Source organism: Falco rusticolus, chromosome 5, assembly GCF_015220075.1.
Source record: "Falco rusticolus isolate bFalRus1 chromosome 5, bFalRus1.pri, whole genome shotgun sequence".
NCBI lineage: Eukaryota > Metazoa > Chordata > Aves > Falconiformes > Falconidae > Falco > Falco rusticolus.
The window spans coordinates 23,465,341-23,526,209 of NC_051191.1; the positions used below are offsets into that span (position 1 = coordinate 23,465,341).

At 47.7% G+C, this 60,869-nt stretch overlaps 1 protein-coding gene across 2 annotated transcripts; it reads left to right on the top strand.

The window, feature by feature from the left end:
* The first annotated feature begins 3,878 nt into the window (after window positions 1-3,878).
* Window positions 3,879-50,425, top strand: CCDC3 (coiled-coil domain containing 3). Of its 2 annotated transcripts, XM_037390273.1 has the most exons (4): window positions 3,879-4,669; window positions 5,641-5,815; window positions 47,875-48,078; window positions 49,379-50,425. In XM_037390273.1, exons 1-4 carry the CDS (start codon window positions 4,257-4,259, stop codon window positions 49,400-49,402), a joined length of 816 nt encoding a protein of 271 aa, XP_037246170.1. In that variant the 5' UTR covers window positions 3,879-4,256; the 3' UTR covers window positions 49,403-50,425. The 2 variants fall into 2 exon arrangements, with proteins under 2 accessions (XP_037246170.1, XP_037246169.1); XM_037390272.1 differs by having other exon boundaries at window positions 47,875-50,425.
* The last annotated feature ends 10,444 nt before the right edge of the window (window positions 50,426-60,869 follow it).

Here is a 60,869-nt window from a genome sequence, read left to right on the forward strand (position 1 = left end):
ACCACAAGCCTGTCTCAAAGTCTACAAGGCTATCTAAGCAGAGGAAGTTAATGAGTAACTGTGGCACATGCATGAGTAGCTGAAAGCACAGCCTGAACGGCAATTGGCTGTATTGGTGCTCCTCTGCTTAGCTAGTTTGGGCTGCAGCACTTGTCAGACCCACGCTGGGTTCACAGCACAAAGGTATTCCTGCTGCACTGAAGAACATCTCAGATCAGCCGGCGGATCCCTGCAGAGAAACAGCAAACACAGATCTGAAGGATGCAGTCTCCAGGGAGGGCTTCTAAATCCTTATTTCATGTCATTAATTCCTTGTTATCCAGAGCTGGAAAAGAAAGGACTCCTTGAACAGATTCACATGCTGCTGCTACTTTTCAATACCTCAGAAATGAAGGAGAAGAAAATTGATGGTGCTTCTGTGGAGAGAAATTCAAGAGCCAAATCATGTTAATCACTGTGATCTGAATATAGATGGTTCTAATTCTTTACTAAAATACTGATCTGAAAGTTGATAATGAACTCAGATTTCAGACAGCCCAAGGGACCAGCTTGTCGGGATGAGTAGGAAAGGTTACACACTGATGGATTAGGCAAGAAAGCCTAAAGGAAAGGTTACACACTGATGATTAGGGCAACGAAGCTGGGGAAGGGGCTGGAGCCCAAGTCTTTTGAGGAGCAGCTGAGGGAGCTGGGGGATTCAACCTGGAGGTGGGAGGGCTCAGGGGATTCAACCTGGAGGTGGGAGGGCTCAGGGGCACCTGATGGCTCCCTACAGCTGCCTGGCAGGGGCTGTAGGCAGGGGGGGTCGGTCTCTGCTCCCAGGGAACAAGCACCAGGACACGGGGAATTGGCCTCACGTTGTGCCGGGGGAGGTTTAGGTTGGATATTAAGAAAAATTTTTTCATGGAAAGGGTGGTGAAGCATTGGAACAGGCTGCCCGGGGAGGTGGTGGGGTCACCATCCCTGGAGGTGTTTAAAAAATGTGTAGATGTGGCACTTAGGGACATGGTTTAGTGGTGGGCTTGGCAGTGCTGGGGTAATGGCTGGACTTGATCTCAAAGTTCCAATCTGAATGCTTCTGTGATTCCATGAATCTCCAGAAAGCCTCCTGACAGGACAAGGTCTCAGCTGGGGGTGTCACACAGAGGTCGTGGGAGAAGATGAGCCACCCCAAGCCCTCACAACGACACTGGGCACAGCACCAGCAAACATAAATGGAAGAGAACAAGGAAATCGGGCACTTCCAAGTGAGAGGTATTTTTATGTGCAGACTTGCATACCTACTGTGTCTGCTCCAGAGTCATGGCCTTGGCCTCCTTTCAGCTCATTCTGCTCTGAAGTCAGCTCCATGGATTCCTGTTGTATCCTCAAAATGCCAACAAAACCACTCTGCAGAATGATAGAGAAATTCCACAGAACATCAATTACTTGCTTCCCCACTCTGGTAATCACCACCAAAAAGTGAATTGGAGAGCATCAGCCAGCACCAGCCTACGCCAGAAAACACTGTTGTGTTTTCTGAGATGGCTCACTGGTTGAAAGACTCTGGTGAGATATAAGCAGTTTAATTTGCACTATTAATGGCAGCATTAAGAAAAGACACATCCATATTTTGGGTGTGAGCTCCCCATGTCACTCCCTTTCTCACCCTGTCCTCCTTTCCAGTTGTTATGTGGTGGCTAACTGAAATGTGAGGAATAGCAGAACAGATCACAGCTTAGATGAGGCATTGCTGAAGTGGTTTGAGGACATTTGACCATAATTCACTTGCAACACACAATAAACAGAGGTGGAGCTTAAATATGAGGCTCTTCTACCCAGAAGATATCAGTCATGTATTTCTACACAGAAGAAATAGCAGTTGTGTTTCACACAGGCTAGGAATTTAGTTCCCAGGACAAAAGCAGCCAACCTATGGTTACAAATGTCTCATCAGCTTCCTGGGGCTCCCTCCTCAGCAGCAGCACACCTGTATGTTACTGTCCACAACCAACACGAGGTTCGTGTTGCTGAAGCCACCAGGCTCTGACACCAGTCATAATGCTTAGAGAGACCACCTTGTGTGGGCTGAATGTCTCTCCCATCACTTGCAGTGTTTCTCTCTTTCTTCACATGACCCTCGTGTCTTTGCCAACATCTCGAAGCACCACTTCTCAGCAGAAAACTGCAGTTGGTACTGAGGCCTCCATGTATGCTGGATAGCACAACTCCAGGACTGTCCCAGCTTTGTCTGAAGTCAACATCAGCCTCAATTCTTTGTTTTTCTCCTTAGTTCTTATTTATGTATCTAAACCCTACTGAATAAGGCTCTGAAACCTTCTCTACCACAGTTTAGTCCCTTCAGTTTCCAAAGCAAAAGCAGTTTTTCCGATGGTTAACATTAAAAAAGCATCGAGCTTGTTGGTCTGTTGGGATTTCCTGAGCATATTTTCTTCAAAAAATTCTTTTCAGGATTGTCTTTTAAGCTTTTTTTTATCTGAAATTTGCAAGCAATTTGTTGATCTTCAAGAAACAGATTATAAAAAATTTAGAAAAGCTTTATCTGTCATTCTGGAATTTTTGTTAGGAAAAAAATAAAAATCTGTTTCTGTTTTGGCAAGAGCCAGCTTTGCTGTTCTTGCATAAAGTTATGATGAAATACATTGTAGGACCATGCCATCATGAAATATGAATATTACTGCTGTTAAACTCTTCAGCACACAACTGAGCCTGATGAAACTATTCCAGAGGGAGACACTTGTCACAGAAGAAGTCTTGTCTCACTGTTGTGAAGTTGGCTCAGCATTATTTAACTGACAATTCATTATTTTGCACATTATTTCAAACACCAGTCATCCATGAGCTGCTCCTCCCCCCCCCTTCTCCCACCTTATGGGGGGCACATCACGAACACGGAGCAAAAAGGCACCTTCTGCTCCCAAGAGCTCCTTGTCCTTGCAGAGGACCAGAGAGGCAGATTGAGACAGACAGACAGACAGAGGATGAGACTAAGGGAACCAGCCAGGACATGCTGTCAAACTTTCAGTAGTCATCACAGCTAGGGAGAGATTTAGCCGGGACCATGTCTCCATCATATCCATATTCTAGCAGAAATTTTTAAGCATCCTATGCCCATTCCTGACTATTACCCCCAGTGAGATCAGATGTGGGAAAAGGAGAATACTGAAATAGAAGGGGGCTATTTCAGGCTGCGAGTGGTGCGGGGCCCCCAGGGGTCCTCGGGAGAAGCTCCACAGTAGTTTGTATGCAGGGAGAGGGTCGGTGTCTGAGCCATCTGCCAAAAAGCTGGAGAAGCCCGAAGCTGCCTCGGCCAGTTCTAGGAGGAAACAGTGGAAAGCGAAAATGTATCAAGACCTGACTTTTCTTTTTTAGCTTGCTCCCAGAAGCATTTTGAAAAACGGTTGCAGGATGCTGGGAAGAGCTGCTCTCTTCCACTCACAAATTTTTGCCCATACTCATTTGAAGTGGGAGAAGTAGGTGAGCAGGGTTACAACCTTCCCCCCCCCCCCCCCCCCCCTTCAGTTTCCTAGGCTCCGCTTCCACAGCAGGAGCTGTGCACAGCCCCTTGCTCCACCGGGACCCTTGCACTTCCAGCACCCTGGGAGCCCCCCCTTCGCCTCCCGAAGCCCTGGGTGCCGCCAGTGCCCACCCGCGGCCAGGGGACGCCTGGCAGAGCTGCCCCCCTCCGGGGCGTGCTGGCCCTTCGCATCTCTGCTCTTTTACATCTCTCCCCACTCTCTGTCCTGTCCACCTCTCCCCTTTGCATTCCTCCTCTTTGCAACTCTGCCTTTGCATCCCTCCCCTTTGCATCCCTCCCTTTTCACCTCCCCCTTTGCACCTCTCTCATTTACATCCCTCCCCTTTGCCTCTCTGCCCCCTTCACATCTCCGTCTTTTCCCATCCCTCCCCTTCGCATCTCTGCGCTTCGCAGCTCTGCCCCTGCACACCCCCTGCCCCTCGGCCCGTTTTGCCCCTGCCTGCCCGGATCTCAGCCCTTTGCGCATCTGCCTCCTGGCACAGCCCCCCCTCCCGCCCCAACCCCTTTGCACCCCCGCCCTCTCGCCTCCCTGCCCCTTCGCATCTCCGCCTAGCTGCTCCCCTGCTTTCTCCACCCCGGCCCTTTTGCACCTCACCCCCCACCCCCACCCCCCCGCAGCCTCCGGGGCAGCCCGCAGCGGCTCCGCACCGCCCCCCCCCGCCGCTCCAGCCGCCCCCAATCCCCCGCCCCCCCACCCCCGGCCGCGGAGCCGCCCGCGATGCCGCCCCCTCCGCGGCTGTTGCCGCTGCTGGTGCTGGGGCTGGGGCTGGGGCTGGGGGCGCGGGCGGGAGCCGGGGGGGGCTGCCAGCTGCCGGCCGAGTGGCGGCCGCTCAGCGAGGGCTGCCGAGCCGAGCTGGCCGCTATCATCGTCTACGCGCGGGTGCTGGCGCTGCACCCCGACCCCTACGGCGCCTACAACTACCTGCCCTGGCAGAGGGGCCCCCCCGCCGGACCCCCGCAGGGGGCGGGGGGGCTCTTTTATTCGGCCGAGATCGAGCTGCTGTGCGACCAGGCGTGGGGCAGCATGCTGGAGGTGCCCGCCGGCTCCCGCCTCAACCTCACCGGCCTCGGGTACTTCTCCTGCCACTCGCACACCGTCATGCAGGGCTACGCGTATTTCTTCTTCCTCCGGTGAGTCCCGGGGCGGGTGGGGGGGTGGCCCGGGGCGGGGGGCGGGTCGGCATCCCGGTACCAGCGCATCTCCGCTGGCGGGGGCATCTCCGCGGGCACCTTCTGCCCGGGAGGGTTCGCTCCGCGCTCCCTGCTGCGCCTTCGCCCACGGTTTCATCGGGGGAAAAAAAATGCACACACACACACACACACACCCCGCCATCCCCCAGCCCCTAAACCCATAATATTCCAACACTGCAGGGCAGCGGATCCGCAGGGAGCGGCTGTGGGGCAGCCCCTGGGTGCTGCTGCTGCTGCTCCCGCGGCCGGGGGTCAGGGCAGGGGGGGAGGGGAGGCCGGTGCCTGCCCGCCCGGTGTGCCGGGGGGGTTCCAAACCCGTCCCCCGACAGCTTTCTCGGTGCTCTCCCAGTCAAATCCTGACTTTGGGCTCATCGAAAGAACAAGAAAATAAACCCGCTGTGGGAACAGAGCCATCGCCGCGACCTTTCAGTCCAAGAGGGTTTGTGAAATACTGCTGAGCGGCTTGTTTTGAAATGCTCGGTGTGTCCTTACACTGGGTGCACAAGCAAACGGGGATGGATGGCGCCCAGCGCTTGGTTGGTAGCAAGGTCCTTGAACACGTGTTACAGAAGTTACATTGACTGTTCAAAGGAGAACTCTGGGATCAAGGGCAAAGCAGTGCAAATTCAGTAGGAACCATGGGCCAAAATGTAATTTGCTTGATTCATGGGGGTTCCTTGGTGTCTGCAGGGTGGCAAAAGCCCATTAGGTCCTTACTGCTGCTGCCTGGTCCAGTCCTCCATGGTGGAAATTGCCATCTTGGCAACAAAGTGCTAGGAGAGCTGAGCCAGGTGAGCTAAAAGCCTGTCCGTGTGTGACCTCGGTGGCACTGGGTGAGCCCAGCTGAAGTATGGGAGGTGACTCCTGCTGTCCAGCCTCACAGCAGGCTGCCCACACCCTTTGCGTTTCAGAATGGATGAGAACTACATCCTCCTGCCGCATGGAGTCAACTTCCAGGAGGCGATTTTCCCGGACACTCAGGAAAACAGAAGGATGTTTGCCAGCCTTTTCCAGTTTTCTAACTGCTCGCAGGCACAGCATGTGTTGAGCTTCTCCACTGACTGGGAGATTCAAGAGGACAACCGGGTAAGGTTTTTGTTTGCTCTCCAGTGCTTGTTTTCGAAGCGGGCACATCCATGGCTTTTGCAAACATATGTCTATGAATGCAGAGCAGCAGGTCCCTGATTTTCCTGGCCCTTTTGCGGTGTCACGGGCAAAGTAACACACTGGTGGGATGATGTTAAACTCTGTTTCCAAAGCTGACCTCTGTGGTAGCTCCTTAGCTTTCTGTGGACCCAAGTAAAGCTCGCTATCAACCTGTTGATGAGCAATAGATTGGAAACCAGTATTGCTGGTGACCCTGTTCTGCTCCACCCAGGTCGTGCTTGGGTTTGCTGTCTCTAGACCCCGTACTTTTAACTTCAGCTGAAGTGTTCAGAAGCAGATCTTTGCTTTTGTGCTTCTGTGTTCATCTCATGTAGTGAGAGCAGCGCCTGGACCATGACAGACTGTGAGGGATTACTTTTGCCTCGCTCCACATAACAGCATAAACATCTCCTGAACGAACCGCCCTAAGCTGTCTTTGTAGCAGCTGGGGAAAAATAGATTCTTGAGGGCACGTTTCGCCTGAGTGATGAGGGCATGGTTCGTCTGAGCGATGCTGGCACTTAATTCTGAACAAGCTAAATGAAATGCCTCTTTCTCCTCTCAAGGGGGGCCACAGCAAATAGTTCACCCTCTAGGCGATCCTCCCTTAAGAAAGTACATTTTTAGTATGAAAAGTCCAGCGATGCCTGTTGTTAGTGGCTTCTGAGCCCCTTTATGGGACTGTAGCGTGTGTAAGAAATACAGGATTTTAATAAATACTTCCTTGGCAGGGAGGAGCAACCTGTAGTTTTGTGTGTGCATAGTCTGGATGTGCATCTACATTTGCATAAGTGGAACTTGGAGAGCTGTTTTAGTGCCAGACCTTGTTTTGTCAGCCTGGTGGTTTCTACTGGTAGCCAAGAATATTTTAGGCGTCTCTTTAGCTCAGGATGGACAGGACATGTGTCATCGCTTGTTTTCTGTGGACTGATCCAAAGGACAATGTTTACATATGGCAGGAAATGCACTAGTGACTTGTTTGGGAGATGGATGGAGGGAGCTCTGTAGCCAGCTGAGCCCTTTCCCTTCACCAGCTGGCTGATAGCCAGCATACCAAGTTTGTACTGCTGCATGGCTGTCTGGCCAGGGACACAGCCCTACTCCTTGGGATGATCCTTGGGATGTCCCGTGAGAGAGTGTTTTCTCACTGCTGGTATTTTGGGGAGTGAGTGGGGAACAGTCATGTTGAAATATAGATTTGGGGACAGCAGCAGGAATTGATGTTGAAGAGAAAATGAATCACCTTACAATTAGATCACAGAGCTGTAACCCTGGCTGGGCAAGAAGGGGGAGGCGGAGAGCCCCAGTCCCAGCCCTGCCTCCTCCCTGCCAGCCCGCAGGCTCTCCTCTGCCCCAAGCAATGTATTTGGCAAGTAAAGACACTGCTGCTGCCAAACCCACAGATTTTTCTCTGGGGGAGCAAAGTGGTGTTGGGGGACCACCAGCTCCAGCTCCCAGTCTCTGCTTGTGATACCTCCATACTGTTTATTTAGCTGTGCTGACCTAAAGGTAGGGGATCTTGATGAATTGGTGCTTGCTTATGCCAGCAGTGAATCTTGCCAGTTAGCTTTAATGGAAATTACAAGGCAGAAACCCCCAGGGTAAGTTGAGGCAACCAAAAGTATATGTATCAAAAGTGCGTTTCAGCTGCTGTGCTCTTTGACCCTGCACAGCTGTGAGCAGACTAGGGGGATATTAGAGCTGCTGGTTGCACAGACCGGAGCTGGGGGCTTTACATACTTCAACACCCACCCGTTGAGTGAATAAATTCAGCACAACGGACGGACACTTTGCCTCCCCTTCATAATGAAAAGTAAAAGCTTCCTCTGCACCAGTTAAAAATAGCTGGGGCTGACTGTGCTCCCGTTCAGCGCCTGCATCTGTGTTTGCCCAGCCGAGCACGGGCTCCCAGCACCTGCATACCCCAGCCTGGGAAGGGGATGGCATTTCTGGCTGCCATGGTATTAGGAACTTGTTCCCCAGCTCTTCCCAGTGTAGCTGCCCATGTCCAGGGTGCAGCTCTCTAGTGTTTTGCTCCTTTCTTCGCCTTGTTACATGCACTGGTGACTTTCCCAATTGCCACTGTGTCTGCTTGTATCCCATCACAGACTTAACAATTTCCATTTCCAAATGCACTTGCCAAGCTGCCCTGTGCTGGCTCCAGAGCCAAAACCTCTGGTGTATGCTGGCTTCATGGCACAGAAAGCAAGCCTTACTTGGAGCATTGTTCTTGAAGCTTTTTGGAAAAGAGGCTCTTTGGAAGCCTCGGGACATCCAAGGGGGGCTTCTGAGACAGTGTGAAGTTGTGGAGAGCTTAGAGGGAGAAAGGTCTCCTGATGAGGCTCACAGTGCAGCAAGGAGTCACAGGTCTCACTAGCTGCTGCGTACTGACAAAAATTACTAGGTAAGTCCATCATGGACATTGTGGGCAGTCAGAGGCAAGAGATGAACGCGCTGAGAGCCTCAGAGCAGAAGGCAGCTGGGTTAGTTAGCAGGTAAGGTCCTGCCTTTGGGTCTTGGGACAGCTGTGTGCAGGGACATCTTAAAAAGGAGCTGTGTCTAAAAGCAGCATGCACAGGTAGGTTTGGAATAAAGGGATGATGAAATCTGTTTACAGCTGGATCCTGTACTCCAGAAGACTTTTTGAATCCCTGTATTTGCTTGTGGCCCTGTGCCCTACTTTTTTATATGTTTCTGGGGCAAACATTTTAAAGGAGAATTCAGCGCTGGAAGCATGTGCAGTTGCTATGAATGATTTGTGTTTGTTAGCTCTGGGGTGCTCAGCCAGAAGGTGAGAGACCCTCATGAGAGGTGAAAATCATTTGCCTCACCTCATGCCACTCCAAGAAAGAGGTCCCTTCTCAAGGGTGTGCCCGAGCCAGCCGTGGGGTCGGGGACCCAAAGATGATCGCTGGCATGCTGTCCTGCTTGTCCTCTTCTCTCTGTAATGCCTTGTGTGCAGGCAGCCTTGTTTGGGCTGTCCCAATGGGTGAAACAAGGAAAACCCTGACAGCTCCTTTTCCCAGCAAATGTGCCTGATGATGCAAAAGAGAGGCAAGAGATGTGCAGGAGCTTCTCAATGGACAGGGATGTGCCACCTGCCTTTTCCATTGCAGGAAAACCCTTTTAATTTTTAGGAAGCTCATGGCACATGGTAAAAGGAGGCCAGATCCACATCTTGTTGAGGATAATACATTCCCCATCCTGGGCTTGCTGCTGCCACTGGAAGCTTAATTCCAGCTGTGTTTTTTAAGCCCCTTGTAGTCTGGGCTGAGGGCCAGGTGCTGCTTTCCATAGTTTTCCAATAACTCCACAGTCTCATAAATTCATTCAGGTGCTTGTTCTGGCCACTCTGGAGAGCAATGGTAGCTCCGGCTGTTTTTTCTTTCGGCACTTGCATTTTGCCTTCCACATTTGCAGAACAGTAATTAATTGGACTTTGTCTTGACTTTTCTTACAGCCCCTTAGTGGTGTTTGCAGACCTCCTGCTTTACCCGGGCTTGCTGTCGCAGTGGTTTCCACAAGGTTGTTGCTAAAGCTGTGAGTTCCCACCAGGCTTGGGGTTGGAGCTGGGCTTGTAATGAGTCACTGCAACTTTTTGCAGAGCGAGGGGACCCTTCTTGTAGCATGTTGCAGATATCTGGGTCCCAGGTTTGGCCCAGTCCCAGAGCTGATGTTGGTGGAGATAATAACACAGGAACACTCCTTTTTTCCCTTTTGGAATTACAGTTTTAGTCAATTCTTCCCACCTTCTGCCCCTGGGGGAAATGCAGTATTCACTGTCTAAGGAATCTTGGAGTCACAGCAGTTTCTTTTAATAAGGTGCTTTTTTTTTAAAGAAAGGATCAATTAAGATGTAATCAAAACCTAACTAAATTTCTTAAAAGCTCCATGTTTTTACCAACATCTCATGTCGACCCTGAGAGAAGACCTGCAGATGTATCAAAGAGTTTGTGAAGTCTGACAGCTTCCTATGCAGGCATGCTAGGCTGCCCCGTGCCGGCCAGTGTGCAGCCTTTGGGTCACCCTTGCCTCAGGAAGCCTCCCCAGGCATCCCTTTTCCTTTACCTCCTGCTTCCCTCAGTGCCCCTAAAATTGCTCACAAACCCCTGAGTGCCACCCAGTTCTTCTCTGGTGCAGCCCGTGGTGCTGGTGTTTCATTACTGATACTTTTAGGGAGCAGCCTTGCAACATTTTCTTGCTCAAAAGGAGTCTAAAGGGTCAGACTTTTTTTTGGGAAATAGGGATGACACTCAGTGGTGCAGCCGGCATCCTCCTGCAGGGATGGAGAGGGGGAATGGGAAAGTCTTGAAGGCCTGGAGAGCATCCATATGTGCCAATGCCTCTTTCTCACAACAAATTTTTCTTATGGCTAAGTGAGAAATGACACTTTTCTACACGGAGGGGGTTGATTTCTGCTTGCTCAAGCTGGGAGGTGGGAATCATCTGTGCGGTTTCCCCCTCTCACAGTGCCTGCTGCTAGGCCTGGGGGTGACACAGTGGGTTGGGGCTGAAGTCTTGCCCCCCTGCAGAGTTTTACCATTTTAGTGGAAATCCAGAGGTTGTAATTTCTCTTCCTGACTTGGCCTTCTGCAGGGTTGTACAATCTGGTAAAGAAGTCCTTGTTGCCTTGTCTGCACACGAGGGATTAAGCCAAAGAGACTTGAGGTCTGGTGATAATAAGGTCAATAGAAGTGTCTAACAGCGCTTGTAGTTATTTGTTGTTCAGAGAGGCTTTAACTCCTGGTTTTGTTAACAGGTTGATAGGGAAACATGGTCTTTCTGCCTCCCTTTTTATTCACATGGGAGAGCTGTAAAATGACCCCATCTGCTTCATAACAAGAGAATAACAGCAGCATGTCAAACCGGTTGTGAGCAACTGTGAGAGCACTAGCATTGCGATAAAGTCCGCGGAAATTAAAGAGTCCAATAACTTCAATTAAGCTTGGTGAGATTGCGGGGGGACATTATATTTTATTAGGCCTCTCTCCCTGCATTGTTTCTGCTCTCAGCCACGCTGTTACTTCAATTGGTTTAGATGAATGAACTTGCCTTCATCTCCAGAGATTTATCTGGGTAGTAATAAAGCTTTTATGAGAGTAGTCAGTGTCCCAAATAAAAAGCAAGGTAATTAGTGGGTTAGCAGGGCAGTCTACAAATATCTGCTTAGCATCTTTGGGCCTGGGTCCTCTTCTCTGGTGGCACTTTGGCTGCTGTAACAACCTGACGGCCTGATTAGGACACTTGCAATTGGAACACTTTGGAACAGCTGAAAAGGGAACCGTGTTAGAAAAGCAAAGTAATTGCATAAATGGCCTTGCCATTATTATGCGAAGCAAAAATTAATTAAATGTCATTCTTCCTCTGCAGAAGTAGAGAAAATAGCTTCAGAACTCTTTGTATTTTACCAGCACCTGTGTGCATGAACTGGGAGCCACTCGGTCGGGTCATTCCCTGAACCCATCTATGGGCAGCAGCACTTTTGTTCAGCAATGGTCCCAGCCTGTCTCTTCCCTGATGCTCTCCACCTGGGTGGATGGTGGCAGGTCTCATTCAGTAGCACTTTGTAGGACCACGAGGGCTGAAATCACAGAGAAATAGCCACTTACACAAAAGCTCTTTGGGCTACCAGAGAAGGGCTTGCGCATGTGGTGTTTGCTGTGGGGGCCTGTTTTGATCCATCTCCCCAGGCAACATGCCCCTGGAGAGGGGAAAAGAAGAAGGAAAGTTGGGAAAGTCCCCAAAATTTTTCTAACCACCCTGATTTTGAGTCTAGACAGTGATTAAATAGTAGCATGGCTAGACACCTGCTGGAGAGATCCCTGTGGCATCTCTGGTAAGGGCCTGAGCTGCCTTGGATGCAGGGACCAGAGCTCTTCCTGCAGTGGCAGGACAGACATTGGTGATGCAGAAGGTGACTCCGCTGTGTGAATCATGCAAAGCCTGGCCACTTAATAAAAAAAAAAAAAAAAAAAAAAAAAAGCTGATAACTGTAATGGATTGCAGCTGAAATTTCATCCATGGTATCCACTGAGATAGAGTGACAAAGCAATTTGGATTTTCTCTTTTAACAGTTAAGAACTTCTGCGCTTGAGGAGTTCCCTCTCTGCTCCAAGTACTGGGAGACGAATCACAGAACTGGAAAATGCTTGTTGTGGAGTCCAGACCCAGCAGTTTTTAGGGAAAGGACTGGTCTGGAAAAGAGCAGGCAGCAGCCTGGCTTAAGACAGTTTTCTTTAATTCCCATGTACTGGTCTTTTGTGTTTGCTTGTGGGATGAGCCACATAAAGGATCTTCCCTTCTCTGGTCTTAAGCCACTAGGGAAACAGAAAATATTCTCAGTTCAAAACAGAGCTATGTGGCAAGGGCAGGGCAAAACGACCTTGAAATAGATGAGAGTAAGGTCCAATATTTAGAGGTTTGAAAGATCTTGTTTTACATTCAGTTTCTTGCCCGGCCATTTGTTAGTATAGTTGTTGCTCCATTAGCCCAATAGCATCGTAGAAAGCGTACTTCACTTCTGGGTTGTTGTAATAGTAATTTACAGCACTTTTGTTTTCGTCCCAGAAACCCACCCAGAGCGTACCCCCTCCCTACGATCTGTGTTTAATTTGAATACATGTAATCAATATTAGATGAAATGGAGAACTGCTGACAAGTGTCTGGGATGACAGGAGACCACGAGAGAGTTGATATGTTCGGGTAACATCCCCGAGAGTCTTTTGGCATAGAAATGGCATTGACTTATTTCCAAGACTTCCCACCCAGGCTGTGGTAGGGGAATCTTAGAGGTCTGATTGGCATCTCCCTTTCTGTCTTTCCACATGCCACACAGGCTGCTAAAATACAGAATAAAGATCACAAAGGAGTACACAACAGCCTTATTATCCACAGGATGTTTGCATTGCATATGGTCTTTATCATATTTATAGCACCCAGAAGGTGTTCTGAGCACTCCCCAGGAGAAAAATGGGGAAATTTCTTTGTTCTTGGGGTGTCTTTTAGAGGCACCCAGTTTCTGTATTGGGAGGCAGGCTGGCTGGCTGCCATGCACAATGCAGGAGGGATGGCCTGAGGCAGCATGGGAGCCTTGAACTTGATATTGGTTGTGAACAGCCTGAATTTTGGGGTTGAGTAAGGAGCTTTTTCCCACCCATGTGAACTCTCATCCCCACTGGCAGCCATGATCAGTGGGTTGCTGCTGAGGTGAAGCTGCCACTTAGCACCCTCCTGGTACCATCATGGGTGCAGGATGAGATGAGGGGAGTCCCAAATTGCTGTCACAGTTCCTGGTCAATGAGTCTGGACTGACCTGCTCCCTATCAAGCAGTGCAGATTACTCCAGAGCACACCTCTCTGGCTATGTCTCAGACACATCCAAGTACATGATATCCTTAAAAATATCCAGTTTCCAGCCCTCTGAGCGAGGTAATGCCTAGAGAGCCATGGGTATGTGCATGTATATACATATCTGCCTCCTCTGAAGGGTGAAACAGTGATCCTTCCAGGAACTGGAACTTAATGAAGACCCACATGGCTCCAAGCTGCTTTTAATTATCCAGAGCCACGCTTTAAAGTTCTGCCAAATGCACCAAATCTTCTGGATTTTGTGGTACGAGGCTATCTGCTGGTGTACATGAACTTGGTGGCAAGCAGGCATTTGACTCCAGCCCCAGGACACCTTTTCAGCTGTCTGTCTGGCTTCTTCCACCGTCACAGAGGTAGAAAAATGCTAGTGGCCACACAGGCAGTTGGCGTGAGCTGAGCTCTGCATGTTGAGACAAAGAGGGGGCTGAAGGAACCCCATTTTCCTTCCTGTGTTTCAAATCCAAGGGTGCCTGGAGGGGTGCTGTACCCTTGGGGTTTTCAGCCCAGAGGTGGTTGAAAGACTTGTGGTGGTGCTGCCAAGCACAAATCGTGCCACAGTGCTTTCTTAGATGGAAAAAGATTTTTTTTGGAAGCCCCTGACTGCTGACTCTTAGCCAACGGCCAAGGTACTATGTTTCCCAGTCACGCTGGAAAGATGCAGCTTCCTGGCTGGGGCTAACTCTGTAGGGCACAGCACAGGTAGGATGTTGCTGCTGTTGTCTCAGGGTAGGTAGGATGGGACTTTCACTAAGCTGGTCACATTCCCTCTGTGTTAGCACAGAAGTGGCTGAAGTGGGAGATACCTCCCTCTGGGGAGCAGGGCAGTGGAAAGTTTGAGGCTGCCCTCCCGAGCATCCACATGTGAAGGTGGGCTGGGAATTGCAGCACTGTAATGAGAGGTGGACCTGTCATCCATACCCTCTGGAAATGACACTGCCATGGGAAAAGTAGCAACAAGAAGACACGAGGAGGCTGACTTCTGTCCCTTGTCTCTTTCCATGTGTGTGAGTGATTTGGTGATTCCTCTGCTTTTCTGCCCCGCCCTCCTGTTCAGGGCCTCCCCAGTGTGGGAAGATTAGAGAGGACATCCTACCACACATAGACTGTGAAGGACGGAAGCACTGTCTGGCCAGGGGAGGCAGCTGGTGGGGACCTGGGAAGTTACTGGAGCTGGGAAATGAAGTGGTGCAGGGCAACATATGCTTGAAAGCACTTGCACCCACAGCCAAATCACCTTCCTTAACACAGGCTCCCATACTCAAGGTGCTCCTCTGGGTACCTGGGACCTGGCCTCCAAGTAGAAGAGTTAAGGCTGGTGTTCTTGTAAGATGTACATATTATTTTAATAACCCAAGGCAAAACAAAATGTGCAGTCCGAAGAAGCAGGTCATGGGTGTTTCTTGATCCAGTCATGCTTATTATTCATACTTGTCGCATGATTTTTCAACCTTAGAGAGTGGAGGTACTGATGTAGTAAGAGCTACTGGAACATGCTCATATATGACTCCTGCGATTCCGCTCGCAGCAGCCCACTGGGACTATTTCTGTGCTTTTGACTGGGTTGGGAACAGGAGGGGGAAGGAAACATCTGAGCTGGGTGCACCTGACTCTTCACCTACTTGGTTTGGAACAGCTGGTTTGGGGAATACATTCAGAGTGAGTCTCAGGCAAGTTTTCTGGGTTAAGAGCAGCCAAAATGAATGAGGGAGGTCCCATATGCTGTGTTGTTCAGCCCAATTATGGCAGCCACCAAACTCCTCTGTAAATCGGTGAGTCTGTAGATGTGTTAGGTGTTTTTGTGTGTGCAAATCCATGCTTTGTGTTGGTCAGCAGTTGGGAAGGATGATTCATGTGGACCAGCAGTCAGTCCTAGGCCAGCATCTGTCCCTGATGCACACACTGCTCCTACAGGCACTGTGGGCAGATCCGGACTTTGGTCTAGTTGCTGGCCCCGGTTGACCCTGAATCCAGGGAAGAGTCTTTCCGTTCTACTTCTCTCTCTCCTGACCCACCTGAGAGATAGATACAGAAAAAGATGGAGCAAAAGGTTTATTAAAATCAACAGCCACCAAAAGCCAGTTGGCAGCTGGCAGGTGGGACACCTGTAATGCTGTCTGTAACCAGATCAGCCATTGCAGCTTGAAGGGAGATGAGATCTTTCAATTTGGGACATAGTTTTTCACAGCCTGTGCAGTTTGATGGTTATTTTCAAAAATGGCAAGCCAAGTTGGCTGCGAGGCAGCAGTGGTTATAATGCCTAATGGAAGCTGCAGACAGAGCCTCGTAAAGCCCATCCTGCCTCCACCAGCCAAATGCCTATTCAAATTCCCCTGGAGAAGTGTCCTTGCCCCATTGCGCTTGGCCAGGAGCAGCCACGCAGTGCCAGGCTTGGCTTCATTGCCAGCCCTGGAAGCACACAGCCCCTTGCAGCAGCTAATATGAAGTGACAAACCGGAGCAGTCGGTTTCAAGGGACTGTGAGTGTACAGTTTTGGTGTGACCAATTGCAGCTGGTTGCTGCTCAAATCATTGCAAGTGCCTCTGGCAGTTGGTGCAGTGACTACCTCCTTTTGCTGCCCCAATTTGTAGGGTCTTTTTTAAGAATATGGTACAAGTGTTAGCCCAGATATCTGTAAAATGAATGACGATAGGGAAAAATATACTGAGGGACAAGCAAGTTTCCATGACACTATATAATGTGAAGGGGAAATAATACAGCCAGAAAACCAGGTCTGAATTTCTGCCCAAAAAACTTAAGAGCAAGAAAGCAAAAAACCTATTTCCTGAGATCTGAAAGCACTTAATGGACTTGTTCTGCAGTATTTTTGCATTTCCTAAATCAGAGGGGAACCAGCAGAAGTACTAGCTACTGCAAGGGCGAATGTCAGTACAGTGTTTTATATTGAGACAAGACGTGGGACTGAAATGCAAGCTAGTACTTGCATACCGTTGTCCTCAAACTGACTCATCATCACTGTGCAGGGGTAGCAGGAGAGATATTCCCGTTCTGCAGGTGGTAAAAGTGAGGCAGGTGTGTGTTAGGCTCTGTATCCCAGTCCAGTGGAGACAATTCTCTTTGACCCAGGATTTATCCCCACTGGGATTAGAAACAACTATCTGAACACTTTTTCTGGCTCTAAAATTATTTGTCTGAATCCTGTGCCCTTCCCATTCTTCCTCTGAGGCTTCCAGCCCTGTTTCACAGGCAGTGCTGTACTTTGAGTAAGGAGATATGTTCAGACAGGTGACACATGAGCAAACATGAAGTTTGGTTGTTTATTCAAACCAAAGCATGCTGGTGCTATGAAGCCTGGCTTCCTTCTTCAGGTAGATGGTGACAGTTTCCTCTTCATTGCCTCAAAATGCAATGAGTTTATCACCTTCTTTTGTCTTCACTGTTTACGCACTTCAGAGCCTGTTCATTTGTTTGGCTTGCTTTTTGTCTTCCCAGAGCCTTTAGACAGGGTCTGAACACAATTATGTTCTTCTAGATGGTTTTGATTATAGTTTGTTATTGTGGAAAAAATTCAGTTAGTTGCTTAACTGGATGATAGTTGGGGAGAGAAAGGAAGGGAAATCAAAGTGGAGGAACAGTTTGTACTGATGTTGGCTGAGGACAGGAATAGAAATTCAGATGCTGTAAGTCCCCACTTCCATTACATGGGCAAAAAAGTCCTGTTTCAGAGCCTTTGCAGTGTGAATGTAGCAGCCACGTTCACTTGAAATGCTCCATTTCATTGTAGGGCAGGAAAGCTCTTTTCTACCTTAAAAGCATCATCTTGGGGTGTGGAAGAGGAGGGATAATGAAGAAGGGGCTTAGCCATAGGGACCAGAGGGGACCTCAGCCAGATGCCAGCCCATGCTTTAAAAGAGCTCTGAGGTCTCAGATGGATGGGAAGGAGTTTGTTTGTTGTCTGTAAAAGATGCCTTAAAGTGAGAATCAGTGTATGTGCCTTATCTGTGGGAAGAAAATATGCAGCTGCTTCTTGGTCTCTAAGTATTTCTGTTGGGGAGGTATCTGTAAGCAGAGACTAAGAAAAAATAACAGGTGTAAATGAGAGAAAATGAAAAAAAACCATGGAAATAGGAAATGAGGAAATAATCCACCAAAATGTGTTGCCAACTGATGTGACGAAATCTCCATCGTTTACAAGGCTTGGGTCAAGCTGGGAGATTGTGGTGGGTCTCTTACTCAGAAGGAGACATTCTTCTTTTGCTGCCTGCCTCCATTACACAGGTCATGACATAGCTCTAGGAGGGACTATATAGGGTTTTAGAGCACTCTCCCTGTCCACTTCTTGTTCCTCAGACTGGATGGCTATGGTGACAGCAGTGACTTGGTGCCTCTGGAGAGGGTTTAGATCCCCCACGCTGTCACTGAGCAACTCTAGGAGTACCAGATAGCATCCAAAGCCCACCTCTATCAGCTGATTCAAAAAGACAACTTGGAGGTGAATTTTTCTAAAAATCGCTTGCAGGGTCCCTGGGCCCTTCAGACAACTACAGCCATGCTGGACACGAATACTGATGTTGGGAAAAGCCTGTGGATAGCAAACAAGCGGTTTTAAGGTGACCTCAGGGAACGGTTGTTACTACCATTGGTGGTTGTGTTTATGCCCTTTTACATGTTTTAAATCCAGGCACATTTTGTTTGAGTTCAGTGACCACTTCACAATCTGTCCCTTGAAATCCTAATTGAGCCTGTGTTTTCTTAAATCTTAGTTTCAAAGGGCAGGGGAACAAATGTGATCCTTGGTTCTTTTCCAAAAAGTGCAGAACTGTAGATTAAATGTGTCTTGGAAATAATATTTTATGCTAAAATCTTTCCCACTGCTATCAAAACGGCTCAAAACCACATCCAGTGACAAATCCCTCCTATATTTAACCCACGTCTAGAAGCAGCTGTGATACGGACAGGAGCTGCCCTGGCGCTTCCAAGTCAGTGGCACTCTGGAGCCACCAGAACGCATCCTGCTTCTTACAAATGGTCATTGATCCAGGAACACATTACAGATGTTGAGGATGTGAAGGAGCACACTGGTGCCATCACAGCACCAGCACAGAGAAAGGCCAGATGGGAGGCACCCCAAGGCATTTGCCTGCCTGTTCTGTGTCCAGACTTCAGGACCGACGTCTAGTTCCTGCTCATAGTCAGAAACATCTGAAACGGGAGAAGCCTCCTGTGGTCCCTGCTAACGAAGTGGTGTTTATCACACTCTGGTAATTGCATTTGCTATGGTATTTACAGCATTTCCTATGTTTTGAAATGGAGAGATCTCAGACTTGCTCAGGGTGAGCTGTGTACTCTAACCTGCTCCTAAGCCCACAAGTACTTTTAAACATTAACATACACATTGGTGGCATCCAGGGTCAGTCTCAACCCCACAGCTACTGAGCTGGGAACGTGGCTAATGCAGTGTTAATGTTGGCTCTCAGTATTTATTAGGGGCAGTATCTTGTCCCTTCCTCTACACATCCTAGGGAATTTTCTTTTCTTTTTTTTTTTTCTTTTCAGATCTTGGAAAGGTGCAGGTAGTCCTAGTGGGCAGTGGCACAGGCAGCCAATGGACAAAGGGAGGGGAAGCAGGTTATCAGTCTGGCTAAATGAGGATTCCCAGCAATTTCAGACTCCAAGAGCAGAATAGAGGTTGTTAAAGACTTGCCTTGTGTTTTCAGGGAGAAGTTCAGCTCTGCGTGCCCTAGGAGGTCACCAGCACCAAACAGATGTTCAAATGTGGTATTCTCTTATTCAGCGTCTTAGAAATGTGCTTTCAGTTAGTGTAACATGCCTTTTTCTAATAAGGGAAACCACTAATAGAATAAAAATCAAGTTCTTTATTTTTTCCACCCTCAGGCCCAGAAAGTTCAGAGATAAGGCCAACTGGGTGTCATTGGCAGTTCTACCATGGGTGGTAACCACAGAATGGTTTGGGTTGGAAGGGCCCTTTGAAGGTTATCTAGTCCAACCCCACTGCCGGGGGCAGGGACACCTTCCACCAGCCCAGGTTGCTCCCAGCCCCGTCCAGCCTGGCCTTGAGCACCCCCAGGGATGGGGCACCCACAGCTGCTCTGGGCAGTCTCTGCCAGTGCCTTGCCACCCTCATCGTAAATGATTTCTTCCCTATGTCCAACCTAAACCTACCCTCTTTCAGCTTAAAACTGTTGCCCCTTGTCCTGTCACTACAGGCCCTGGTAAAAAGTCTCTCTCCACCTTTCTCTCCTAAGTCCCCTTTAAGTATTGAATGGCCTCAGGTGTCCCTGGAGCCGGCTCTTCTCCAGGCTGAGTAATGCCAACTCTCCCAGCCCGTCCTCACAGGAGAAGCATTCCAGCCCTCTGAGAATTGTCATGGCCCTCCTCTGGGCTCTCTCCAGCAGGCCCAAAAGCCAGTTCCTCACAGTCTTCCACCAAAGCTGTGTGAGCACGTGTTGAGCCAGCATGAGTGAAACCGATTCAGGCAAACACTGATCCACGTTCAAAGCTCTGCTTTGGTTCCCTCTGCTCTGGCTGCCTGTACGTCCCCACCTGCTCTTCTTTCAGTGGCCCTGCTGTCTTATACAGGCTTCAACCCTGTGTAAACTGCACTCCAAGGCTCCTCGCAGGAGGTGCGTTCCCGTGGATGCGGAGTATTCCTACAGCCCTGGCAGAGATAAGGCAAGGCTGCAACATCAGAAGGTCCCCCAAGCGATCAGAGGAATACTGCGATTTGTGAGATGTGCTTGCAGCTTCGTTTCCACTCAGCAGCAGCCACAACATCTCAGGAGCCAGATGACGATATGGCCCCATGCCTCTGGAGTACCGCTGAGGGTTCACGGCTTCTAGAACCAGAAGGTGCCCTAGAAAAAACCCAGCCGGCCTCTACCATGGGTGTGATCTGGGGCCTCTCACTAGGGAACTGCACTGGCACAACCTCCGTAATGCTGCTAGAATTGTCCTCTTAGTGGTTTGTAACGCCTGACATGGTCTTTGCTGCATCCTATCAAAAATGCCAGTGCAGATCCTATGACACTAGTATTTCCCTCCTTTTGCTTAGGAGAATCTGCACCCTTTACTGGATGCGGGGGAAGCAGCGACACAGGCTGAGGCAGAGGCTGAGGTGCCCAGTGCTGCCCTTGCCCCAGTCCTTAACAGTCAGAGCAGTTGTTCTCCAGGCACCCAGCCCCCTGCGCTGGATGGCAGGGATGGGGAGCGGCATGGAGCCCCCGTAATCCAAGGGGAAATGGTCAGCGACCTGCCACACCACCGAGACACACACACGTGTACGGGGCTGGATGGGATCCACCCGAGGGCACTGGGGGAGCTGGTGCAAGTGCTCACAGGGGATCGGGCCCCGCCAGCGTGGGGCTGTGAGAGGCAGGTCCTGCGTGAGGAGCCCCATCTCCTGCTGGGACAAGGGGACCCGCTGGGTGGCTGAGGGAAAGGCTGTGGCTGGCGCCTGCCTGGGCCTTAGCGAAGCCTTTGGCACCGTCTCGCCCAGCATCTCCTGGAGAAGCCGGCTGCTCCCGGCCGGGCCGGGGGGGCTCTGCGCTGGGCACAGCCGCTGGGCAGGAGCCCCCAGCGTGCCCAGGTGGCCAAGGGGGGCCAGCAGCGCCCTGGCCGCTGTCAGAAGCGCTGTGGCCGGCAGGGCCGGGGCAGTGCCCGTCCCCCTGTGCTGGGCACCGGTGCGGCCGCCCCTCGGGGCCTGGGCTCAGGGTCGGGCCCCTCAGGGCAGGGGGGACGCAGAGGGGCTGGAGCGTGTCCAGAGCCGGGCAGGGGCTGGGGCAGGGGCTGGGGCAGGGGCTGGGGGGGGGCGGCGGGGGGAGCTGGGGGGGTCAGCCTGCAGAGGGGGGGCTCAGGGGCACCTGGTGGCTCCCTACAGCTGCCTGGCAGGGGCTGTAGGCAGGGGGGGTCGGTCTCTGCTCCCAGGGAACAAGCGCCAGGGCACGGGGAACCGGCCTCACCTTGTGCCGGGGGAGGTTTAGGTGGGTGTGAGGGGAAATTCCTTCATGGAAAGGGTGGCCGAGCCCTGGCACAGGCTGCCCGGGGAGGGGGTGGCGTCACCAACCCTGGGGGTGTTTAAAAGATGTGCAGATGCGGTGCTCGGGGACATGGTTTAGTGGTGGGCTTGGCAGTGCTGGGGTAATGGGTGGACTTGGTGATCTTTTCCAACCTAAATTATTCTATGATCCTATGGTACTGTGACTAATTCCTTGAAGAGCTGGAAGTTTGCTTTCCTAGAATTCATGGTCCTGAATTTATTCTTCACCTGACCCATATCCCTCAGGACTGTGAACTCCACCAGTGCATGATCACTACAGCCCAGGCTGCCTCCAATCTTGATGCCACCGATTATCTCACTTGCATTGGTCACTAACAGGTCCAGTGTCACATCCTCTGTGGTAGGGTGGTCCATTACCTGGCTTAAGAAGTTTTCCTCAGTGCATTCCAGGGGTCTCCTGGACTCCGGCATTCAGTCTGAGATACCCACCTTTATGGAGCAATTCAATTGCCTTGTGTCATTTGAGGCGCCATAGGCGATCTGAGACATAGGGCACAAGACCATATTCATCACTGAAACATCACCTTCTCTAATGGCAGCTGGAGCCCACATAGGCATTTCAGGTGACACTCGGTGTCATAGGGTGGGCAACTCACTTCATTTTACTTCATTATGAGAGTTACCAACAGAAATACTGCTTACAAAAGTGCTTGAGAAAAAGAGAGCTACCTGATACCAGTGTCGTGTCCTCTGCTTTGCAGCACTGATGCTTTCTCCAGGCATATATTGGTACTGAAGTGACAGGTTAGTGAATGTGCATTTTGTGGCACATAAAACATGATTGGATGTCAGTCCAAATATTGAGACTGGTTCTTCCTGTGACCCAAGCTGTGCTTTGCAGTGTCAGCTGCTCTTGGTATTCCTGACTTCTTTAGAGCAGCACAGTGATTTGGAAATCCATGCCCAGTGTAACATGTGAGTTGAAAGAGCTACTGTGTTGTACCCCGTGGTGATGGTTGCCCTGCAAATAACTGGTTTCAGATTCTGCTTGCCTTTTGCGTGAAGGCAATATATGAATGTAGCAGAAACAGAGCTCGTTTGAGCTCTCCTTGTAGTCTGGCCTTGGCCTCATATGGACTCACTAGCATCTAAAAAGGAGTGATGTAGCCCTGGACCATTTATGTTACAACACTTTGACCATGACTATGGCCCTGTCTCACTGTCTTCTTTTCCTGGATATAGCAGTTCTGAGCTTAGTTTCAATGGATTCTGGAAAAGTCCAGAGCTTGAAATAACCACTGCAGCCTGCCTGAGGTCCTCCTTCCGTATCTATTGCTGTGTGGAGCAGGTGGCTTGCATTTGACTGGAGCTTATGATAGATTTTGAAGTCTGTCTTCTAGCTTATAAAGCCTTTTGGATGAGATTTGCTGAATGCATGTAAGATGTTGAGTTTTATTTCATAGATTTAAAATCAATCTTATAAATTGCTTTAAAGTAATTCCTTGTGTTTTGAAATTCCAAAACCCCTGCCCCTGCTTTTTTTAAATTCTTGTGGTCAATTACAGACTGATTTAGGAAATGGTGCAAAATGTGTAAATGAAACTAAAAGCATTTTTCAAAATGGTGTTAGGAAAAAACAAAAAGAGGACACATATGTTATCAATACTCTACCAAAAGGGAACGATGTCTCTGGCCATAGAAAACCTTAGATTTCAAAACTTGCAGTAACATCTGGAATAAGCTTTCTAATCCAGGCAACATTGTTGGAACCATCATGGAGGATAGCTTTTTTACATGGGGTTCTTTGAATTACTTCAATACTGATTTTAGGGCTTTTTATATTTGGTCTCCAAGTATATACTCTAGATGGGACTCTGAACATACTTTTTCCATGCATTTTATGTATAAATATTCTGGTTGGGGATTGGCTTCTTGGTTGGATTTTTTTAAGTAGTAGTTGAAAGGAGTTAGGGAGCTTGTCTACTTCAGCATTGTTCCCAAAATGTAAGGAAAGACTGAATTTCATTGCAGGAGTCCTTTTGACCACCAGGAGCCCTGAACTGGTGCAAAATAGTGGACTTCTGAGGGAAATGTGGAGAATACAAGTTGGGGTTAAAAAAGAAGTGCGAGATATGTGCTGGTTTGATTTTAAAAGTTTGAAATGGAAATCAAACTACATTGAAGTGAAGCAACCCACTGAATAGGTAAATATATTGTGCTTTGTATTGTCTACTTAGAGGAAGTACACTAAGGACTTCTACCTCATCCTGTTTCCACTGAAACTCCCACTGACTTTAAAGGAAAAAGGAATAATGTGTTACAGAATGTAGCCCAATTTCTCCTTCTCCTGAGTTTGTGTCTGTTATTTGAGAAGTGTGTAATCTCTGGTTGTGATGGAAAAAGTTGGCGTGAGACACTTTGGGCTCTTTCAGGCTGGAGGAAACTAAAGATGTTCTGCAAAAGAACTAGCCAAGCCAACCACAATGTTGCTTCTGTTCTGGGGGTTTGAACAGAGGATTGCCCCATGCCAGACAAAGGAGATGTGCTTTTGTGGAAAACTCTCAATTTCTGGAAAAGGAAAAAGGCAGGAGATAGGGTTTTCTCTTGCCATCATGAAGCAAATATGGTGCCTGAAGGGTACTAAGGGTCCTGGGAAGATTTGCTCTTGTCAGGATCTAAAACACTGTATTGGTTTATGTTGTCTCAAACCATTATTTAGAATTTGTCATTCCTTATGTGGTTCCATTTCTGGGGAGACCTGAACGTGGAAGTAAAAGATCTAACCAGATCTAAGAAGCTTGAGCATCATCTTTCTAAATTAAAGGATCAATTAGCCTAGTAGCTGCAGCAGTCTCAAGGCCTGGTTGACTTCTTGAAGTGGACAGTAGGTCATGACATGTTGAACATGAAAGCCTAGCGATACAGTAAAGTTAAACTTTTCAAGGACACACAGTTAAGAAAAAATTATGTGATTTGCTCTTGGCATGGATTTGCTTAACTGGGCTGATCCTCAGCCTTTCAGCTATAGGCTCCTCAAGTGTTGAGTTGGTGGGATGTTAGATACTGCAGGGGTCGGGGCTTGTTGGATAAAAGATTTCTTAGACAACTTGTTCATACATTAATACCTACATTGCAGACACCTAGAGCAGGATTTTGTTACCTAACCATAGGATCCTTATGCGATTTGAAAAGCCTTCAGTTGGCCAAAACCTTTGTGCAGGGCTGGCAGATATGTCACAGGACTTACAGAAAACTCTAAACCATTTGCAGTAGCAGATGGCAAGTGAGAACCTGCCTGCAAATGTACACCACCTGAAATGAGGGTAGACACCTCCACGTGGGCAACTGGATCATCTCCTTAGAGTCAGGTGTCTAACCTAGAGCTGAATCCCAAGCTGGAGGACATGAAGTGGCACAAAAGTCTATAAAAAGTCTTTTTTTCTGCTCATCTCAAAGAATCAAAGTAATCATGCAAAAAAAAAAAAAAAAATCAGTACTTTTCAGGAGTTTTGGTTTTGTATGGGTTTAAGTGCTGTTCTAGTGAAGAGGAACTTGGGGCTGGAGTGCCAGCGAGGTGGAGAAAGCACATTTTTAACCGGTGTGGCATCATGCCCATTTAGTGATGACCTCAACCTTCAGAGACTCCACAAAGTAAAATCCAAAGTGAACTGGAGGCACTGCATAAGGGAACTTCATGAGAAACCACCAAGACAGTGCCCAGAATTTATGGGGTGCTTCAGCACCATTTCTCCTTTGCTGAGGTCCACAAAGGAAAGCTGCGATACCAAATCCAGGGGCTGGAGTCCTCTGTAGACACTCACTTGTGGAGCTCCACATATGGTAGAGCAAGTTCTCCCATGCCTTCAACAAGGCATCTCTTCTCAGTGCTTTTCTGGAGAAGCATCTCCATCTGTCAAGAATAACAGGATCCAGAGGAGACCAGCCTCATCCACGAAAGGTCAGCTTTTATCAGTATCCTTCCTCAGCACAGCACTGGTCTTCAGAAGTTCCCAAGAGTTCAGGTAAGTATTTAACCACTATTAACCTGGGCAGAGTGACACGGAGAGGTAGTGTCTTTCCCCAAGAGATGCCAGAAAAACTCGATGAACAGTTTAATGGCTGAGAGTTCAGTGCTGGGAAATGAGTTGAGATCCATCAACCACAGAAGTCTCACCCCACCTCTGGTCCTGGAGTTTCTCCTCTCTTATGCTGGAAACAAAGTAGTATGCTTGGGAGGACATGCTCTCATTTGGCATGGGAACAGTGATATAGTTTCCTGATTAAAAAATAGTATTGCTGTAGGTGAGCCAGAGGGCTTTTGATAACTGTTTCTTCATGGCCACTCGTCTGCCTAATTTTCAGGAGGAACCAAGCAGGATATTCTGGAGATGAAGGTCTCTGTTTGGGATGTCATTTATGAGTGTTGTGGTTTTCTGGGATGACGTACTTGGACATAGTTGCAAGCAGCAAACTGGTGTGCCATTAATAAATCAAGGTGACTCACGTTTCCTGGTGTCTCGCACACAAATGTTTAGACGTGGAAATAAAACAGAGGATAACAGTAGAAAACCAATTTTCTTAAAATCATTCTCAGAAGCTTCCATCAAGGTGAAATGTGTGTGAGTTTCTTCAGTTAATATGCTTGAGCCAAGCAAAGCCAGCTTGCGAGCAGTCCACAAGATGAGTTTGTCGGGAAGGCAGAGGGATGAGTTTTGCTCCAGTGCTAATGAGGGGTGACTTTAGTGACCTGTAAGGGATTTTCACAAGCCCTGTCAAGTCATGCAGGTAGTTGCCCCCACCACATCTCTCAGAAGGTGGGAATTCCTTTCCAGCACTTGTCCCAGCCTTGCCTTCTAAAATTGACAATAACTATTTCCTATTGATGACAAAGAAGAAGGCAGCAAGGAGGAAGGACACAAAGACTGTGGATCAAGAAGAACAAGCATGATGTGAAAATCAGGTTGCCCATGTCTGGTGCCAGTACCTGGTCAGTGGTAACTCAGGGGAGTACCAGGCAAAGATGAGCTTCAGAGCTGAAATGCTCCTTGCCACCTGCTTGGCTGTGAAAGAGCTGAAATGAACCAGCTGCACTGTTCTTTTTTTCACGTACAGTATAAGGCTGGTAGCATTCCCCCCTGCCCCCTTGAAGACCCACAGCATACCAACAGATACCTAAACCAGGTACCCATGGAAGACTGTAAGTGGAGGGTAATGCTATATGGTGGTTCCTGCTCATGCTCTCCCACCATCCAGTGTTTTAAGATGAAGGGCTCTCTGTGGTGAAGTAATTTCCATGTATTTAGTTGTTTCTACATATGCAGTGACTTTCAATGGATTTATGCTCCATGATGCTGTCCAGCCTTTTCTTGAGACTCACCACTTTTTGATTGCCTTGAACCTGATTTCTACAGTATCATTTGATGCCCCCATCTGATGCCCCCATCCTTCTGCTGGAAGACGCTCTCAGTCTCTGCTCCCTCCATGGCACCTGTGATTGTGTAGACCTCTGGACTCAAGGTCACAGACCATACTTGATGTCTGAGCCCCAGAGAAGCTTGTGTGTCCTAACCTGGATGGGAATCAGCTACCACAAATGTTCTGCAATGCAAGTCCATGACAAAAGAAGGAGTAAAGCCCCTTCCCTGACTGTCTGGGACCTCCCACTGCTATTGCCACAGGAAAATTTCAGAGTTTTGCCTAGACTGCTGAAAGTGCCAACAGGGAAAGCAAATAGTTGTGTGTAAGACTTAACCCCAAAAAGATTAAGTGCAGATGGCTGTCAGTAGTGCCAGCAACCTGTGAGAGAAAGTGGAAACTGAGAAGGACATAAAACCAGAACATAGTGCAGGGAAAAAAGAAAGAATAAAATGCAGTACAGACTGGAAGCAGATCAGGGAGAAGGAAGATTTCTATAGGGCTTTTTGCTTTCCCAGAGAAAGGGCAGCGTGAAGACCTGCAAGAGGAGCACTGCAGCAGGGGCTCATCACTGTTAGCAGCTTGGGAGGCTCCAAGGGTGAGCACAAAGCGGAGAGGGAGTAGAAACATCAGCATGAGGGGTGCATCTTGGTGGAAAGATACATGGAGAGTAGATGCCTTCGGAAACTGGGAAGGGTCCTGGATGTCTTGCATGGCCTTTAGTTCCCACCTCTTCAGCTCTGGAAGTTGATTGCTAGCTGGGGAAATGGTGATCTGTGGGAAGAGGTTTGGTTTTATGAAGCTTGGCCCATGTTCTGTGGGAGGAGAGCCATGCAGTTTGGAAAGTGTCCATCTTGGGAAAATTATAAGTGGTACGGCTGTCTAGACTAGTCAGGAAGGCGTGAACAAATAGCTAGGGGAAAACAGAAGAAGAAAAGAAAGCATGAATCCTCATCTAGAATTAAATTAAGGTGTCAGAAAAAAATGAATCAAAGCTTCAAAGGATGCAAACAGTAGATGCTTTTAGCTGACGTTATTGTAATGATGTGAACCCGGTTAACAAGGAGGGAAAATTAGACATGCCTGTTGTTGGACTTACGTGCTGCTGCTGGAAGCAGGTAATGAGATATGTAATAGGAACGTTACAATTAATTATTATAAATGTCTTCGTAACAACTGTGTGGGCATCATGCAGGTGTGTGTGAGGACCTTGGCGGCCTGACAAAAATGTAATTATCAGTTATGGAGTTAGTGGCAACATAGGAGTAAATGCTCTTTGGTGCTTCATCGATCAGCAAAGTGCTAATTAACGATTGCTTGAGGCCAGTGTGTTTCTCTGGAGAGGAAAGTAGTACCTCCTTAAACACCTGGATGTAGCGTGGGTGGGAGTGCGGGGGAAGCGTGGCTTACCTGGGAGACTGCAATTACAGCCAGGTTTTCCTGACTTGGAAATCAAACCAGAACTGTCCCTGCCTTAAATCTGGGTATTGGGCTTTTTTTTGACATGCAACTGGAAGTTGTTAGCAATGGATGTCCATATAATCCAGCTGAAATATGGTGGGTTTTTTTGACTGAAGTAGGTCATTAATCTTTAGTTTGCCAGGGGTCATGATGGACTTCTCATCACTGAAAAAGAGGTTGGATCTTTTGTCTAGGAAACATGTACCTGCTGAGATCATTTGGTGAGCATAAGGGATGATTTTCAACAATTTTATAGAGGGAGTCAGATCTAATTTTGTTCAAACAGAACTGATTCTTGTTGTCCTTGTTGCTCTGTACTGGACCTGAGCTTTCAGCATGCTATTTTCTAGTTTGTCTGACAGAAAATGTGGTGTTTGGGGCTATATGCCATGTAATGGAGAATTCAGAGTCCTTGCCCCACAGCCCATCCTTAGGGATTTTTCTCCTTGGGGGCCATAGGAAGCATTGTACAGCTATGATTACAAGGAAATCTTAACCACAGGGGTGAACAAGAAACAGCCCTGAAAGCAAGTTCAGAAGCTGTCCAAGGCACCATCTTACCAAGCTCAACTACAGCTGAAGAGTCAGGGTAAGAAAAAACATTGCTGTATGGAGGCAGTCTTCTAAAATCACTTCAGAACAGGAGCCTTTTAAAGTTCCCGGTGAAATGCAACAAAACATGCTGCAGAGCAGCTTTAAAAACAGGAGGAAAGCAAAGACTGATACATCTCCATCACAGCAGCGACAGCCAAGTAGTTCTTGTCAGTGTCGTGTTCCTTTTAAAATGTGTGCTGAGCCCTTTCGCGCTTTTAGTGCTGCTTGCTGAACTATTAAGGAAATAGGAAAGCATCCAGAAAACTGGCTCAACTCAGCTGACACTGTGAAGTTTAAAAAAGGAGCAGGAAGGAGATTGAGGTCTGCAGCATGCTGCTGGCCTGCCAGCGGCTGGGGATGTGGTATGCATCACTCCAGTCCTGCCGGTGCAGCCCCATGTTCGGAGGTGTCCGGCAGCTGTTGAAAGGGAGGCTGGAATAACATCTGCTCACGGCTGCTGAGATGGATTTTTGAGGTAGCCTTCAGGAAACTTTTGACTGTGCTGACTACAAGGCGTGAAAGTGCCCCGTAACACCATATTGCCCTTGAAGACACAGAAAATCTGTAACAGTGAATTGACTGTAATTTGTCAGAGCTGAACAGAGCTGTGTCCTCTTCCTCTGAACTTCTGCAAGCCTCACAGGTGTTGTGTGAGAATTATTTGTGGGCTGCAATGCCTGTGATGGCTTAATGCATAACACAGGCAGGATGAAGATGGAGGAGTGCCCATCCATGGTTGCTACGGATATGCTTTGTCATGGCTGTTACGTGACTTCATTATTTCTTAACCACGATTTTTAAAGTCCAGGCAACCCACATCTTCATCTACTGTGTCACCATTCAAGACTCAAAACTCAGCTCAGAACTGGTTAGGTTTAACTGCATATAACCGCTTCTGGTGATTTAACATCAAGGGGAGTCAATACTAGAGGATACTTACCTATCTTTTCAGGTAATGCAGAATTTATTATGAGATCCCTCCCATTTCCTTTTCCCTTGTATGTGTTTTTTTGTAGACCTCGTGAACCATAGTTCATAGTAGAAAAAGTTATATGTAGAAAAATAAAGTAATAAATAAGTTTGAAATCTGAAGCCACTTTCAGAATTTTTTGGATAAAAGTGGCTTTGTTAGTTCAGGGTATTGGTCTACTTTGATAAGCAGTAGAGGTGGAATATTACTTTGTGAGCTCTTCTTTACCACTGTCTGAAGTAGACTTGGGTTTGGGGTTGGCCAAAGAACAGGCAAAAGGTTGTCTGCAAACCCGAGGAGGAGCCTGAACTTTGGGGTTAAGCCCAGTAATTGAATCAACTGGTGTTAATGTTGGATTATCCATATAATTTTCATGTTTCTTGGTTATTGTTACATATGCATCTGTTCTAATTGTCTGAAAAGGCCTTTGAAAAATTAAGTTTTGAAATGCTTGGGAAATATTCTGTCAGCAATTAAAGGCATGAACAAAGATGTGGCATGCATTTTCAGTAGTCTTCACTAGATTTAAGTATTCAAATTAGTGACCCAAGACATGAGTTTACACCTACCCAGCAGTAATACCACTGACTTCAAAAGGCATGTCTAAGCTGACATGTGGCTGTTGGACAAATAGCAGTTTCTTTAACTGCTGTTGCATTACTTTTGCTCCCCTTTCTGTCACGTTATCCAAATTGCTACCTGGTCATGTAAGCAAGTCTTAGACTCATTGCCTTAAGTCTATAGCAGAGCATCTCCCTGATCTGTCACTCTCCAGCTCCTCACACAAAGCAGAAAGTCAGGGCAAACTCAATTTCTTGGCATTTTTTAGTAGATCTGAACATCTGTGGTTTTTACTGAACTCAGTCCAGCTCCAGCCTCATGGTTGTTCTGGTTGTATCTGAGGGACTCATTCCAGAACTGTAGTATCAAAGCAATTTTTAGCTGTTTTTTAAAGCATGGACAGTCATTAGCAGAGCTGGGAGGCAATACGGGGATCCTCATGTCTACTGACTTCTTGCTGCTAGAAATCGACTTTCCTTCACACGTAACTGAAACCAATATCCCTGTCTCTTTGCCTGTATTTCATGTGTGGTATTTTGGGGAGAGCTCATTAGAGCCAAGCTCAAGCTTAACCAGTGCTTAGTTACAAGTGCAAACATATCATGAATGTCTGTCTTGCATTAGGGTCTTTCCAGAAGGCATTAAAACACAGCCAAGGTGGCTTCACAGGCTCTGTGTTCTCCCAGCGCTTGTTGGTTCAACTGTTCTTAAAAAATATGGGAGTTTGGGAGAGCGTAGATGTCAGCACCAGTAAGGATTTGCAGTGTGTCAAGCAGAGGGAAATAGGTGGGTTATTTCAGAGCCAAGCTAGCCCTCTCCTTTGCCCAAGCTTTGAAGTGAAACTTCAGGGAAAGAAATGTAGCAGGCTCTGGTAGTAGATGGCTCTTTGGGGAGCTGTCACCTACTATTTTTGAGTTGCAGCTGGATTACACAATCCTGGAGCCTCATTGCACTTTTGTCACCACCTCCTGTCCCCAGATGAGCCGTGAGAGGCCTCCACCAGCCCAAAGCCAAGATCTCCAGAGGCTGGAGCTGGCCCATCAGGAAGGATGGGAGGCAAATGTGAAACTGGTTGCATTGCAGGCTGTGCAGTTATTGTGGAGTCTACTGTTTGGAGTTTTCCCAAGCCACGGGAAAACACCTGTGGGAACAGCAGCCATCTTAGGTTTGTCGACAAGATGATGTGTGAAATCAGTGCAAACTCCTTCATGACAGGGAATGAGCCTGTTGAGTAGAAGATGTAGTTTTGCTTGGCAAATGTTGGTTCAGTTCACAGAGAGCTTTTTGGTGCACAGCGAGTAGATTCCTCCTGGGGGAAACACAGACAGGCTGCTCCAGGCGCCTGTCTGGTGTGCACCAACTCCTAATGGGAACACAAAGGCTCCATGGTTTGTCCTTTATATACTTTCAGATCCCCTTTCTCTGTATATTTGCTCACCCCAAACTCATCTAGAGCTTCAGTGTGCAAATATGTTCATCTTGCTCCAGCTGTTTTGCTAATGTGGATGCAGCCAACAGCCCCAGCCTTTTTACAGTGTCTCACCTGAGACCTTGAGTTTTGGGCACCCAAGTCTCACCATGGGTTCCTGGCACATGTAGTTAATCTCATCTCTGCTGCTTCTTTGCTCTTCGCTTTGAGCCAGTCCATGGGCAACTGGTCCTGCCACCTTACTGCTCAGGCATGGGTCAGGCCATCACTATTGCACTGGTCTGGCATGGCAAATGTGACAGAAGGGATGGAGGAGTACAACGTTGCCCATAGCTTACTGAGGGATTTCTGTGTCATTTTGCTGGAAGACTGACTGTAACACCTTCCAGCTGACAAGCATCAAACTGAATAATCTCAGCAGATCAGGAGCATCTTTAAGGTCCTCATCAAGACATTTGCTCTTAAGTTTCCAAAAAGCCTGATACCTCAAGCAAAACTCAACTTCATATTGTCCATGGTCAAGTGCAACCTCTGCCTGGCTTTCAGTTTGCATCCAAAGCATTTAAGAGACACAGGTGCATCAACATGTGCACCATTTTTTAGTAAGCTGGGGCTAAGTTTCTTCTTTCTGATGGCTCTGCTTAGACTGTCTTATGTTCCTGACCTCTCCTTCTGTGCAAGGATGGCTCTCCTTATTTCCATTGAAAACCTTAGTGGTGCAGAGACTGCTTTTATTTTGGCACATATCAGAAATTACTTCATAAAAGTCGCTGAGGAGGAGACTTGGAATTCTCTTCAGATTTTATAACTTGGCTAAAAAAAACCTGGCTGCAAGCTAAATCTTGACACATAAATCTCAGCCAGGAAATAATTCAGTTTCTCTCCTTCCACCAAAATAGTAAACAACCCACCCCCCTCCCAAACACTTGCAAAGTTATCAATGGTAAAAGGTTATTTTAGGAAAGGATTAAATAAAGAAACATTAGTAAGTGGCAGGTTCTCTAGGGTGGGGAGAATATGAGAGGAAAAACACTTGAAATGATGCAATTTATTATGGTTTTTTTGTGCTTCTTCTCTTGAAATCCCTCACAAATATCCTGAGGGAGTAGTGTAGATCATCAGTTTGCCTTTCAGTAACGCCACCTGCCATGCAAAGTGTAGGTGCTGTATACCAGTACAGTGATGTACTTATTAACAGAATTAAACAGACCAAGGCAGAATGGAGAGATCAGTCTGGATGGGAATCAGGTTAAACAAATGGGCTATCCAGTCTCTCCAGCTGACCTTGTGTCTTCACACCCTTCGGCTGGCAAAGAAAATGGTTTTTGTGAGTGGTGAAATGACAATACACCATTTCTAAGTCGTTTTCAACCTACCAGGCACTTCTACAGTGCCACACCACTTTCATTAGGCTGAGCAGATCTGTCCCTGTCCATCAGGCAAACAGGATTTAGAAATAAGCATTAAAAATATAGAGAAAATAATCATTATGTAATGCCACAGAGATCTCTCTTGTCCCAGCGTTATAAACATTGGAGATTGAAGCCTTGAGTATGTCACCTGCAGAGCATTCTCATGTCTTCAGTATCTGAGAGGATGAGGGTTCAGGATTGCACACATTAGCCAGGTTACTGTTCTCTTCACAGAAAACTTAAACTCTTGGTAACTCAGAATTGTGGGGGGATTTCCAAAAGTGTCCAACGATTTGGGTGGGATCTGTAATCCTCTTGGCTTTGGAAACTCCTCCTGTCTGTCATGAGGGAACCGGCGGAGGATCTCTCCATCCCCTACCAGCAGCCCTGGCTCAGGGGGGGCTGCAGCAGCCGGGGGTCAGCCAGCGTGGGCCCGGCCACGAGAGGGGCAGGAGGAGGGTCTGGGCAGCTGCAGGTGCCGGCCTGGCCTCGGTGCCGGGGCAGCCACGGGGCAGATCGCCCTGAGCGCCGTCACACGGCACGGGCAGGACGGCCGGGGATCGGGCCCCGCCAGCGTGGGGCTGTGAGAGGCAGGTCCTGCGTGAGGAGCCCCATCTCCTGCTGGGACAAGGGGACCCGCTGGGTGGCTGAGGGAAAGGCTGTGGCTGGCGCCTGCCTGGGCCTTAGCGAAGCCTTTGGCACCGTCTCGCCCAGCATCTCCTGGAGAAGCCGGCTCCTCCCGGCCGGGCCGGGGGGGCTCTGCGCTGGGCACAGCCGCTGGGCAGGAGCCCCCAGCGTGCCCAGGTGGCCAAGGGGGCCAGCAGCGCCCTGGCCGCTGTCAGAAGCGCTGTGGCCGGCAGGGCCGGGGCAGTGCCCGTCCCCCTGTGCTGGGCACCGGTGCGGCCGCCCCTCGGGGCCTGGGCTCAGGGTCGGGCCCCTCAGGGCAGGGGGGACGCAGAGGGGCTGGAGCGTGTCCAGAGCCGGGCAGGGGCTGGGGCAGGGGCTGGGGCAGGGGCTGGGGGGGGGCGGCGGGGGGAGCTGGGGGGGTCAGCCTGGAGAGGGGGGGCTCAGGGGCACCTGGTGGCTCCCTACAGCTGCCTGGCAGGGGCTGTAGGCAGGGGGGGTCGGTCTCTGCTCCCAGGGAACAAGCGCCAGGGCACGGGGAACCGGCCTCACCTTGTGCCGGGGGAGGTTTAGGTGGGTGTGAGGGGAAATTCCTTCATGGAAAGGGTGGCCGAGCCCTGGCACAGGCTGCCCGGGGAGGGGGTGGCATCACCAACCCTGGGGGTGTTTAAAAGGTGTGCAGATGCGGTGCTTGGGGACATGGTTTAGTGGTGGGCTTGGCAGTGCTGGGGTAATGGGTGGACTTGATGATCTTAAGGGTCTTTTCCAACCTAAATGATTCTGTGAGTCTATCAATGCAACACAGCACACACTGAAATCCCATGGACATTGCTCACCTATCAAAGCCAAGTGTCCACATAATCAGGGTTCTCCACTTCTTGGATAACGTGGACTTAAATCCCTTGATCTGTGACACAGAGTACAAACTTTTTTTTCTTTTTCTTAACCCCAAATTCTCCACCCACCCCCCCCCCCCCAAAAAAAAAGTTTTGTAGTACAAACTTTTGTTGACTAAACCCCTAGTTATTAAAAGCCCAGCCAGTTACATGCTCCAGTGCTGGGCAATTTATCTAGGATCTTTACAGGAAAATGTGTTTCCAGATCACCAGAGACAAGGCTGTGGTGGTAGGCAATGCCTAGCAGTACCATTCATGGAAAAATATGGTTTCTGGGCTCATACTCTGAATTTGCACAGCGAAGCACCGAGACCATTCTGCATGCAAGTGAAGTATCTGGCCACAGATCCTCACTCCCCTATTGCTCCTGTCCCCGCAGTATCCAGACTTTGATTAGAGACAATTCTGGTTTGGACTGTAATGGCTCAGAAAACTCTGTAAATCACAGATGTCCTGTAATCCCCATTTTTGAGATGGGGAATTGAAGCACAGAGAAACTGTTCACTGGGACTGCTTTTCCTCTGATTATCGCCTTCTCTGTAGCAGAGACATCCAGTTCCTTTCCTCTGACAAGGACATTCATTTTATCTGCCCTCTTTGATTAGGTGTGAAGTGCGTGTGTTGCTTAATGAGAACAAGCTATTCAGATAAGGCAGCTCAAAATAATTATGATTTTGCTTTTCCAAAATTATTGCCAAAAGACAAGGAAAGTGTCCTAGTTAAGGGACTAGACTGGAGCCCAGGTCCTGGCTTCCTCACAATTGATTTTGGGTTTTTTTTGTCTTTTTTTTTTTTTTTTTTATTGCTATGATGTTAGGCAGTTCTTGTAGGGTTGTGCAGATGGTGCCTGGTGTGGATACTGTGATGATTGCTAGTGGGGGGGGTGGGGGGTGGCGGTGGCGAGAGGGGCTCTTTGGGGCTGTCCAGATCCTGGCTCTTGCTATTGCTAAAGTGATGCAATGCAAAGCTGGTGAAAGTATAGGTAACTTCTGTGTCAGAGAAAGGTGAGAAAAATAAAATGAATAGCCACAGAAGAATTTTGAACTAACAGAGAAAGTTATTTTAGTAACCAAATTTAAAGCCCTCTTATGCACACACATACACAAATGGTAACACAGACTTACAGGGGATACATTTGCTACTTGTCCCTAAGTATCTGGCCAGGAACAAGAGCAGATTTTATAGGTAAGTGCACATGACAGCAGGATTTTACAAGATTTCGCACACCACAGAGCAGTTGTTCACAAAAAAGCAAGAAACCATAGTGCGTGGTTGAACTGCAGCTCATAGGTGTTGCAGTGTGCTTTCTGTGCAGTGGTGTGGCACTTGCTATGTAATTATCTTGCTCCAACAGAATTATTAATTTAGGATTAAACAGTTGAGAGCCACCATTGTAATATTAAACAGCAGTGGAGTGCGTGCTCTATAATTTAGATGCTTTCAGGGAAGGGTTTACCACAGGACATCTGTCAGCCCTGCAGGCGTTTTGTCCAGTGTAGCTGTGGCTGCAATTCTCCTTCTCCTGAAAACAGGCTGGGAAGAGGGCTCCAGGCTTGTGTGTATGGGGAGACTTGACTCATGCTTACCTTAATACCTTATTTTCCATGGGCATTGTAACCAGTCCTGTGTGATGTTTTTTCCTGTATAAGGCAGTAAGCTGTGCAGCACGTGATGGGAGTTTCTGATGTTTCTGTGTCTATATGAAACGCAGCAAAGCAACAGGGAGAGGGTTTGGCCGTTGAATACAATGCTGGATTTCAAATACGACTCTATTTCCCTGACCTGATATTTCTGCTGAGAATTGAAATACTGGCTCAGGAACAGGACCTGATCTGAGGGATTGTACTGGAGTGAAATGACAGCTTTTGACTCCCATGGAAATAGCCATTAATGCCCTGAATGCTTAGGGCCATTTAAGCACAGGCAAGCAGGAGGGTGGTCCCCGAAATACTGTGTCTCTGCACCTCGAAGACTGGTTATTTGCCAAACCCTGCCATGCTCAGAGTGGCCTGTTGCCCATTTATCACATCCAGGGTGGTCTGGGGCCCTTTCAGGATTTACAGCCCACGCAGCAGCTGGAGCTGTGGACAAGCTGCTCAGAGCTGCCTGGTGGGACAGGAATATCTGTGAGCAGCAGTCAGCTCCCGTCAGCCAGATGTTAGTGCTTGGAGGTTGTTATTCAGAGCTGCTGATTAGTCTCTCAGGCATTTTGCCTCCTTGGTTCCTTTCTCGGCATGCTGACATTAGCCAGAAAGCGCCTGCAGATTGCAGATGGTTTTTTTTTTTCCATCCCTTTGTCTTTGCTTCTTCAACCTCACTGCAGCATTTCCACTTCACTGCTGTGGCAACCTGTGGCATTTCTGCACTTGAATGAGGGCTGAACCTGGTCCTCTGCTGTGCATGTGCCTCTTCATCACTGCTTGCTTGGTCACCTCTTCCAAGGCTGCAGGTGTGGGACACAGCCAAGAGCTGCTTGCTGAGGTCTCTTCTTTGCTCTGGGCTGTCAGAGCAGCTCGGGAGCAGATGCAGATGCCCTTCATCAAGCCCCTGGGCTTCAGCCAGTCTGATTTCAGTGCCGCTGCTGTCATTTCCCTCAAGGCTTCACAGATCCCTTACTGCTTGCAGGGAAAGGCTTCACAAGAACTTCTTGCCCTGCTCCTGCCACGGCAGGCATGTCTCTGGCTGTGTGTGTAAGCACGGTGTCAGGGTTGTTTCCATATCACTCAACTCTGTTTTAGTGCCTTCTTCCCTGCTCTAAAATAGTTTCTCTGAATCATCCTCTGGAGGAATTTCTGACTCTCCATTGACTGTAGAAAGAGGCCAGAAAACCAACGTTTCCTACCCAGGATCTAGGTTAGATATGTTAAGCAATGGGGGTGCAAAGACTACCCCAAGAGACCCACCAAGCACAGAGAAATACAGGTCTGAGTATGCCTTCTCCACTCCCCTCCTTTTCTGCACCCAAGCGGACTTCACAAATGAAGTAAAACAGATCCAGCAGTTCCTATGGATGCTCTGGAGAGATGCAGGCACCAGAGGATGGCAGGTTGCTGCAGGGCACCTGCATTTGCTCTTTGAAATCCAGAAGCTGTGCACAGCAGCAGTGCACGCTCAGGGCTTCCAGCCGAGCCTGCAGCTGAGGAAATTCTATCTGTTTGTAAAGGCAGCCGAGCCACAGCAGCTTATGTGAAGTACGAAGCCAAGACGTCCAGAGTGGAGGGATTTATAGGGGAACATGACTTTTATAGATGTTGCATTAACTTTAAACATTTGCCTTTCTCAGCACAGGTTCTCCTCCTGTGCATAAAGCTTCCCCTAGGTATGATATATATGCTGGGGAGGAGACATGGACCCCGCTTACAACGAATGTCCCTGTTTCTGTGCTTTCTGGAGAGGCAGCTTTTAATGCATCGCAGTCACACTGTGGCCATTTGTCAATACCCATCCATAGCCCGCTGGGATTTGCTCTGCTTCTCTCTTTCCACATTTTGACTTAGAGGTAACAGAGAAGCAAAGTATTTCTCATTTTATATATAAAATGTATTGTATTGTATTATATATTTACTGATCCCAGTCCTTCCCTTCCCTTCTTGGCAACAGAGGTTGTGGGCACTGAGCATTTGCGCTCTGAACCTGCCAAGAGGTACACAGAGATCTGGCACTGCCTTGCCCACGGGAGGTTTTGAATTCTTTAAGCCCTTAATCAACCTTGTTTCCCTGTTTCCATGTGCCCCCTTGTCGTCCCACTGCCCACATCTCCCACCTGTTACTTTGTACCTCTAACAGCTATGTTTAACCTAGACCTCAGTTCACAGACATCCACACAGCACCTGCTGCACTGAAGCATCAGCCACGTCTGTTAGGAACTTACACAAGTTGTAATACGTTAGACTGAAGTAAACTGTAAACACCCCAAACCTGGTATAACCCTGGTTTAAACTAATATTGTTCTCATGCAAATTAATACAGGTAAAGATAAATATGTTTCCTCACCAGCTGATGCTGGTTCTCAGCTTCAGCTGCATCTGGGGATGGCGTATTTGAATATATTGTACTTCCCCCACTGCTACCCTGCTACAGGGTGTATACTGTGTATTTAACAGGACAATTAAACTAAATGAAGATTCTAGGAGCTGTTGAAACACCAGCTCATTCAAAAATCAACACCGACATTTCAATACATAGGAGCAGAGCGCAAGATGCCTCATTGCTCTGATCAGCAGTTTCTCATTTCCCTGCATTCCTATCAGTGAGAGGGAAGGACCCAGTACACTCTGTTACTGGGTCTTGCTGGCTTTATCCCTTCCTTGGTAGTTAATTAATGCGTTGTGTGTATGTGTTGGGGGAATGATGACCTAATCCTATTGAAATACAAGCCAAATAAAACAAGTTTAGATGGCGGCGTGGTCACACAGCAACTTTCAGTCCCAGAACAATACACATGAGGTAAGGTATATTGGCAGAGTAGTTTTAGGCATATCAGACCTTATTAGCTTTATTGTGATAATAATAATAATAGGTGGGAAAAAGCTGAGTTGGAAGTTGAAGTGGATAGCAAGTTTTGGAAAGTTTGGTAGCTGTGGAAATTGAAAATTTCTGTACACGTTAAAGAAAAGAAAGCTTCAAACCTTTGAAGCCCAGCTGAAACTGAAACCCTAGTTCTGAGACCAAAATGAGAAAAAAAAAAAGAAAGAAAAAAAAAAAAGAAAAAGCAGTAACTCAGCAATTCACTCATTTTCAGCTTTTGGGCAGAGCAAAATGCAGAAATCTATGAAGCAGCCTGTCTTGTAAGGTAGACATAAAACCATGTTTGTTCTCAGCACCAAAATTGCTTCTAGCAATAGAAAAAAAAATTTGGTTTTCCTTACCCAAAACATTTTCCTTTAAACTCCGCATAGTTAAGCTGGGTGGTGCACTTTAACATTCAGTGTAGTGTGATTTACCTGTAAGTAAGCAGCTTAATCCATGCCTGCACTGTGCACTCTCCAGGAAGAATCTACCACCTATGCGTGATACCTGGAAGGAACCGGAGCAGATGCTGCATTGCTGATTGTTTTTGCAATCTGTATCTTGGGAACAGCTGTGTTGCACAGTTTGTGAGCTATCTGCCCTTGCAATGAAGTCTGCACAACCTGTAATCTGTGAAGACAGACATAAATGAAGTCTGTCAACCCTGTAATAGGGATGCAGAGCCTGGAGTAGTGTCCTGGCTGCTGTCTCTGCTTTTGCACCCTATGGAGGCATGTGTCACCTCAGGTTCCTTATTTCACTGGCCACCCTGAATATTTTTGGTGGAAGGAGTCAGAGGGGGGTGACATGGGTCTCAGCAAAGAGGCTGGCAGGGTGGTTATCTGGCTAAACCCCTGGGAAGGCTGTAAGACCCTCTGCTTCCCCCCAAGCCCTGACCCATTTCAGAGGGTATACATTGCCCAGCCTCGAGCTGGGAGCGGCGCTGAAAGCTAGGAAGCTCTTGGAAATGCAGAAAGCACAAGGTATGGGGCTGGTGGGGCTGAGCACGGAGCCCAGCACTCAGCAACTGCAGCCAGGCGAGAAGGAGGACGGCTGCTCCTGCTAAACCACTTAGACATGAGACTTCACTGCTGCTTCCCTCCCAGATCCACCACCGCATTCCTGTGGCATCTTGGGCGAATTGCTTGGAGGAACATTTTTAAAGGAAACAAGGCGAGGGCAGAGCCCCTCCACCTCAGCGATGGGGAAAAGCAGCCGGCTGGCTCTTGGTGTGCCTCCCTCTCTGCACAGAGGACAGGAAAGGGACTTGGAGATGCCCCAGACTGAGGTCCTACCCTCTTTATTTTTCTCTTCCTGGAGACCTTCTGTCTCTCACTGCCTAGGCAGGGAATTTAGGGATTTCCTGTCAGAACTCACTTATCTGCTCACTTGGCACAAGTGAGGTGCCTGTGGTAGGCAACCTGGCTCATACCCTATACCTTTTTTTTCCCTTTCCTGTCTTCTTGATTAGTGTGGTTTCTATTTGAATTATACCATTGCTTTTTTTTCTTTTGCAAGTATAGGCAATAAGGTGTTGATCCCTTTCTGGGTACTGACAGTGACCAATTCAAGTACCGTGGAGACACATTTCCACCTCCATCCACAGTCTTGGCAAAGGGGACTGAGTGTGACTGTCACCTGGTCTCTTTGCATCCTTCACCTCAGCAGCGTCTCTGGCTTCAGGGCTTAAAGTGTCTGGAGAAAGCGATGCCCCAGGACATGCTCTATGCGTGGTTTTGGGGTGAGGGACCTCTCTCCAGGTACCTGCAGGATTGAGAGTCTTTTCCACAGCCCTCAAGAACCTCCTGATTTCCCTGTGTCCTCTAAAACTACTCCCAGCCTGGGAGCAGGGGTAGAAGAGCTGTGAGTTTGAAGTCAAAGGGTAGGGTTTTTTAAATGAATGGTGGCTACAGCCACTGTCGATGAGAGCCACCAGCAATTCAGACACCTTGCCAGAAAGAAAGATCTGTTTTTTCAAAGTACTTAATCACAGGGAAGTATCTTTTAAAAAAATAAATCTGTTGTTTAGCTGAAGATCATTATTTAAAAAAAAGATGAGAAGAAAAAGAATCAATTGTGAGTGATTAAACCCTGCGAATAAACCATCCTCTGTGCTGAGTTGGTGTCTTGGTGGAGCTGCTGGCACTCGGGCCTTATGATACAGCTTGTAAACACTGTTCATATTTTCCAGGTACATGGGCCCTTCTCAGCTGCTCAGGGGGACGTCAGGGGCCAAGTATCACCCAAGAGACCTGCCAAGATGTTGTCCAAGAGCTGCCCCTGGCAAGCCTTCCAACAGTTCTTGGAATGGTTTTCCACCAAGCAGTGGTTTGATGCAAATTGGAACAAACAAGGCTGTTTTTAAAGACACCCATGGACATGGATTTGGGTCCATTTCCAGGGCAAGGTTCTCCAAACCCCAAGAAAACTATCTGTATGCTGCCCTTGCAGCCTGCCTCGGGTAGTCAGTGATGCCAGGTGCCATTCTGTGGGACTTGGGGTGGTATCCAGCTCAGTCTGAGCTAGTTATCTAGGCAATGCAGAGGGGTCCCCAAAAGTGGTCCACCTGAGGTAAGCATCTAAGGTAGGCAAGAATTGTCCCTTTGGACATGACCATTCCTTTCCAATGATGGTTAGGAAAGGTGAGATAACTTGCCTTGACTGGCTGCATCTTAGGAGTTTGAAGTGAAAATCTGCTTGTAATGAGCAGGGAAATGGGGAAGAAAAGTACCATTCACAGTGCCAAGACACCTCAGTGTGGGTGTAGCCTGGCAGAGGTTCCCTGCAGGCAGTGCTTCATACCCCAGTGCAGTCCTTGTCTCTAGTATCTCGAACGAACTGGAGACGTGTGCCACAAGCCTTACACCCCCCATGGCAAATGCTGACCCAGCATCCAGTAAGATAAGAAGAGCCACAATAATGTCTTTCTCCATCCAGGTCTTATGCATCTTGATGATTCATATGAAGTCCTAGGATGAAATCCCAGCTCATCTTTGTTAATACCGGTGATGCTGGATCTGCCCTTGGGACCCTGATTTGGTACCTCTGAAAGGTGCAGTCTTGCAGCAAGCAGAGGTGGTTTAACCCAACACTATCATGCCCCCACCACTTCACCCGAAACAATGGTTTAACAGTGCTGACAGGGGCTTTTCCACACTTCAGCAGGACTATTGGTCTTGGCTGAGAAGTCTCAGTAACTGGAGCTTAAGTCACTCCGTCCCAAACCCAATCCCCTCCGCTGCCAGACCCCTCTTGCTATCGTTTGCTGCACCGTCCATCTTTCCATCCAACATGCTCGCTTCCACGTAGCCTGTCCAAAGGGGCTGAACAGAAGGAAAGAGCGATTCTCAGTCTGAAATGTGAGCATGGCAAGGCAGGACTCAAAGGGAACCTCCTGGACCAAGAGAGATGAGGATCATCTGCGTGAGCTGTATATGTCCTTAGAGCTTCCCCAGGGCACAGAGCCCTTCTTGTTAAGAGTACAGAAGGGTTTGGGAAGTAAATCCTGCTGGAGTTAAAGAAAAATAAAGAACTATGTTTGGCTCCTGAGTCTCTTGAGAGAGAGTTAATGAATTATTGCTGTTCTGAGACAAATAAAGCTGGAGGTACACTCTTAGTGCTGCATAAGGTTTTGGTTTAAGATGTTTTATATAACTTGAACAGCAGTAAAGCACAGAGCAGCAAGTCAATGTGCAGCAAATGCAAACAGTTTTTACTTTTTCTGTGGGGCAGATTTATAGCAGCAAAGGGCAAGAGAACAGCCGTGCTGGGACATGGTGAGCTCACTAGGATGCAGTACGGAGGAGGCTCAGTAGCAGAGCAGATGCTGTGCTGCCCAGCCTGCAGTGCTTGGGTGTAGAGGAATGAAGCTGGGTTAATTAGCATTGATAATATACAACTGTGGATTGGCTTCAGGGGCAGCGGGTTGGTTGATATAGACAAGGTGCAGCTGTGGCTGGTTAAGTGGTTGAGAGCCAATGAAGAGAGAGCAGCCGAGGAAGAAGCAAGAGGGGAGAGAGCATGTGTCCTGGATGCGGTGAGGCGAAGGCAGCAGAGGGACTGTATGATGAGTATGCTGGTATGAGATGGTAAAAGACCTTGTTGTAGCTTGATAGTTTGGAGAGTGCTGTGACACTTGGGCTGTGTTTCCAGTCTCATTTCTTCCACCAGACACTCCTGATAGGTTGTGCTGGGGTGATGCTGGGTCTGGGATGCTTAGGGAGTATCCTGGCTGGGATCTGCTCCAGTTAACATTGTGGGTCAGGAGGAAGATTTGAGGGCAAGAAACAAACGTGACCCGTGCCCAGTTCTTTCAAAACTACATTGTGTCCATTCAGAGATCAGGTCACATGTTTAAAGGTGCTCCTACAGTCATCTTGCCTGATGGCACTCTATATCTAAATGTCCAAACCACCATCTGATGTCAAAGATATTTTTAGGAGACCTGAAATGGAAGACTTTTGGCTAGTGGGGCTCCACTGCTTTTTAGCAGTGCTGCCCATAGGGAGCATGAGCTAGCTAGAACTCAGCTCTCTATTTGGTAGATGAAGGGCAAGACCTGGGTGCCACTGCTGGGTTTTGAGTGACATGAGCTCTGTAATGCTAACTTCAGCCATTTACAGACAATTTGTGGTGGATGAATGCTACCATCATGCCTTTATCTATGGGGTGTTTCCTAGCCACTGTTCCATTCAAATGAAACTTACAGAAGACAGATGTGTGTGCCTGTCAATCAGACAAATGTATATATATATATATGGGTCAATTCAGGGTGTTTTGTAAAGGGCTTGCATGCCTGTAACGTGACACTCCAAAAATCAGTTTGATTTGTTACAGTGCTGATTTGTTTGGCAGATGGACAGATTTTGTGAATCATCTAGATGCAGTAAAACTTTAAACTGGGTATATTTGTGAGAGGATGTTTCAGACAAATACTCAAATATATTTATGTTGTAATTTCACAGCTGTAGGCTATCTGGGATAAATCCTAAAGAGTTGTATGGTTCTTGTTGTGCGACCTTTCTTGTTATGTCTCCTGGTACCACTCTAGCTAGACTCAAGTTTAACCACTGCTGAGGATTCCTTGCTAACAAAACTGTAACTTTTGAAGGAAACCTAGAAAAACAGCCCATAAGATTTTCTGAGGAGCCGCTTCCCAGTCCTTCTCTCCATTTCCCAGGTCTACAGGCATTTATGCCATGCTAAGTGCGCATTTTGGAGCTGTTGCTTAACTGTCTGCCATTGATATCTTGTGGGAGTTGTCAGTTATCCATCCTTCCCTTCAATGGCACTAAGTGGAACTGGCTTCTCAGTGACTTACCTTGCTGGATGGAGGTTTCATTATCCCTTAAACATTGTATTAAAAAAGCCACCCTACCTTCTCTAGTGTACCTGACATGGCAAGCTGTGATGGGGAATGGGAGCACAGGCCACTCCTAGAAACAAAATCCAGTTCTCTGTAGCTTTTAGCAATACTTTTGGAGTAAGGTCTGATCTTGATGGTCATCAGTGCAAACTGTGCATATTTGTGGGTGCATGAGACTGGATGAAATGGCATGTGAGATTCTTGTCTTTAGAACTGAAGGTGTGGATGCCCCATCCCTGGTAGTGTTTAAGGCCAGGCTGGGTGGGGCTTTGAGCAACCTGATGTAGTGTAAAGTGTCCCTGTCCATGGCAGGGGGATTGGAATGAGATGATCTTTAAGGTTCCTTTCAATGCAAACCGTTCTATGATTCTATGATATGTTCCATAGAAATGACTGTGCAATGCAGGGGTACCTCATCTGGCTGTAAACAAGAAGTATTCAAGTAGCAATATGGACCAGGGGCTGGTTAACTTCTCACCTATTTGTTCAGCAGTTGGGTTAGTTACACAGATGGTGCTGAGCTCCTAGCTGTCACAGTTACACAGTTCTCAGCACCAGTTTAAAAATAACTTGGTTGCACCTATGTGAACTGCAGCCCTAGCAGGAACAGCAAGGGTAGGATTTTTACATCACATTTAAACATTATCCCCACTGCAGAGTCCTGTGCAAAATGCTGTTTGTAACCAGCTTGTGAGAATATGAGGACTCCACCTTGTTGTTTTTCCCCATGTAGAAGGAGCAAAGAGTTTTATTTTTTCAGCTGGTAGTCTTGTGATTGCAGGCAGGCATCCAGTTATCAAGCTGGGCTCTTCCTATCACCTACCCTGTTGGTAAACAAAGCTGTGCATGTCAGACAGTAACTCATTTTTTTTGTAACCGTATTGTTCCAGTAATCCCTTTGGATATCTCCAGATAATTTAAGCACTAAACCGTGAGTTTCAGACTGGAAAGTGAGAACCTGGAAGTGGAACAGCATAAGCAAATGAGCTGGATAGCTTTTTGATGGGGTTTGAGAGGTTTCTGAGTGGCTCTGTAGAGCTGGACTACCTCTGCTGACAGAGGGCCAACCTCAAAAGGTTTGGGAGTGCCTTAAAGGATGAGGCTAATGCCACCGCTGAGATGTTTGCCATCAGACATTACCATTGCCCCACCAGGCAACCCAGACAGATGAGACACGGTTGGCTTTGTACCACCTCACACTTCAGCTGCATGAACTGTTTGTTCCTCTGCGTTGAACTGTCGTATGCAATGCCTACCATTGCATCAACGGAAAATGCAAGAAATCCCTTATGAAGTAGAGTTTCCACCTCCTGTCTTCCCAACAAACATCTTTTCCTAAGTCAGTGCTCTTCTTTGCCGGGATTTCAATTCAAGTGTTCTGCTTGAAGTTTTGCAAGGGTTTGGCAAACACAAAAGCCAAGATATGCTGGCTGTTTTCAAATAGCACTTGGAATGAGCTGTGGTCAAAACCAAATTCCCCTCTCTTCAGTGCAATTTCTGGCCCTCTGTCTGTGAGCTCCCAGTCTCTCTAGTATACATTTATAAAAGAGCCCTAGTGAGAGGATGGTCAGGGCAAGCATTTGTCTTTCAGCAAAGCCCTGCAATACTTTCGCACAAGAAACAAGAGCTTATGGGGACTGGAAGCAGTTGCTGTGTTTGTGTTGACTGGCCACGGTTTTCAGATGCTGGGGGTTTCCAAAGCAAATGAAATGTTATTCATCAAAGCGGGCTCCCTCCCCTACTTTCAGTTGTTGAAAATACTACAAAGTAAGATGGAAAGAAACATGTAATCCTTCATCATCACAGTGAGGATTTACTTGTTTGTTTAGATTCCCTGTCTGTTCCAAATGTTCTGCCAGAGAAAGCCCATCCAGGCTCCGGGAGTGCTTGACACACATGAAAAAAACTCTAGATGCATATAGGAGATAAATCCAGCAGAAGACACTGCCTCTCCTCACAGCACACCAGTGCAGCAATCATCTGAAAGGCCCACTTGCACAATAAAATAGCTCAGGATGCTTTTTGTAGGAAAAAGGGGGCAGAAACAGATGTTGATGGTGGCTCTTCTACATGAGAAACTTTATGGAAGGGCTGTCCTTGAGCCCCAGGCACCTCCTCTTTTTCTGCTTGGAAAATGTTGCCCAGGTAGAAAACACAGAACTTGGTGCCTTTGTGGTCATTTAAATGAGAGAGTCATATTCAGAGGGTGATTCTTCCCACTGCCCTAGGAGGTGGAGATCACCCTTTTGAAGGCTGTCCCTCCCTGCAGTCATTACAGGGGAAACCAAAAGAGAGGAAAAAGAGAGGAGCTCAGACCCGAGGCTCACTTTTGACTGCTTAAAAGGAGGCAGCTGAATCCTGTCCGGAGGAACACAAGTGCTTTGCATTGAAACTAGTCAGCAGTCTTTGTAGCTGGTGTTTCTCATCCCATTGTTATTGCTGCACCTACAAACAGAGAGCAAGTCAGAAACAGGGGTGGTAAACATGGCAGTCATGTATAGCTGAGATGAGGTAGACCTCTGGGTCATCCTAGGATGAGGTAGTAGAAGAACAATTGTCCAACAGATGTTTTGCATTTGCACCATTATCCAACCCAGCAGTTTTGAAAATGCCCTGTGAGCTGCTCTTCTAGTGATGCCTTGGATGCAACACCTTTGAAGCTGGCTCCTTTTTTTTTTTTGCCTATCTAGGAGCCAAAGGCATGAGTGGACATCAAGAGCTTGATGACCCTGCTGGGAGTAATGCGACAGTAAGTTGGTAGTGGGTAGAATAGGAGGGGCAGTTTTCAGCCAATGACACTGTCCCCGGGCCCCCAAATCACTTCTGTTAAAAGTTATGAGATCTTGAATGCTCCTAGAGACTGCTGAGATTTTACCCTTTAGGGTTTTGTCTCAAAGAAGCCTGTAAAATGAGATATTTAAGACAACTCAGTTCTTGAAAAGGCAAACCCAACCAGTTCTGTGTTGTGCAGGTGCCGTCCTTATTTCACACTTCGACATCAAGAGCAAAGGGCAGGCTCACATCAAAATCTGGGGTTTCTGAAGGGCTGCTAAGGTATCAAATCTAGGGTTTTCCAAAGTGACACCCCTTTGCCTGAACTCCAGTTTTGTAGCAGAAATAGGGCATCCTACCTTCATAAATCCAATGTAGCCTCAACGGGCTGGACAAGTCTGTCAAAACAGGTCATAAAAGTGATGGTGAATCACTATTATTGGTAAGACCTACAATTTTGGGTCTTGCCTGAATACAGAAGTGAAAGAGAGGATTTTACAAAAAAAGGTATAAAAAAAGAATAGAACTTCCAAAAAAAGCAATCTGCTTTTGAAGAGCTGTTTCAAGGAACACCTGAATTAACCCTTGCTTCAGTAAGCTTTTGTGTAAAGCTCACCTGTTGCCATTTTGTTTCTGCTGTCCCCTCAGCTCATGTGCTCCTCAGTCCAGAAAGCCCTGTTTGAGGAGGAGGACAGAGTGAAGAAGCTGCAGCAGAAAGTGGCGACACTGGAGAAGCGCAACAAGCAGCTGCGAGATCGGGTGAAGAAAGTCAAGAGGTCTCTCCGGCAAGCTAGGAAAAACACCAGGCACATGGAGCAGATGAACCGAAAGCTCAGCGAGAAACTTTCCTCTGTAGGTGGTCAAATCCCTTATATTAACTCTTTGAAGCAGGAGAACTCCCATGCTACCTACCTTAAAGTATAATGCAAGAGTAAGTGCTCAGGCCAGTGATAATGGCGAATTTTGCCTACATTAGATCAGGAACTGGCCCTCACACCTTCTCTACAGTGTGCTTCAAACCTTGCATGGAAAAGGAATCTGAACTTGTTTTAGATGCAGTGCTAGATTAAACGTGAATGCAAACTGGGTTTGGCTGTGTGTTGGAGGCACAGCCCAAAGCTGTGTCCTCACCGTCTTCAGTGGACACAGAGTCAGACAGTGGTCTGTACCTCTCTGCCCTCACCTCACTCTGTCTCCATCACCACTTTGATGAAAGTGCCAGTTCAGCCCCACAGGATGTTGCAGGCCCTTGGTGCCGGAGCTGTTCTTGCCAGCTTATCTCCTCCATGTGGGCTGGGCAGGCAAGGCCAGGGGGATATACAGAGATGGTTGCTGTGGGAAGGATGCAGGGATGAATGGCCTTTGCTCAATCACCACCCCCAAGCTCTCAGCCTCCCTTAAGCTTGACTGAAGTCTACACCCAGTGCCTGAGCAAAGACTACGTCTGGGACACACTCAGTTTGGGCCTCGCTTTGAAAGGAAGCACAGATGTGCTCAAATTGTCTTAAGAGCATTTCTAAATATCCCTAAATATTTTTATTTAAAATATCTAATATTTTTTATTTTACCAGGAAGTGCCTCAAGGGTCTCAGTAACTCCCTCAGGTGCCTTTATTGTTGCTCAGCTAAAAGGGCTGGAAACCACATCATTTTGGGACCATGTCTAGGGCCTAATCAAACCCCTCAGTCAGGAGGGGACTTAGCCTGGCTATTAGTGGGTGCTGGCTTAGGCCCAGCAGACAATTTCAGATCCCATTTTCAAGCAGGTTTTATTTACAGTGTGGACAAGGCTTCAAGTTTTGTAATCACTGTTTGAGATATAATGGAGGTTGCTGGGCAGCCTCACTTAGTTACACTTAGATGCTGTAGAGACCACATCAATATCAACAGGGCATTAAAAATTAAGGTAGTTTATATATGTATATATTTTAAAATCCTATAGAAAATATTTTTATTACACATTTGATATAGTCTAATTTCTTAAAATATGAAGTAAACCAAGAAATGGGTATATCTTGTTGAAAAAAAAGTCATCATGTCCTTTATGAGTCATCTACAACATCAATATTCATGACTGATAACATTTTCAGCTGTGTTAATGTATCAGAGCATATCTTGGGTCTTGATGCTTAACCAACCTTTCTTCATAACAGGGCGCCATAAGGAGAGAAAGGTAGAAGAAGAGATTTTGTGTTCTTCTTTCCTTCTCAAAGTAATTTTTCTTGCTCCAAGCCTAAGGCCGAAGTGCAGATGTGCTTCATGCTTTTTGACAGGGGCAGCCCGTGCTTGCCCAGCCTGGAGCAACACCGACAGTCTGCCAGGGTTAAACCTGATTTGTACAAGGTGGACTGATCCAGGTGATCTTTAACATAAGAGGTGAGGTCCTCAGAAAAAACAGTGTGCGGACCACTAGTCTGCTCCTAACTTGCCATACGTACCAGATCACTGCATGGTCTCCATACTGTGTCTCAGCACTCAAAATTAAAGTATATCCAGGATACAGCCCTGCTGGACCACGCTTTAACTATCCCTGTGCTAGGAAAAGCCCGTATCACCTTTCAGCCATCAGCTTCATTCCAAGCTGAACTCAGAAGTTAAGCCTTGTGTTGGCTTCTAGGATGCTGCTGAGTTTAATTACCTTCCAGTTTTTCTCCTTTTGGAAATAGAGCTTCCCTCCCCCTCCCCACCCCTTGAAATAATATTGGCATTTCTTAAGATTCTGACTCCTCCACAAGCTCTGCTGGTTTCAAAGGCTCTGCCTACCGAATCAGCACAATTTGAGTTGTTTTGTGCTGTAGTCAGCAATGCTGTTTCCTGAGAAATACTACAGACCCAAGGCTTCCCTAGAAGCCATCAAGAGATTTTAACTCCAAACTTTAAATCCATAGGAAAGTAACTACTTTTTTTTTTTTTTTTTGGGGGGGTGTGTGTGTGTGTGTTTCTGGTTTCTAAACTGCTGTTTAAATAAGTGAACTGTTTTTCCTGGTATAGGTATTAAAAGTCTGTGTTTTAATTTTTTGTTAATAAAAATATTCCCTCTGTTATTCATTCACATTTTATAAATGTTTGTATAAAGCTGAGAAAGTATAGTTAATATAGCTACACCTTTGCTATTCTTACAAATCTTCCAAACACGGTGTTGAAAAAGCTTTTTCTTTTGGCTGATGTTTCTTGTCTTTTGATTAAAAGATTAGAATTTTCTTCCTATTTCCTCCTTTTATCTAGCTTAAAAAAAAAGTAAACCATTTTGTTCTCCTTGTCAGTTTTGTGAGAGTTTTGTTACTTTGTAAAGAAAACAAAACCAACACTCCCAAATGCAAAATCCAAGTGCAACCCAAAATGTCCCCTCTGCATACAAAACCAAAAAAGATTGTTTCCTTGGAAGTTTTTTTCCTTTCATTCCTGCATGGTTTTGGATCATTTCCAAAGATAAGGACTAGCAGTCAGATCAGATCACAAGCTAACCCTCTCAACAAGTAGCAGGGGGTGCCAAGCCCAAATAAAAATGCTATTACAGTGTTACCACTGATTGCCTGTCCCTGGTGGGGACAGTATCCAGAGTGACCAGGGAGGCTGTATGGGCAGGCAACATGAGTGCAAAGAGGAATTTGGGTTACATCCATCAGGTTGGTGCATGTCAAATAGGGCCTGACACATACTCTAATTTTTAGCCCACTTTATAGCAACTTCAGGGGCCAGCTAATTTGGAAACCCGCAAAAAGGACAAAATTCCACGCTGTTTTCTGAATTAATGTGAAAGGCATGATTAAGTCTGTTCCTCTTGAAGGGCTATGTGGGAGAAACTGGGGTGTGGAAACGCAGAGGCTGGATGGGTTAGCAAGGGATGGTGTAGAGACTCAAAACACAAGGGGGGTTGGGGGCAGGTAGAGAAAGGAAGCAGAAGTGCTCAAATGAGGAGAGCAATTGCTTAGAAACAACACCAAATGCAGCAGCCCCCCATGAAAAGTTCAAAGATGCTTTACAAATTAATAACATCTGCTTCTGCAAACACATCAGGAGCTTGAAGCTGCCAGAATGTCTGTAGGGCCAGTGCTAGGGGTTCCCATAGCAGATAAAGCCAGAACTGGGGGCAAGGAGTGGCTTTTCAACATCTTTGTTCACCATGGAGGAATTTAGGGATGCTCTCATGGCCAAATCAATTTTTCCTGGTGGATCCAGAGGAGGACAAGAAGAAGTGAAGGAGCAAAATGAATAGCAACAAATTGGAAGGACAGAGAGCAAGTGGGTATGCACAGTGACAAAGAGTAGACTTATCTGAGTGAGTGACAGAGAACAAAAATAAATGAAATGCAGTGTAGATAACATGAAAAGATATTAATGGGGGAAAAGAAAAACAGTCCTATCTTTTCCTATGAAATGAGATGCTCTGAACTGGCATCAGCCATCTAACATTGTATATAATTAGTGGTCAATTAGTCAATCAATTGGGTCAATATATATCACGATGATAGAGAGGTTACAACATACCATTCTATGAAAACATTGGCTGAACACTTAGCAGCAATCATAAAAGGTAGGTGAAGTGGCAGAATTTGTTAGGAAAGGGCTAGAGACCACCATTGCGCTGCTGAGTATGAGGTATGCCCACTTCTGGGAAGCAGTGTGCAGTTATTCCCTGTCTCAAAAGAAAGTGTCTAATAGGAAATGTATAGAGAGGCAACTTGAAAAATCTAAAAACTAGAGGAGCTTCATATGACAAGCAACCATATTTTCCAGGCCTTTGGGCTGGAGAAGAGAAGAGACAGGAGAATGACGGAGGGAAACGGGAGAGGGGAAATGCTGGGATTGTCCTTTTTTCACCAATGGCACCACCAGCACCACCAGTACCACCAGCACCACCACCACATGTCTCTGTTGTGCTTTTTCAGTCACTGGTTAAACTTTTGCAAGGTTTATGTGTCTCACCACAGCAGAAGTGGATACTTCAGATGCTGATCTGCACCCAACAAGCACCTTCTGTCCTTAGACTTTACAATAGGTTTTTCTGGATTTTTTAAAAGGGGATCCTTACAGAGTAAAGTGCATCAAACGAACTGTATTATTTTTGCTTAAATCCCAAGCACTGTCCTGGTTAAACAAGTCTATCTGGGTAGCTCAGGAAGAACCATATAGTACAGGAGGATTTATGGAGAGCAGAAAATGTTAGCAGCACTCTTTGCTCCTTAAGACCAAAACCACTGAGAAGAGAACAACTTCCACGTTTGAACAATAATTTAGGGAAATAACCATGTTGTTCTGTTTGGGTTTTAGCAGAAGGGTTTTTTTGGAACAGAAAAGCATATTAATGTTTCAGAGCTGTATCAGTAAAGCCCATTTCTAAATATGCAAAACTTCTCGCCAAGTTAAATAATCTCGTTAATGAGGCAAAGGAGCCCAAATTCATTTCTAAAAGTAGGACAAAAAACATGAAGGGAAAACTGTGGAAAGCAGGTAAAACTGACAAGGTATGTCATTCTTTCTTATAATAAATCTAAGTAATTGCAAGGAAATTTCATTTTCCTCCCCATTTAACCCCAATTATTTTCATTTAATCACAGAAACATTGCTATTTCCCTCCAAACTAGACTGCTTTGCGTGTGAAACACCATTTCCAACATGTGCTTGGGTTTAGGCATATTCCTAATCCCCTAAAACAAACACAGTGAGCAGGACAGCACGTCCCAGCATATGTGGCACTGCTGGGAGGGCCTGTTGGCCCTGGTGGCATTGACTCCACGGCAAACCAGGCCAAGTCATCCCAACAGGGATTTCCCAGGTGGCATCAATGCTAACACCTGGGGAGGCAGATGTAGTTGGGCAGGAGTGATTCTGTCTTTCTGAGGGGTCATCTTTTGGTAGATCAGGATTTGATGTGGACAACAGTGAGCTGAGCAGGAGTGCTGCCGTGCCGGGGGGCAGGGGGCTCTGCGGGGGCTCTGGGCAGCCGGGCCGAGGGGCCGAGGCCAGTGGTGTGAGGGGCAGCGGGGCTCAGTGCCGGGCCCTGCCCGTGGGGCACAGCAGCCCCCGGCAGCTGCGGGCTGGGGGCAGGGGGCTGGGAACTGCCCGGGGGAAAGGGCCGGGGGGGCTGGGCACAGCCGCTGGGCAGGAGCCCCCAGCGTGCCCAGGTGGCCAAGGGGGCCAGCAGCGCCCTGGCCGCTGTCAGAAGCGCTGTGGCCGGCAGGGCCGGGGCAGTGCCCGTCCCCCTGTGCTGGGCACCGGTGCGGCCGCCCCTCGGGGCCTGGGCTCAGGGTCGGGCCCCTCAGGGCAGGGGGGACGCAGAGGGGCTGGAGCGTGTCCAGAGCCGGGCAGGGGCTGGGGCAGGGGCTGGGGCAGGGGCTGGGGGGGGGCGGGGGGAGCTGGGGGGGTCAGCCTGCAGAGGGGGGGCTCAGGGGCACCTGGTGGCTCCCTACAGCTGCCCGGCAGGGGCTGTAGGCAGGGGTGGTCGGTCTCTGCTCCCAGGGAACAAGCGCCAGGGCACGGGGAACCGGCCTCACCTTGTGCCGGGGGAGGTTTAGGTGGGTGTGAGGGGAAATTCCTTCATGGAAAGGGTGGCCGAGCCCTGGCACAGGCTGCCCGGGGAGGGGGTGGCGTCACCAACCTTGGGGGTGTTTAAAGACGTGCAGATGCGGTGCTTGGGGACATGGTTTAGTGGTGGGCTTGGCAGTGCTGGGGTAATGGGTGGACTTGATGATCTTAAGGGTCTTTTCCAACCTAAATGATTCTGTGATTCTAAGACTTGGTTGGCTTTCCTTGGTGGGCTTGGTAGCATCATACTACTCCTGAGGCGCCTGGTAGTTTCTTCTGCTGAGAGTGTCTTAGCAATTGCTTGCCGCTTTGGTTAGTGTTTATTGTGTGCAATCTCTCCCTTTGGTTATCTGCCTATGAATAGGTGGGTTTTTTTTTCTTTTTACTGACATTTTCTACAAAGAGCTATTTTTCTGAACAAGGTGGTGATGGTGGTGAATAATTGTTTTGAAACATAAAAATATAATCAGTGAAGTGACATTTTCTTTGGCAAACTCCAACTTTGGAGTCATGACAAAAGTTGGAAGAAGTCTTTTCACATGCTTATACCCCCCTGCTCCATCAAAAATCAGCAGGAAGCCTTCAAAACGTTTTGGTTTTGCAATGCACACACACCCAGCAAAGCCTTCGTGGTGCATCATGGCTAAAACCACAGGAAATGCCCTTAATAAACATTCCTGAGTCTGTCTTGGGTCTTCAACCCGACTGGACAGTCAGGTTGTCAAAGATGGCAGCACAGACAGCACATGCCAGCAGAGATAAAAACAGATTTTTATCCTATGTCCACTCCAGGATGCCTCCACAGTGCCCTGGGCCTGGGGCTTATGCTGGGGAGGCCACAGTCTGTGCATCCAGGGAGGTGCCATAAGGACAAAGGTGCTTCAAGAAGCTCAGAAAAGAGACAAGGAGTAGCTACAAGAAAGAGACTGGAGCTGGAGAACTCATAGGGCCAGAACTGGTCTTACAGAGGTGGCCACCAGTACTTGGATGGGATTCCAGGAAAAGGGAGAGCCACGGCCATCAAGGGTGTATGTAAGGGAACCCAAAGGTCCCCACTGGTGAGGACTCAGTTGTGTCAGTGACATTTCAGTGAGGTGAGAAGAGGTATTGGTTTGATTCAAAAACAGAACTGCAGAGGACTGGTGGGTGGTGAGTGCCCGAGAAAGTTGCAGGATGCTGCAGGCAGCACAACGCAGGGACTGAGCAAAAGCCAGAGCGTTCAGCCCATTTGCTCCAAGCTCACCAAAACCTCTTGCTTCTTTGGACAAGTGTCCAAACATCAGGCATGGCTACAATTTCAAATCTTAACTTTGAATTACCAAGAAAAATTGGTAGCCTTAATGAGAACAGACCCAAGTTGATGTATTGGCAGCAGAAGTCTACTGGAGATTGGGGAAAATCCTCTAACCGTGAGCTGGACAGAGCTTTGGTCTCAGCTGGTGCTGTGCCCACAAGCCAACCCACAAATACTATTAAACCCCCCCACATTAGCTCAGGCATGTGGGTATATATAGCTTCCATGTCACTCAACTCACCTGGCCAGAAAGAAAGGCAGTTGGATCTACCAGACTAGTCTGCAGCCGTCTATGTCAACATGCCCCTCCAACCCTCCAAACCCCTTGGTACAGAGTCTAGAGTGGGTTTTGTCTTGCCACGTTTTGTCACAAAATAAAGTGTGTAGGAGCTACAGTGCTGTTTGCAGTTACCTAGCTCTAAGTCAAGGTGGGAACCAAGTGGAAAGTTTCCTACCAGCATGAATCTTTCTGAGTGTCAGACAGGTGATTGCTGACTGTACCCTCTGAAAGTCAGATTTTTCAGCATCCTGCCCTCCTGACATACAGCAGAGCAAGTCACCCAGAAACCGGCCACCTTGATGAAGACAATGAAGTCAAAAGCACCCCATCACACACACTAGAGTAGACAAGTACTCCAAGCAGCGGGAGGAAAGTGGCCAGGGCCAGTGCTGGAGTTCTGCTTCAAATGAACTCCCTCCTCCCTCCCACCAAAGTTCTCTGAGGATTTTGCAGCCAGAATTTGCGTTGAAGCAGCTCACAGATTTAATCACTTCTCAGCTGCTGCCATGTCCCCCTATGGCACCCTGCCACTACCCTTCCCTGGGTGCGACCTGCTCCACTAATGTCAGCTCACCCTGTGAAGGTCACATCACCATGTACATCGCCACGTACAGGCAACATTTCCCCTCACATTGCTCTTCAAACGCTGGGCTGACTTCAAGAGGACCTTGCCAGTGTGTTGCTTGCTGCCATCCCTCACCAGGGGAGAGGGTTTATTAATGTGTCCTTCTCGGTCACTAGGGTAGAGTGCAGGATGCTGCAGGCGGTCACTAGGGTAGAATCAGAGAATTAGGTGCCAATCAGAAACACTGTGAGGCATTTTGCACTTGAGTGTGTTTGGCCCCATTCCCACCAGCTTTGGCCCTGACTGTGTCCCTAACATCTCAGAAGATCTGGAGTTGGCTGATAGGGCTCACAAGAGGCCAGGTCAAGTCCTTTATATCTGTGCATATGTTCACTTTTACCAGGAGCTCCTCCATCCACGCACAGTGAATTGACAGTTTGGTCTCTGCAACGTGGGCAGACACTGCCGTAAGACATGTTGGTCTTCAGTACCCAGCTCTCTACTTCATACACGTGTTATGGACCCAATTCTCTTCTCACACTAGGCAGGAGCAGCAATGACATTCAAGCCACTACTGATACTGCAGACAAACCGATTTTGCCAAGGCTGTGGCAGATTATGACCACATACATGCATTAGTGTGAAATAAAGCTCGGCAGTCAGAGCCAAGCTTTTCTCATCCCAGTCCCTTCAAAAAATCCCAGCTCACTCACAGTCCACAGCAAAGACCCCTCTGGGAGAGACAGCCTCTATCGTGCATGTGTTTCGTACCAGCAGACGGCCAGGAGCTGCATAGCTCCAGCTCTAGCTCCAGGTGAAACTCCAACACAGACAGCAATGAACAAGTGATCACATCTGTGATGGGAGCGACCCAGGCAAGCCTGCTGCTGACTTGAAAGCATAGCTTTTGGGTGTCAACTTGGCAGCATGGTAGAGAGTAAGAGGTGAGCTAAACCCATTGCTGTGAGTGTCCAGAGCACACAAAATGGCCTGGCTGCTTTTCTGCATTTCTAATTGCTCTTACAGACTCTTGGGATCTTTTCTGCAAGGAAGGCAGTCAAAAGGAAACCCAAACCCACATGGTTTTGGAAGGCCACCAGCTGCCAAAGTGCAGCCCATAGATCACAGTCTGGGAACAAACGCAACAAAATACTTCACCTTTCCACTGACTACATAGAGTCCTTAAAATGCTTTAAGCAAGGCATTGCACGATCCCCTTCCACTCAAAGTCAAGCAAAGGCACACTTAAATCGCTTTGTTCATATGGCAGTTCAATGGCAGGTCTGTATAAGAAAATTCAGGGATCCTTGAGTTTTGGCTCCTGCTCTAGTTTCTAAAATTGCCAGCTGCTCAAGTGGGGCAGGGAGGGGACATTCCAGCACATCAGTGAGGGGATGCAGCTCCTTGCAGGGGATGAATCAGAGAATTAGGTGCCAATATTTGGATCACTTATTCAGACAGGAACACACCTAGCAGAACAAAAGGGATGCGACGAATGTACTTTTGGCTGGAGCAAAGCCCAGGAAGGTGTCTTCTGCTCCTCGGTATCAAGAGTTCGTTTGATAGCCTTTTGAAAGTCTATACACAGTCCCTACACAGAGCCTAGGTCCTTCCAAGGGCCTGCCGTGATTTGGTACTCCTGATACACCTAGGCTGGCTGGCAGGAGCCAAACTGGGGAATCCTTCATGATAGGAACCATGGGGAGGTCATCTCTTTGCCATGACCATACACAGAGGATGACAAGCACTTGGCCACATAAATCATCACTTGCAGCATCTGCCCCAGTAGCTCTCCTAATGCTCCCCATACAAGCAGAGGCTGGAAACCTACTGCTTTTTCTCTGTGCCTCCTTGCAGTGTAGGCATGCTTTTTGGAGAGGAGAGAGGATTTTTGACACTTCTTTTTCCCTATTCTATTCTGTTTACTCTAGCAGATAGGCCATAATCCATACCATAATTTTTACAGGACTTAGTCAAATCCTGTCTCTGAAGTCTGTAAGTTTCTTGCCTGTCACCGGCTCTGTTCCCCCGTCCCATGTACACGTCACACAGGCTCCAAAGGAAATGTCCGCTTCTGCCAGGGCTTTGCTTGGCTGAGTCAGTGCTGGAACCCACATGCTCAGGATTTTCCTCTCTGCCCTCAGCCTCCCTGGCAGCCCTGGACCTGCAGCTGGAAGCAGGTCTTTAAGCTGCTGGTTGCTCAGTGAAGCAAATCTGCTCTGTGGATATGAGACCTCAGGCAGAAAAATTACATCAGAGGTGTTTCATTAGCTTCCCACAGAGCAATGAGAGAGTGGGTTGTCTCATGAACTTGTAGAGTAGAAGGGGAGCAGCAGCAGCCTGGTTGAAAAGTATTTCAGGTTACTCACAGAATCATAGAATGGTTTGGGTTGGAAAGGAATTTAAAGACCATCTTGTTCCACTCCCCTGCCAGGGTCACCTTCCACCAGCCCAGCTTGCTCCCAGCCCCATCCAGCCTGGCCTTGAGCACCCCCAGGGATGGGGCACCCACAGCTGCTCTATGCAACTTGTCCCAGTGCCTCACCACCCTCACAGTAAAAAATTTCTTCCTAATGCTTGATCTAAATCTACCCTCTTTCAATTTAAAATCATTACCCCTTGTTCTATCACTACATTCCCCTGATGAAGAGTCCCTCCTCCTTCCTGGAGGCTCCCCTTTAGGTACTGGAAGGCCGCAGTAAGGTCTCCCTGGAGCCTTCTTTTCTCTAGGCTAAAACCCCCAACTCTTTCAGCCTTTCCTCATAGGGGAGGTGCTCCAGCCCCCTGATCATTCTCTTGGCCTCCTCTGGACCAGCTCCAACAGGTCCCTGTTGTTCTTATACTGGAGGCCCCAGAGCTGGATATAGCACTGCAGGTGGGGTCTCAGAACAGTGGAGTAGAGGGGGAAAATCACCTCCTTTGACCTGCTGGTCATGCTTCTTTTACCCTTCACAGCCCAATTTCTTCATCTCTGATTACCAGGAGGTAAAAGTCTGATGAACAGAGATGCTCCCTTGGGGTCACTGGTGGCTTGGGAAGAGGACAGAGGGACCCTCACACTGAGCTGTGCCAGGGCACACAAGGCAAGGGCTGGACCAGCCAAGAAGGGAGGAGGAAAGTGCAGACCAGCAGGTTGTCCCAATCACTTGTTTATGCCTCAGATGACGTTTCTGTTCCACTTCCCCTGCCCAGAGAAAAGCAGAGAGCCTCCAAGGCAGAGGGGATTTATTTGAGCTGCCATGGCAGTAAAACCCAGGCAGACAACAGAGAGGATGATATGCCTGATCTCCACTCACCATCTGAGGAAAACGCATGACTGTATCACAAAGGGGTGTTCGCTCAAACTGTTCCCATGCATTTCCATGGGAATGGGGCAACTGTTATGGTTTCTGTTTTTTAATATTTCTTTTGTGATTATTTCTGAAATACCCTGCTAGCTGGAGACTTGGCCTCAAGAGATAAGGAAGAGGAAATGTCACAGGCTGTTGTCAATAAATTATTTTTCCCATTTCTTGATGCCAGGAAAAGCAACTCTTGCTGGTGGAAAACAGATCATGGGTTATGGTCTCTTCAAATTATGTATTGCAGAGATGCTATAAATTGCCATAGGCACCAATAGGTATAGCATGCTAGTTGGAAGCAACGGAAACATTTTCTGTAGTAAAAGAAAATGTCTTGTAACCTGATATGTCTTCTCTTGTGCATATATAGGTGATTCAGGCTAGTTTTAGGATTACAATCTATTCTTCTTCACATATAAAAATTAAGAGCTTCATTTTGCTCCCCACAAACGCAAGGTGAAGAGCTAATTCCTGCTTCAAGAAACACTACTTAGAATTGTGACTGGAACCAGCACTGCTTGCCGGGAGACCAGTGCAGCTGTGATTTTACAATGCTTCCAGTAGCTGTATTTGCATTGTTCAGGTTGAAAGTTCCCATGCTAGTGCCAGTCTCTGCCTCAGTGCATGGAAAAAATAATTTCCAAACTGTCAACCATCTCTGGGGCTGTCTGCAACTGAAAAACATTTTGTTTTTCTCTAAATATCTGTTGATTTTTTTACCATCGCCGTCTTTGGAGCAAAGAGCTGGAGTGTGATGAAGACATTTTTATATCAAGTCTACTATATCTATGGAAAATCCACCCCAGTTCAGGCAGGTTATAATGAATGGTTAACAGTTCTTCAACTGCAGACACTCAGCTAAGTCTCCCTCTTAAACCAGCTTCCCAGTCTTATGGACCACACTAGCACTGGCCACTGGTGGGATGCCCAGCACTGTGCCACAGCTGGGAGATACAGTGCAATAGGATGGTCCAGGTGGTGACACTCACTAAAAGTCTCTGCCAGAAAGCACTGTAGTTGCATCCTCATTTCACCGGGGAAGCCCATCCTGTTGCCACACACTTGGTACCTCATTCTTCAGGAGAAAAAAAAGCAACACTGGTCTGGAGTTGCTCCAAGATAGAGATTCCAGTCAAAAAACCAATGGTCTTGGCCTCATTTCCACTGAGATATAGGGGAACTAGGCTATTTTCCATGCCTGGGAGCCTGCAACACCAGGAAACTTCAACTAGATCAAAAAAACACCTCCTGTTCTCTTGTGTCCCTGTGGCATGAGAGAACATGGCAGTATCGGCTTCTTTTGGACGTAGGCCTGTTGTTTGAGATGCTCTCCTGGTAATCCATGTGCCTCCCGCAAGTGGTTCATGGTTGCACCAAACGTGAACCACCAGGTGCTCAGTTCTATAATCACGCTGCACTTCAATAGCCTGTCACAAAGCAGGGCTGTGAGTCAGAGAGTAGCTGAGATAAAAGAAGCTAATCCCTCTCCTCCACCAAGGAAGGAGCTCTTGGATGGGGTGGCAGGAGGACACTTAAAGGTGATGTCAATGAGGTGGGTGAATTGGTAAGAGCAGTTCAGGAAAATTATCTTTAAACACCCCATGACAGATGTCTCCACTTAGATCAGATTTGTCACAAG

Bases quoted from the DNA above. Each gene is read 5' to 3' on its own strand.
- CCDC3 (XM_037390272.1), top strand. From the start codon at position 4,257: ATGCCGCCCCCTCCGCGGCTGTTGCCGCTGCTGGTGCTGGGGCTGGGG. The intron at 4,670-5,640 runs GTGAGTCCCGGG...TTTGCGTTTCAG, and splicing joins GCGTATTTCTTCTTCCTCCG to AATGGATGAGAACTACATCC. The intron at 5,816-47,874 runs GTAAGGTTTTTG...CTGTCCCCTCAG, and splicing joins AGATTCAAGAGGACAACCGG to CTCATGTGCTCCTCAGTCCA.